The sequence below is a fragment of the Electrona antarctica genome, assembly GCF_951216825.1.
Source record: "Electrona antarctica genome assembly, contig: scaffold_268, whole genome shotgun sequence".
Classification (NCBI taxonomy): domain Eukaryota; kingdom Metazoa; phylum Chordata; class Actinopteri; order Myctophiformes; family Myctophidae; genus Electrona; species Electrona antarctica.
The window spans coordinates 251-72,339 of record NW_027637398.1 but is presented as its reverse complement, the minus strand read 5'-3'; the positions used below and the strand labels follow the sequence as shown (position 1 = coordinate 72,339).

The window sequence follows — 72,089 nt, the reverse complement described above, 5'->3', positions numbered from 1 at the left end:
AACCAGGCCGTGCTACAGTACAACATCACAGTTATAGACTATAGATGCTGTTAAACCAGGCTGTGCTACAGTACAACATCACAGTTATAGACTATAGATGCTGTTAAACCAGGCCGTGCTACAGTACAACATCACAGTTATAGACTATAGATGCTGTTAAACCAGGCCGTGCTACAGTACAACATCACAGTTATAGACTAGATGCTGTTAAACCAGGCCGTGCTACAGTACAACATCACAGTTATAGACTAGATGCTGTTAAACCAGGCCGTGCTACAGTACAACATCACAGTTATAGACTATAGATGCTGTTAAACCAGGCCGTGCTACAGTACAACATCACAGTTATAGACTATAGATGCTGTTAAACCAGGCCGTGCTACAGTACAACATCACAGTTATAGACTATAGATGCTGTTAAACCAGGCCGTGCTACAGTACAACATCACAGTTATAGACTAGATGCTGTTAAACCAGGCCGTGCTACAGTACAACATCACAGTTATAGACTAGATGCTGTTAAACCAGGCCGTGCTACAGTACAACATCACAGTTATAGACTATAGATGCTGTTAAACCAGGCCGTGCTACAGTACAACATCACAGTTATAGACTAGATGCTGTTAAACCAGGCCGTGCTACAGTACAACATCACAGTTATAGACTAGATGCTGTTAAACCAGGCCGTGCTACAGTACAACATCACAGTTATAGACTAGATGCTGTTAAACCAGGCCGTGCTACAGTACAACATCACAGTTATAGACTAGATGCTGTTAAACCAGGCCGTGCTACAGTACAACATCACAGTTATAGACTAGATGCTGTTAAACCAGGCCATGCTACAGTACAACATCACAGTTATAGACTATAGATGCTGTTAAACCAGGCCGTGCTACAGTACAACATCACAGTTATAGACTAGATGCTGTTAAACCAGGCCGTGCTACAGTACAACATCACAGTTATAGACTATAGATGCTGTTAAACCAGGCCGTGCTACAGTACAACATCACAGTTATAGACTATAGATGCTGTTAAACCAGGCCATGCTACAGTACAACATCACAGTTATAGACTATAGATGCTGTTAAACCAGGCTGTGCTACAGTACAACATCACAGTTATATACTAGATGCTGTTAAACCAGGCTGTGCTACAGTACATCATCACAGTTATAGACTATAGATGCTGTTAAACCAGGCCATGCTACAGTACAACATCACAGTTATATACTAGATGCTGTTAAACCAGGCCGTGCTACAGTACATCATCACAGTTATAGACTAGATGCTGTTAAACCAGGCCGTGCTACAGTACAACATCACAGTTATAGACTATAGATGATGTTAAACCAGGCCATGCTACAGTACAACATCACAGTTATAGACTATAGATGCTGTTAAACCAGGCCGTGCTACAGTACAACATCACAGTTATAGACTATAGATGCTGTTAAACCAGGCCGTGCTACAGTACAACATCACAGTTATATACTAGATGCTATTAAACCAGGCCGTGCTACAGTACAACATCACAGTTATATACTAGATGCTGTTAAACCAGGCCGTGCTACAGTACAACATCACAGTTATAGACTATAGATGCTGTTAAACCAGGCCATGCTACAGTACAACATCACAGTTATAGACTAGATGCTGTTAAACCAGGCCGTGCTACAGTACAACATCACAGTTATAGACTATAGATGCTGTTAAACCAGGCCGTGCTACAGTACAACATCACAGTTATAGACTAGATGCTGTTAAACCAGGCCGTGCTACAGTACAACATCACAGTTATAGACTAGATGCTGTTAAACCAGGCCGTGCTACAGTACAACATCACAGTTATAGACTATAGATGCTGTTAAACCAGGCCGTGCTACAGTACAACATCACAGTTATAGACTATAGATGCTGTTAAACCAGGCCGTGCTACAGTACAACATCACAGTTATAGACTATAGATGCTGTTAAACCAGGCCGTGCTACAGTACAACATCACAGTTATAGACTATAGATGCTGTTAAACCAGGCCGTGCTACAGTACAACATCACAGTTATAGACTAGATGCTGTTAAACCAGGCCGTGCTACAGTACAACATCACAGTTATAGACTATAGATGCTGTTAAACCAGGCCATGCTACAGTACAACATCACAGTTATAGACTAGATGCTGTTAAACCAGGCCGTGCTACAGTACAACATCACAGTTATAGACTATAGATGCTGTTAAACCAGGCCATGCTACAGTACAACATCACAGTTATAGACTATAGATGCTGTTAAACCAGGCCATGCTACAGTACAACATCACAGTTATAGACTATAGATGCTGTTAAACCAGGCCATGCTACAGTACAACATCACAGTTATAGACTATAGATGCTGTTAAACCAGGCCATGCTACAGTACAACATCACAGTTATAGACTATAGATGCTGTTAAACCAGGCCGTGCTACAGTACAACATCACAGTTATAGACTATAGATGCTGTTAAACCAGGCCGTGCTACAGTACAACATCACAGTTATAGACTATAGATGCTGTTAAACCAGGCCGTGCTACAGTACAACATCACAGTTATAGACTATAGATGCTGTTAAACCAGGCCGTGCTACAGTACAACATCACAGTTATAGACTAGATGCTGTTAAACCAGGCCGTGCTACAGTACAACATCACAGTTATAGACTAGATGCTGTTAAACCAGGCCGTGCTACAGTACAACATCACAGTTATAGACTATAGATGCTGTTAAACCAGGCCGTGCTACAGTACAACATCACAGTTATAGACTAGATGCTGTTAAACCAGGCCGTGCTACATTACAACATCACAGTTATAGACTATAGATGCTGTTAAACCAGGCCGTGCTACAGTACAACATCACAGTTATAGACTAGATGCTGTTAAACCAGGCCGTTCTACAGTACAACATCACAGTTATAGACTATAGATGCTGTTAAACCAGGCCGTGCTACAGTACAACATCACAGTTATAGACTATAGATGCTGTTAAACCAGGCCGTGCTACAGTACAACATCACAGTTATAGACTATAGATGCTGTTAAACCAGGCCTTGCTACAGTACAACATCACAGTTATAGACTATAGATGCTGTTAAACCAGGCCATGCTACAGTACAACATCACAGTTATATACTAGATGCTGTTAAACCAGGCCATGCTACAGTACAACATCACAGTTATAGACTATAGATGCTGTTAAACCAGGCCATGCTACAGTACAACATCACAGTTATAGACTATAGATGCTGTTAAACCAGGCCTTGCTACAGTACAACATCACAGTTATAGACTATAGATGCTGTTAAACCAGGCCATGCTACAGTACAACATCACAGTTATAGACTATAGATGCTGTTAACCAGGCCGTGCTACAGTACAACATCACAGTTATAGACTATAGATGCTGTTAAACCAGGCCATGCTACAGTACAACATCACAGTTATAGACTATAGATGCTGTTAAACCAGGCCGTGCTACAGTACAACATCACAGTTATAGACTATAGATGCTGTTAAACCAGGCCATGCTACAGTACAACATCACAGTTATAGACTAGATGCTGTTAAACCAGGCCATGCTACAGTACAACATCACAGTTATAGACTATAGATGCTGTTAAACCAGGCCGTGCTACAGTACAACATCACAGTTATAGACTATAGATGCTGTTAAACCAGGCCATGCTACAGTACAACATCACAGTTATATACTAGATGCTGTTAAACCAGGCCATGCTACAGTACAACATCACAGTTATAGACTATAGATGCTGTTAAACCAGGCCATGCTACAGTACAACATCACAGTTATAGACTATAGATGCTGTTAAACCAGGCCTTGCTACAGTACAACATCACAGTTATAGACTATAGATGCTGTTAAACCAGGCCATGCTACAGTACAACATCACAGTTATAGACTATAGATGCTGTTAACCAGGCCGTGCTACAGTACAACATCACAGTTATAGACTATAGATGCTGTTAAACCAGGCCATGCTACAGTACAACATCACAGTTATAGACTATAGATGCTGTTAAACCAGGCCGTGCTACAGTACAACATCACAGTTATAGACTATAGATGCTGTTAAACCAGGCCATGCTACAGTACAACATCACAGTTATAGACTAGATGCTGTTAAACCAGGCCATGCTACAGTACAACATCACAGTTATAGACTATAGATGCTGTTAAACCAGGCCGTGCTACAGTACAACATCACAGTTATAGACTAGATGCTGTTAAACCAGGCCATGCTACAGTACAACATCACAGTTATAGACTATAGATGCTGTTAAACCAGGCCGTGCTACAGTACAACATCACAGTTATAGACTATAGATGCTGTTAAACCAGGCCGTGCTACAGTACAACATCACAGTTATAGACTATAGATGCTGTTAAACCAGGCCGTGCTACAGTACAACATCACAGTTATAGACTATAGATGCTGTTAAACCAGGCCGTGCTACAGTACAACATCACAGTTATAGACTATAGATGCTGTTAAACCAGGCCGTGCTACAGTACAACATCACAGTTATAGACTAGATGCTGTTAAACCAGGCCGTGCTACAGTACAACATCACAGTTATAGACTATAGATGCTGTTAAACCAGGCCGTGCTACAGTACAACATCACAGTTATAGACTAGATGCTGTTAAACCAGGCCATGCTACAGTACAACATCACAGTTATAGACTATAGATGCTGTTAAACCAGGCCGTGCTACAGTACAACATCACAGTTATAGACTATAGATGCTGTTAAACCAGGCCGTGCTACAGTACAACATCACAGTTATAGACTATAGATGCTGTTAAACCAGGCCGTGCTACAGTACAACATCACAGTTATAGACTATAGATGCTGTTAAACCAGGCCGTGCTACAGTACAACATCACATTTATAGACTATAGATGCTATTAAACCAGGCCGTGCTACAGTACAACATCACAGTTATAGACTAGATGCTGTTAAACCAGGCCGTGCTACAGTACAACATCACAGTTATAGACTAGATGCTGTTAAACCAGGCCATGCTACAGTACAACATCACAGTTATAGACTATAGATGCTGTTAAACCAGGCCGTGCTACAGTACAACATCACAGTTATAGACTATAGATGCTGTTAAACCAGGCCGTGCTACAGTACAACATCACAGTTATAGACTAGATGCTGTTAAACCAGGCCATGCTACAGTACAACATCACAGTTATAGACTATAGATGCTGTTAAACCAGGCCGTGCTACAGTACAACATCACAGTTATAGACTAGATGCTGTTAAACCAGGCCATGCTACAGTACAACATCACAGTTATAGACTATAGATGCTGTTAAACCAGGCCGTGCTACAGTACAACATCACAGTTATAGACTATAGATGCTGTTAAACCAGGCCGTGCTACAGTACAACATCACAGTTATAGACTATAGATGCTGTTAAACCAGGCCGTGCTACAGTACAACATCACAGTTATAGACTATAGATGCTGTTAAACCAGGCCGTGCTACAGTACAACATCACAGTTATAGACTATAGATGCTGTTAAACCAGGCCGTGCTACAGTACAACATCACAGTTATAGACTAGATGCTGTTAAACCAGGCCGTGCTACAGTACAACATCACAGTTATAGACTAGATGCTGTTAAACCAGGCCATGCTACAGTACAACATCACAGTTATAGACTATAGATGCTGTTAAACCAGGCCGTGCTACAGTACAACATCACAGTTATAGACTATAGATGCTGTTAAACCAGGCCGTGCTACAGTACAACATCACAGTTATAGACTAGATGCTGTTAAACCAGGCCATGCTACAGTACAACATCACAGTTATAGACTATAGATGCTGTTAAACCAGGCCGTGCTACAGTACAACATCACAGTTATAGACTAGATGCTGTTAAACCAGGCCATGCTACAGTACAACATCACAGTTATAGACTATAGATGCTGTTAAACCAGGCCGTGCTACAGTACAACATCACAGTTATAGACTATAGATGCTGTTAAACCAGGCTGTGCTACAGTACAACATCACAGTTATAGACTATAGATGCTGTTAAACCAGGCCGTGCTACAGTACAACATCACAGTTATAGACTATAGATGCTGTTAAACCAGGCCGTGCTACAGTACAACATCACAGTTATAGACTAGATGCTGTTAAACCAGGCCGTGCTACAGTACAACATCACAGTTATAGACTAGATGCTGTTAAACCAGGCCGTGCTACAGTACAACATCACAGTTATAGACTATAGATGCTGTTAAACCAGGCCGTGCTACAGTACAACATCACAGTTATAGACTATAGATGCTGTTAAACCAGGCCGTGCTACAGTACAACATCACAGTTATAGACTATAGATGCTGTTAAACCAGGCCGTGCTACAGTACAACATCACAGTTATAGACTAGATGCTGTTAAACCAGGCCGTGCTACAGTACAACATCACAGTTATAGACTAGATGCTGTTAAACCAGGCCGTGCTACAGTACAACATCACAGTTATAGACTATAGATGCTGTTAAACCAGGCCGTGCTACAGTACAACATCACAGTTATAGACTAGATGCTGTTAAACCAGGCCGTGCTACAGTACAACATCACAGTTATAGACTAGATGCTGTTAAACCAGGCCGTGCTACAGTACAACATCACAGTTATAGACTAGATGCTGTTAAACCAGGCCGTGCTACAGTACAACATCACAGTTATAGACTAGATGCTGTTAAACCAGGCCGTGCTACAGTACAACATCACAGTTATAGACTAGATGCTGTTAAACCAGGCCATGCTACAGTACAACATCACAGTTATAGACTATAGATGCTGTTAAACCAGGCCGTGCTACAGTACAACATCACAGTTATAGACTAGATGCTGTTAAACCAGGCCGTGCTACAGTACAACATCACAGTTATAGACTATAGATGCTGTTAAACCAGGCCGTGCTACAGTACAACATCACAGTTATAGACTATAGATGCTGTTAAACCAGGCCATGCTACAGTACAACATCACAGTTATAGACTATAGATGCTGTTAAACCAGGCTGTGCTACAGTACAACATCACAGTTATATACTAGATGCTGTTAAACCAGGCTGTGCTACAGTACATCATCACAGTTATAGACTATAGATGCTGTTAAACCAGGCCATGCTACAGTACAACATCACAGTTATATACTAGATGCTGTTAAACCAGGCCGTGCTACAGTACATCATCACAGTTATAGACTAGATGCTGTTAAACCAGGCCGTGCTACAGTACAACATCACAGTTATAGACTATAGATGCTGTTAAACCAGGCCGTGCTACAGTACAACATCACAGTTATAGACTATAGATGCTGTTAAACCAGGCCGTGCTACAGTACAACATCACAGTTATAGACTAGATGCTGTTAAACCAGGCCATGCTACAGTACAACATCACAGTTATAGACTATAGATGCTGTTAAACCAGGCCGTGCTACAGTACAACATCACAGTTATAGACTAGATGCTGTTAAACCAGGCCATGCTACAGTACAACATCACAGTTATAGACTATAGATGCTGTTAAACCAGGCCGTGCTACAGTACAACATCACAGTTATAGACTATAGATGCTGTTAAACCAGGCTGTGCTACAGTACAACATCACAGTTATAGACTATAGATGCTGTTAAACCAGGCCGTGCTACAGTACAACATCACAGTTATAGACTATAGATGCTGTTAAACCAGGCCGTGCTACAGTACAACATCACAGTTATAGACTAGATGCTGTTAAACCAGGCCGTGCTACAGTACAACATCACAGTTATAGACTAGATGCTGTTAAACCAGGCCGTGCTACAGTACAACATCACAGTTATAGACTATAGATGCTGTTAAACCAGGCCGTGCTACAGTACAACATCACAGTTATAGACTAGATGCTGTTAAACCAGGCCATGCTACAGTACAACATCACAGTTATAGACTATAGATGCTGTTAAACCAGGCCGTGCTACAGTACAACATCACAGTTATAGACTAGATGCTGTTAAACCAGGCCATGCTACAGTACAACATCACAGTTATAGACTATAGATGCTGTTAAACCAGGCCGTGCTACAGTACAACATCACAGTTATAGACTATAGATGCTGTTAAACCAGGCTGTGCTACAGTACAACATCACAGTTATAGACTATAGATGCTGTTAAACCAGGCCGTGCTACAGTACAACATCACAGTTATAGACTATAGATGCTGTTAAACCAGGCCGTGCTACAGTACAACATCACAGTTATAGACTAGATGCTGTTAAACCAGGCCGTGCTACAGTACAACATCACAGTTATAGACTAGATGCTGTTAAACCAGGCCGTGCTACAGTACAACATCACAGTTATAGACTATAGATGCTGTTAAACCAGGCCGTGCTACAGTACAACATCACAGTTATAGACTATAGATGCTGTTAAACCAGGCCGTGCTACAGTACAACATCACAGTTATAGACTATAGATGCTGTTAAACCAGGCCGTGCTACAGTACAACATCACAGTTATAGACTAGATGCTGTTAAACCAGGCCGTGCTACAGTACAACATCACAGTTATAGACTAGATGCTGTTAAACCAGGCCGTGCTACAGTACAACATCACAGTTATAGACTAGATGCTGTTAAACCAGGCCGTGCTACAGTACAACATCACAGTTATAGACTAGATGCTGTTAAACCAGGCCGTGCTACAGTACAACATCACAGTTATAGACTAGATGCTGTTAAACCAGGCCGTGCTACAGTACAACATCACAGTTATAGACTAGATGCTGTTAAACCAGGCCGTGCTACAGTACAACATCACAGTTATAGACTAGATGCTGTTAAACCAGGCCATGCTACAGTACATCACAGTTATAGACTAGATGCTGTTAAACCAGGCCATGCTACAGTACAACATCACAGTTATAGACTATAGATGCTGTTAAACCAGGCCGTGCTACAGTACAACATCACAGTTATAGACTAGATGCTGTTAAACCAGGCCGTGCTACAGTACAACATCACAGTTATAGACTATAGATGCTGTTAAACCAGGCCGTGCTACAGTACAACATCACAGTTATAGACTATAGATGCTGTTAAACCAGGCCATGCTACAGTACAACATCACAGTTATAGACTATAGATGCTGTTAAACCAGGCTGTGCTACAGTACAACATCACAGTTATATACTAGATGCTGTTAAACCAGGCTGTGCTACAGTACATCATCACAGTTATAGACTATAGATGCTGTTAAACCAGGCCATGCTACAGTACAACATCACAGTTATAGACTATAGATGCTGTTAAACCAGGCCGTGCTACAGTACAACATCACAGTTATAGACTATAGATGCTGTTAAACCAGGCCGTGCTACAGTACAACATCACAGTTATAGACTATAGATGCTGTTAAACCAGGCCGTGCTACAGTACAACATCACAGTTATAGACTATAGATGCTGTTAAACCAGGCCGTGCTACAGTACAACATCACAGTTATAGACTAGATGCTGTTAAACCAGGCCGTGCTACAGTACATCATCACAGTTATAGACTAGATGCTGTTAAACCAGGCCGTGCTACAGTACAACATCACAGTTATAGACTATAGATGCTGTTAAACCAGGCCGTGCTACAGTACAACATCACAGTTATAGACTATAGATGCTGTTAAACCAGGCCGTGCTACAGTACAACATCACAGTTATAGACTATAGATGCTGTTAAACCAGGCCGTGCTACAGTACAACATCACAGTTATAGACTATAGATGCTGTTAAACCAGGCTGTGCTACAGTACAACATCACAGTTATATACTAGATGCTGTTAAACCAGGCTGTGCTACAGTACATCATCACAGTTATAGACTATAGATGCTGTTAAACCAGGCCATGCTACAGTACAACATCACAGTTATATACTAGATGCTGTTAAACCAGGCCGTGCTACAGTACATCATCACAGTTATAGACTAGATGCTGTTAAACCAGGCCGTGCTACAGTACAACATCACAGTTATAGACTATAGATGCTGTTAAACCAGGCCGTGCTACAGTACAACATCACAGTTATAGACTATAGATGCTGTTAAACCAGGCCGTGCTACAGTACAACATCACAGTTATAGACTATAGATGCTGTTAAACCAGGCCGTGCTACAGTACAACATCACAGTTATAGACTATAGATGCTGTTAAACCAGGCCGTGCTACAGTACAACATCACAGTTATAGTCTAGATGCTGTTAAACCAGGCCATGCTACAGTACAACATCACAGTTATAGTCTAGATGCTGTTAAACCAGGCCGTGCTACAGTACAACATCACAGTTATAGACTAGATGCTGTTAAACCAGGCCATGCTACAGTACAACATCACAGTTATAGACTATAGATGCTGTTAAACCAGGCCGTGCTACAGTACAACATCACAGTTATAGACTATAGATGCTGTTAAACCAGGCCGTGCTACAGTACAACATCACAGTTATATACTAGATGCTGTTAAACCAGGCTGTGCTACAGTACATCATCACAGTTATAGACTATAGATGCTGTTAAACCAGGCCATGCTACAGTACAACATCACAGTTATATACTAGATGCTGTTAAACCAGGCCGTGCTACAGTACATCATCACAGTTATAGACTAGATGCTGTTAAACCAGGCCGTGCTACAGTACAACATCACAGTTATAGACTATAGATGCTGTTAAACCAGGCCGTGCTACAGTACAACATCACAGTTATAGACTATAGATGCTGTTAAACCAGGCCGTGCTACAGTACAACATCACAGTTATAGACTATAGATGCTGTTAAACCAGGCCGTGCTACAGTACAACATCACAGTTATAGACTATAGATGCTGTTAAACCAGGCTGTGCTACAGTACAACATCACAGTTATATACTAGATGCTGTTAAACCAGGCTGTGCTACAGTACATCATCACAGTTATAGACTATAGATGCTGTTAAACCAGGCCATGCTACAGTACAACATCACAGTTATATACTAGATGCTGTTAAACCAGGCCGTGCTACAGTACATCATCACAGTTATAGACTAGATGCTGTTAAACCAGGCCGTGCTACAGTACAACATCACAGTTATAGACTATAGATGCTGTTAAACCAGGCCGTGCTACAGTACAACATCACAGTTATAGACTATAGATGCTGTTAAACCAGGCCGTGCTACAGTACAACATCACAGTTATAGACTATAGATGCTGTTAAACCAGGCCGTGCTACAGTACAACATCACAGTTATAGACTATAGATGCTGTTAAACCAGGCCGTGCTACAGTACAACATCACAGTTATAGTCTAGATGCTGTTAAACCAGGCCATGCTACAGTACAACATCACAGTTATAGTCTAGATGCTGTTAAACCAGGCCGTGCTACAGTACAACATCACAGTTATAGACTAGATGCTGTTAAACCAGGCCATGCTACAGTACAACATCACAGTTATAGACTATAGATGCTGTTAAACCAGGCCGTGCTACAGTACAACATCACAGTTATAGACTATAGATGCTGTTAAACCAGGCCGTGCTACAGTACAACATCACAGTTATAGTCTAGATGCTGTTAAACCAGGCCATGCTACAGTACAACATCACAGTTATAGTCTAGATGCTGTTAAACCAGGCCGTGCTACAGTACAACATCACAGTTATAGTCTAGATGCTGTTAAACCAGGCCATGCTACAGTACAACATCACAGTTATAGTCTAGATGCTGTTAAACCAGGCCATGCTACAGTACAACATCACAGTTATAGTCTAGATGCTGTTAAACCAGGCCATGCTACAGTACAACATCACAGTTATAGACTAGATGCTGTTAAACCAGGCCGTGCTACAGTACAACATCACAGTTATAGACTATAGATGCTGTTAAACCAGGCCATGCTACAGTACAACATCACAGTTATAGACTAGATGCTGTTAAACCAGGCCGTGCTACAGTACAACATCACAGTTATAGACTATAGATGCTGTTAAACCAGGCCGTGCTACAGTACAACATCACAGTTATAGACTATAGATGCTGTTAAACCAGGCCGTGCTACAGTACAACATCACAGTTATAGACTATAGATGCTGTTAAACCAGGCCGTGCTACAGTACAACATCACAGTTATAGACTATAGATGCTGTTAAACCAGGCCGTGCTACAGTACAACATCACAGTTATAGACTATAGATGCTGTTAAACCAGGCCGTGCTACAGTACAACATCACAGTTATAGACTATAGATGCTGTTAAACCAGGCCGTGCTTCAGTACAACATCACAGTTATAGACTATAGATGCTGTTAAACCAGGCCGTGCTACAGTACAACATCACAGTTATAGACTATAGATGCTGTTAAACCAGGCCGTGCTTCAGTACATGTATTGTATTGTATTGTATGCTGCAGGGGGGCAGCATACAGACCTTGTATTGTATTGTATTGTATGCTGCAGGGGGGCAGCATACAGACCTTGTATTGTATTGTATTTCACACACATTCACACACATTCATACACCTTTACACAGATGGTGCATTGCATTCACCCATCCACACACATTCTTTTGCCTTTCTTATTTCTATACCTGCACTAGATGCGACCAGACCTCTGTTTATGCCATGGTGTCTCATGTCTGTTGTTGTCCTGTATTGTTTTGTCTGAAACCACTACTGTTGCTGTAAACACAATTGCCCTTCTGGGACATTAATAAAGACCTTGAACCTTGAACCTTCATACACCGATGGCAGCGGAAGCCATGCAAGGTACCAACCAGCACATCGGGAGCAATTTGGGGTTCAGTGTCTTGCCCAAGGACACTTCGACATGTAGACAGGAGGAGCCGGGAATCGAACCGCCGACCCATGGATCATTGGATGACCTGCTCTACCTCCTGAGCCACAGTCGCCTTATATGGCCTGATCATGGCTCTCCCTACTCACCTGCCCTGTACTATATCAGTCAGTCTGTTCCTGGAAGGCAGGGGGGGGGGGGGAGACAGGCTGGAATCCTCTCTGGAATCCTCTCTCTCCCAGCCGCCACACTGACTGTGGAATTTTGTGCCAAACGTTATTCCTTAGTTTATTCCCTTCGGAAAGGAATACGTTTTCTCTTCAGTTGTAGTGTTAGTTTGTGTCCGTTTGCTAGGTATCCTTTTCTCTTCAGTTGTTGTGTTAGTTTGTGTCTGTTTGCTAGGTATCCTTTTCTCTTCAGTTGTAGTGTTAGTTTGTGTCTGTTTGCTAGGTATCCTTTTCTCTTCAGTTGTAGTGTTAGTTTGTGTCTGTTTGCTAGGTATCCTTTTCTCTTCAGTTGTTGTGTTAGTTTGTGTCTGTTTGCTAGGTATCCTTTTCTCTTCAGTTGTAGTGTTAGTTTGTGTCTGTTTGCTAGGTATCCTTTTCTCTTCAGTTGTAGTGTTAGTTTGTGTCTGTTTGCTAGGTATCCTTTTCTCTTCAGTTGTAGTGTTAGTTTGTGTCTGTTTGCTAGGTATCCTTTTCTCTTCAGTTGTTGTGTTAGTTTGTGTCTGTTTGCTAGGTATCCTTTTCTCTTCAGTTGTAGTGTTAGTTTGTGTCTGTTTGCTAGGTATCCTTTTCTCTTCAGTTGTAGTGTTAGTTTGTGTCTGTTTGCTAGGTATCCTTTTCTCTTCAGTTGTTGTGTTAGTTTGTGTCTGTTTGCTAGGTATCCTTTTCTTTTGAGTTCAATCTATATATTCTGTAAAACGTTCGTCATTTCATTGTTAAGGGACCAAGAAGTCACAAAGTGACTTTGGTCACTTATTGTTTGTGTTTTTTTTCCTTCTTCTTCTTCCACCAAAAATAGCAGTTCTGGCTGAACCGTGCAGTAGTTTTTTGCGAAACGTGGTAATCTGGTAGAGGGCCATGCCAAACGGTGACTATGCGAAGCCCATGACGATTGGCCAAATGGTGGCGCACCTTTCATGACATGAAATGCAGCTCAAAGTGCTTTACACAAAAAATGAAAAGAAAGGCAGGGCATAAACAATACAGTGAGGACATGAATAACATTTTTAAAAAGACAAATAAATCAATTAAAAATAGAAGTGGTATAGTGCTATAGCACTCAATTGAAAATGCAAACTTTGAACGTGCATATCTCATGAACCAGTTGATCGTTGGCAATGCCACTTTGATACACGTGTCTCCTCATGCCGAAAAACTTTCGTGTTCTGACTTTTGACCTCTGACCCTTAGATCACCCGCTCTTTTGAATGATATGAAAAACAGTTAAAATGTATCTCCTCCCAGGATCTTTGATCAAAATGCACAAAAACGTCTACACGTGAACTTTGGACCTATACGGACAATATATCGTAGTAATTTCTTTTTAAGTGAAAAAATTTAGTTTTTATGAGCCAATGAAAATATCTGGTTTGTGAAAATTCTTCTGCCTATAATACATACATGCAGCGTCATATAATTATGTCATTTTACAGTATAGCAGAGGGTCATGCCAATTACCACTGAAAGCAGTCTTACTCCAATTGGCCAAAGGGGGGCGCTATAGCAGTTTTTTTTAAATGAAACCTTTGAACAGTCATAACTCATGCTTCTTTTGGCCAAAATTCACGACACTGTTTAAAATGTAGTAACCGATTGTCTCTGTGTAGCTCAGTCAGTAGAGCTCTCGCCTTCGGACCACAAGGTTGTGTGTTCAAATCCGGATACTGACAACTCAGCTCGTCGGTCTTATTTGTGCATATTGTTCTTATTGCGTATTGTCTTCTTTCTTGGTCCCGCCTTATCGCTGCTCACAGCTATATTTTGTAAATGAATACTCACATTTTGAAGCTGTTTTCCTGTCGATCCATTACATTCTACACTTAATTACCCCTAGACACTTAATTACCCCTAGACACTTAATTACCCCTAGACACTTATTTGCCCCTAGACACATTGGGTTGTAACACAGTATAGTACAGCGGCTTATATCCCAATACAAGAGGTATTGTGCACTTTTTCAAAAAAGCATGAAACTTCTACCATAGTTAGATGATATCATGAGGTGTATTTTCAGATGTGGAGTCAAGTCAGATTTGACCCCTGAGGCCCGGTAGAGCATAATATGTGACCAATACCCATAACATCCTATATAAGGCAAAAAAGTCCAAATTTCATCATTCTTTAAGTAGCATGTGACATATGAAACTAGGGTGTTTGCATGATTCTGAATCCATTCCAAGCATTAGTTTTGCAAAAAAACACTCATTGGGCTTAAAACGGCCATGCCCACTTGCCCAAATGTGCTGGCATCATCAATTTGTGATGACGGCATTGGCCGTTTTTAGCCCAATGAGTGTTTTTTTGCAAAACTAATGCTTGGAATGGATTCAGAATCATGCAAACACCCTAGTTTCATATGTCACATGCTACTTAAAGAATGATGAAATTTGGACTTTTTTGCCTTATATAGGATGTTATGGGTATTGGTCACATATTATGCTCTACCGGGCCTCAGGGGTCAAATCTGACTTGACTCCACATCTGAAAATACACCTCATGGTATCATCTAACTATGGTAAAAGTTTCATGCTTTTTTGAAAAAGTGCACAATTTTTGGGTAATCCGCTGTACTACAGGGACCCCCATAAGAGAAGATTGTTACAGCTTTAGCAGTGATTTTAAACCTGTCTAATTTCAAAGACCCCCCAGTTTGACATGTATCTTAGTCTACGGACCCCCATTTAATGGCATTTCTATCTCTGGGACCCTAATTTAGATGTAAAATCAATGTTAATTTGAGGGTACAAATGTAACCAAATGGACCCATGAGTCCATTTGGTTCCAAACTATAATTTAGCTGGAGACCCCCTACAACTCCCCAAGGACCCACTGGAGACCCCCTACAACTCCCCAAGGACCCACTGGAGACCCCCTACAACTCCCCCTCCCCTCCCCCTACAACTCCCCCTCTTCTCCCCTCCCCTCCCCCTACAACTCCCCAAGGACCCACTGGAGACCCCCTACAACTCCCCCTCCCCTCCCCTCCCCCTACAACTCCCCAAGGACCCACTGGAGACCCCCTACAACTCCCCCTCCCCCTACAACTCCCCAAGGACCCACTGGAGACCCCCTACAACTCCCCCTCCCCTCCCCTCCCCCTACAACTCCCCAAGGACCCACTGGAGACCCCCTACAACTCCCCCTCCCCTCCCCTCCCCCTACAACTCCCCAAGGACCCACTTTGGGAACCACTGATTTAGTAGGACGTTAATTGATGGAAAAAACTCTTAATTAATACAGTATAACAGACTATGTTGAGGATACGTCCCAGGTGATGATCTCAGGATACATCACTGAGGATACGTCCCAGGTGATGACCTCAGGATACATCACTGAGGATACGTCCCAGGTGATGACCTCAGGATACATCACTGAGGATACGTCCCAGGTGATGACCTCAGGATACATCACTGAGGATACGTCCCAGGTGATGACCTCAGGATACATCACTGAGGATACGTCCCAGGTGATGACCTCAGGATACATCACTGAGGATACGTCCCAGGTGATGATCTCAGGATACATCACTGAGGATACGTCCCAGGTGATGACCTCAGGATACATCACTGAGGATACGTCCCAGGTGATGACCTCAGGATACATCACTGAGGATACGTCCCAGGTGATGACCTCAGGATACATCACTGAGGATACGTCCCAGGTGATGACCTCAGGATACATCACTGAGGATACGTCCCAGGTGATGACCTCAGGATACATCACTGAGGATACGTCCCAGGTGATGACCTCAGGATACATCACTGAGGATACGTCCCAGGTGATGACCTCAGGATACATCACTGAGGATACGTCCCAGGTGATGACCTCAGGATACATCACTGAGGATACGTCCCAGGTGATGACCTCAGGATACATCACTGAGGATACGTCCCAGGTGATGACCTCAGGATACATCACTGAGGATACGTCCCAGGTGATGACCTCAGGATACATCACTGAGGATACGTCCCAGGTGATGACCTCAGGATACATCACTGAGGATACGTCCCAGGTGATGACCTCAGGATACATCACTGAGGATACGTCCCAGGTGATGACCTCAGGATACATCACTGAGGATACGTCCCAGGTGATGACCTCAGGATACATCACTGAGGATACGTCCCAGGTGATGACCTCAGGACACATCACTGAGGATACGTCCCAGGTGATGACCTCAGGATACATCACTGAGGATACGTCCCAGGTGATGACCTCAGGACACATCACTGAGGATACGTCCCAGGTGATGACCTCAGGACACATCACTGAGGATACGTCCCAGGTGATGACCTCAGGATACATCACTGAGGATACGTCCCAGGTGATGACCTCAGGACACATCACTGAGGATACGTCCCAGGTGATGACCTCAGGATACATCACTGAGGATACGTCCCAGGTGATGACCTCAGGATACATCACTGAGGATACGTCCCATGTGATGACCTCAGGATACATCACTGAGGATACATCACTGAGGATACGTCCCAGGTGTTGACCTCAGGATACATCACTGAGGATACGTCCCAGGTGATGACCTCAGGATACATCACTGAGGATACATCACTGAGGATACGTCCCAGGTGATGACCTCAGGATACATCACTGAGGATACATCACTGAGGATACGTCCCAGGTGTTGACCTCAGGATACATCACTGAGGATACGTCCCAGGTGATGACCTCAGGATACATCACTGAGGATACATCACTGAGGATACGTCCCAGGTGATGACCTCAGGACACATCACTGAGGATACGTCCCAGGTGATGACCTCAGGATACATCACTGAGGATACATCACTGAGGATACGTCCCAGGTGTTGACCTCAGGATACATCACTGAGGATACATCACTGAGGATACGTCCCAGGTGATGACCTCAGGATACATCACTGAGGATACATCACTGAGGATACGTCCCAGGTGATGACCTCAGGATACATCACTGAGGATACGTCCCAGGTGTTGACCTCAGGATACATCACTGAGGATACGTCCCAGGTGATGACCTCAGGATACATCACTGAGGATACGTCCCAGGTGATGACCTCAGGATACATCACTGAGGATACATCACTGAGGATACGTCCCAGGTGTTGACGTCAGGATACATCACTGAGGATACGTCCCAGGTGATGACCTCAGGATACATCACTGAGGATACATCACTGAGGATACGTCCCAGGTGATGACCTCAGGATACATCACTGAGGATACATCACTGAGGATACGTCCCAGGTGATGACCTCAGGATACATCACTGAGGATACGTCCCAGGTGATGACCTCAGGATACATCACTGAGGATACGTCCCAGGTGATGACCTCAGGATACATCACTGAGGATACGTCCCAGGTGTTGACCTCAGGATACATCACTGAGGATACGTCCCAGGTGATGACCTCAGGATACATCACTGAGGATACATCACTGAGGATACGTCCCAGGTGATGACCTCAGGACACATCACTGAGGATACGTCCCAGGTGATGACCTCAGGATACATCACTGAGGATACATCACTGAGGATACGTCCCAGGTGTTGACCTCAGGATACATCACTGAGGATACGTCCCAGGTGATGACCTCAGGATACATCACTGAGGATACATCACTGAGGATACGTCCCAGGTGATGACCTCAGGATACATCACTGAGGATACATCACTGAGGATACGTCCCAGGTGTTGACCTCAGGATACATCACTGAGGATACGTCCCAGGTGATGACCTCAGGATACATCACTGAGGATACGTCCCAGGTGATGACCTCAGGATACATCACTGAGGATACGTCCCAGGTGATGACCTCAGGATACATCACTGAGGATACGTCCCAGGTGATGACCTCAGGATACATCACTGATGATACGTCCCAGGTGATGACCTCAGGATACATCACTGAGGATACGTCCCAGGTGATGACCTCAGGACACATCACTGAGGATACGTCCCAGGTGATGACCTCAGGACACATCACTGAGGATACGTCCCAGGTGATGACCTCAGGATACATCACTGAGGATACGTCCCAGGTGATGACCTCAGGATACATCACTGAGGATACGTCCCAGGTGATGACCTCAGGATACATCACTGAGGATACGTCCCAGGTGCATCCATCACTGAGGATACGTCCCAGGTGCATCCATCACTGAGGATACGTCCCAGGTGCATCCATCACTGAGGATACGTCCCAGGTGCATCCATCACTGAGGATACGTCCCATGTGCATCCATCACTGAGGATACGTCCCAGGTGCATCCATCACTGAGGATACGTCCCATGTGCATCCATCACTGAGGATACGTCCCAGGTGCATCCATCACTGAGGATACGTCCCAGGTGCATCCATCACTGAGGATACGTCCCAGGTGCATCCATCACTGAGGATACGTCCCAGGTGCATCCATCACTGAGGATACGTCCCGGGTGCATCCATCACTGAGGATACGTCCCGGGTGCATCCATCACTGAGGATACGTCCCAGGTGCATCCATCACTGAGGATACGTCCCAGGTGCATCCATCACTGAGGATACGTCCCAGGTGCATCCATCACTGAGGATACGTCCCAGGTGCATCCATCACTGAGGATACGTCCCAGGTGCATCCATCACTGAGGATACGTCCCAGGTGATGACCTCAGGATACATCACTGAGGATACGTCCCAGGTGCATCCATCACAGATTATGACAGAGAACTGAGCACAAAGACACACATGGACCACGATAAGAAATGAATCTGATGAATTGATTTGAAGATGGTTTAATTAGTGTACAAAATATACAGTAAAATAACTGCTGAACTGGGAGTGTTACGTTGCAGGCCTAAAGTAATTAATAGAAAGACAAATAACACATTTAATGTTATTGACAAATAACACATTTTAGTGTTATTGACAAATAACACATTTTAATGTTATTGACAAATAACACATTGTATCGTCAGTTCAACAAAGACCTGTAATAATAATAATGTAGCAATACAATAAGTACTAAGTACTATTAAACACTACTACTAGTACTATTAAATAAGTACTAAGTACTAAGTATTAAACTATTAAACATGGATTAATTCCTCTGCACAAAAACACAATAAAGTGCGTTAACGTCATGTCAATCAGTGGACTTTATTGATCCTTTTGATCGATCGATTGCTTATTGTAGATAATAAGATAGAGATAATAATAATAATAATAAGACATATGGTGTCAAAGAGTTTGTTCTAAAGTAGTGTGAATTAAAACAGCATCTGATTGTATATCAGTATTGTACAGTAGTGCTAATCTAACATTAATAAAATCATCTTCTGATTGTATATCAGTATTGTACAGTAGTGCTAATCTAACATTAATAAAAGGCAATGGAGAAGTTTTCATACATTCATGTTTAAAGTGTTTGTGTTTACATCCTAGCAGCAAACGCATTCTTCACTAACATCTAAGAGACAGCTGTGTGTCTCCTCTGTGTCTCCTGTCTCTTCTGTGTCTCCTCTGTGTCTCCTGTCTCTTCTGTGTGTCTCCTCCTCCTCCTGTCTCTTCTGTGTGTCTCCTCCTCCTCCTGTCTCTTCTGTGTGTCTCACGGCTCGCAATGCATTTTCAATGGGAGTCACATGGTTTGACGAAACAAGACACTTAGGAGATAGGAGACACAGAGGAGACACACAGGAGACACTGAGGAGACAGGAGACACTGATGAGACACAGAGGAGACACACAGGAGACACTGAAGAGACAGGAGACACAGAGGAGACACACAGGAGACACTGAAGAGACAGGAGACACAGATGAGACACACAGGAGACACTGAGGAGACAAACAGGAGACACTGAGGAGACAAACGGGAGACACTGAGGAGACACACAGGAGACACTGAGGAGACACAGAGGAGACACACAGGAGACACAGAGGAGACACACAGGAGACACTGAGGAGACACAGAGGAGACACACAGGAGACACAGAGGAGACACACAGGAGACACTGAGGAGACACTGAGGAGACACACAGGAGACACTGAGGAGACACACAGGAGACACTGAGGAGACACACAGAAGACACTGAAAAGACAGACAGTTGTCTCTCAGGTGTGAACGACCCCCTAGTAAACGCCACCACCAACCGACAGCCTAGCACAGCAGAGGTTCTCACAGTGAGGTCTGGGGACCCCCAGGGGTCGTTGCGGGAACCCCCAGGGGTCGTTGTGGGGACCCCTTGGGGTGGTTGAGTGGGCGGGGACCCCCTGGGGTGGTTGAGTGGGCGGGGGACCCCCTGGGGTGGTTGAGTGGGCGGGGCCTATCTGTCCGTGCGGGTTCGAAGGCGTCTCTTCAGGTCGTCTCTCTCCTGAACCTCGCTGGTGATGATCTGGAGGACATTCATCCGTTAGTGTGTGTGTGTGTGTTAGAGCCCTGCACGGGCCTAAAATATAGGCCCTGGCCCGGCCCGGGCCCGTGGAGTTAAGGCCCGGCCCGGCCCTAAGCCCGTTGGTAAAGTCCAGAAACGGCCCGGGCCCGGCCCGAAGCCCGACATATTTGTATTTATTATTTCTAGCATGCGTGCCGCCGCGGTCGCTTTATTGGTGCACGGAACGGATGCAGCAGCAGCAGCCACTCTTACAGCTGCACTATCTGGCGCTCTGATAAAACCACATTAAGAACAAGAAGTCAATAACACCACACATCACACTAAAAAGTAGCCTACTTAATTATAGTTTTATACAGTTACTGCTGCACGTGCACTGTCAATCAGCGCAACGCGTTGTGAGCTTGTAGATCGGCTATCGCGGACTCGCGCTGCATTATAAAACCCAGACCCACACAATAATAAGAACACTTACGTTATGTATCTGCAGTTTCTGCACTGTACAAATCCAACTTTGTTTAGTGTGGTAATAATGCTCCCGCCGTATTTAAATTGTTTTTATTGCGGACTGCAGAGGAGACTCTATAGCGGTAGCCTACTCGGAGTCGGTGTGTGTGTTTGTGTGTGTGCTGTGCGAGTGCGTGTGTGCGCGCACACAGCTGCGCTGCATAATAATTAGGAGAGAGAGAGAGAGAGAGAGAGTTTAGACGCGGAGCGAGAGAGAGAATGTAAAACGTTGTTTCAAAGTCTTTATAGTTTTTAACCAGATTTTAGTGTGCTTGTGTTGTGTAGTAGCAGCGCAGCAGCCGAAGGAAGGAGAGGCGACAGCATTTAGGCGCGCGCGGTTTAGACCAGGTGATATTCATTGCGCAAAATGTTATAATGAATCTCGGGCTCGGCCCGCCCGGCCCTGGGCCCGTTGGGCAGTGACAAAGTCGGCCCGGGCCCGGCCCGTGCCCGGCCCGTGTGTGTGTGTTTGTGTTTGTGTGTGCGCGTGCATACCGTGTGAGAGTTCAGGTCCATCGGAGAGGAGATCTGTGGTCTGTAAACCTTCTTGGATTTCTTCGCCAGCGGTGATGATGAAGGCTCCGTGTTGCCTTCACAGCGACCGCTGACCAGACTCATCATCTTCTTGGCTGCAGAGACAGAGACAGCACTTAAACAGTTAACACGTCCAGGGTGTTTTAGAGAAGGGAGAAGAGTCTGGGACGTGTGGAGCGTTGTCCAGGGTGTTTTAGAGAAGGGAGAAGAGTCTGGGACGTGTGGAGCGTTGTCCAGGGTGTTTTAGGGAAGGGAGAAGAGTCTGGGACGTGTGGAGCGTTGTCCAGGGTGTTTTAGAGAAGGGAGAAGAGTCTGGGACATGTGGAGCGTTGTCCAGGATGTTTTAGGGAAGGGAGAAGAGTCTGGGACGTGTGGAGCGTTGTCCAGGGTGTTTTAGGGAAGGGAGAAGAGTCTGGGACGTGTGGAGCGTTGTCCAGGGAGTTTTAGAGAAGGGAGAAGAGTCTGGGACGTGTGGAGCGTTGTCCAGGGTGTTTTAGGGAAGGGAGAAGAGTCTGGGACGTGTGGAGCGTTGTCCAGGGTGTTTTAGAGAAGGGAGAAGAGTCTGGGACATGTGGAGCGTTGTCCAGGATGTTTTAGGGAAGGGAGAAGAGTCTGGGACGTGTGGAGCGTTGTCCAGGATGTTTTAGGGAAGGGAGAAGAGTCTGGGACGTGTGGAGCGTTGTCCAGGGTGTTTTAGGAAAGGGAGAAGAGTCTGGGACGTGTGGAGCGTTGTCCAGGGTGTTTTAGAGAAGGGAGAAGAGTCTGGGACGTGTGGAGCGTTTTCCAGGGTGTTTTAGAGAAGGGAGAAGAGTCTGGGACGTGTGGAGCGTTTTCCAGGGTGTTTTAGAGAAGGGAGAAGAGTCTGGGACGTGTGGAGCGTTGTCCAGGGTGTTTTAGAGAAGGGAGAAGAGTCTGGGACGTGTGGAGCGTTGTCTAGGGTGTTTTAGAGAAGGGAGAAGAGTCTGGGACGTGTGGAGCGTTGTCCAGGGTGTTTTAGAGAAGGGAGAAAAGTCTGGGACGTGTGGAGCGTTGTCCAGGGTGTTTTAGAGAAGGGAGAAGAGTCTGGGACGTGTGGAGCGTTGTCCAGGGTGTTTTAGGGAAGGGAGAAGAGTCTGGGACGTGTGGAGCGTTGTCCAGGGTGTTTTAGAGAAGGGAGAAGAGTCTGGGACGTGTGGAGCGTTGTCCAGGGTGTTTTAGAGAAGGGAGAAGAGTCTGGGACGCGTGGAGCGTTGTCCAGGGTGTTTTAGAGAAGGGAGAAGAGTCTGGGACGTGTGGAGCGTTGTCCATGGTGTTTTAGAGAAGGGAGAAGAGTCTGGGACGTGTGGAGCGTTGTCCATGGTGTTTTAGAGAAGGGAGAAGAGTCTGGGACGTGTGGAGCGTTGTCCAGGGTGTTTTAGAGAAGGGAGAAGAGTCTGGGACGTGTGGAGCGTTGTCCAGGGTGTTTTAGAGAAGGGAGAAGAGTCTGGGACATGTGGAGCGTTGTCCAGGGTGTTTTAGAGAAGGGAGAAGAGTCTGGGACGTGTGGAGCGTTGTCCAGGGTGTTTTAGAGAAGGGAGAAGAGTCTGGGAAGTGTGGAGCGTTGTCCAGGGTGTTTTAGAGAAGGGAGAAGAGTCTGGGAAGTGTGGAGCGTTGTCCAGGGTGTTTTAGAGAAGGGAGAAGAGTCTGGGACGTGTGGAGCGTTGTCCAGGGTGTTTTAGAGAAGGGAGAAGAGTCTGGGAAGTGTGGAGCGTTGTCCAGGGTGTTTTAGAGAAGGGAGAAGAGTCTGGGATGTGTGGAGCGTTGTCCAGGGTGTTTTAGAGAAGGGAGAAGAGTCTGGGACGTGTGGAGCGTTGTCCAGGGTGTTTTAGAGAAGGGAGAAGAGTCTGGGACGTGTGGAGCGTTGTCCAGGGTGTTTTAGAGAAGGGAGAAGAGTCTGGGACGTGTGGAGCGTTGTCCAGGGTGTTTTAGAGAAGGGAGAAGAGTCTGGGACGTGTGGAGCGTTGTCCAGGGTGTTTTAGAGAAGGGAGAAGAGTCAGGGACGTGTGGAGCGTTGTCCAGGGTGTTTTAGAGAAGGGAGAAGAGTCTGGGACGTGTGGAGCGTTGTCCAGGGTGTTTTAGAGAAGGGAGAAGAGTCTGGGACGTGTGGAGCGTTGTCCAGGGTGTTTTAGAGAAGGGAGAAGAGTCTGGGACGTGTGGAGCGTTGTCCAGGGTGTTTTAGAGAAGGGAGAAGAGTCTGGGACGCGTGGAGCGTTGTCCAGGGTGTTTTAGAGAAGGGAGAAGAGTCTGGGACGCGTGGAGCGTTGTCCAGGGTGTTTTAGAGAAGGGAGAAGAGTCTGGGACGCGTGGAGCGTTGTCCAGGGTGTTTTAGAGAAGGGAGAAGAGTCTGGGACGCGTGGAGCGTTGTCCAGGGTGTTTTAGAGAAGGGAGAAGAGTCTGGGACGCGTGGAGCGTTGTCCAGGGTGTTTTAGAGAAGGGAGAAGAGTCTGGGACGCGTGGAGCGTTGTCCAGGGTGTTTTAGAGAAGGGAGAAGAGTCTGGGACTTGTGGAGCGTTGTCCAGGGTGTTTTAGAGAAGGGAGAAGAGTCTGGGACGCGTGGAGCGTTGTCCAGGGTGTTTTAGAGAAGGGAGAAGAGTCTGGGACGCGTGGAGCGTTGTCCAGGGTGTTTTAGGGACGTGTGGAGCGTTGTCCAGGGTGTTTTAGGGACGTGTGGAGCGTTGTCCAGGGTGTAATACCTTTACTCCCCAGCAGGGTAGGTGAACTCTGTAAGAATCCTCCTATCTTCTGCAGAGTTCCTTCCTTCCTGCCGTGACAGTCTGTAGATTTCTACAACAGGAGAGTTAGAGAGGTGTGCGTGAGAGAAGGGAGTGTGTGTGTGTGTGTGTGTGTGTGCTCGTGTGTGTGTGTGTGTGTGTGTGTGCTCGTGTGTGTGTTACCTGTTCCTGGTGTGTTGGCTTCGGTGTGTATTTGGTTCTCGTATTCCTTTTGTTCTCAACATCTACCTCCTCCTGATGACACACACACACACACACACACACACACACACACACACACACACACACACACACACACACACACACACACACACACACACACACACACACACACACACACACACACACACACACACACACACACACACACACACACACACAGAGAAAGGAATTATTGATGAAAGATGTGGCTTAATTACATTTGATCTATTAATCATGATTATTTAAAGTTACGGATGGATTGCTATGAATGTAATGAGTTATGATTTATTATGATTATGGAACCCCAGAGCACAGAGTCACTAGACCGGTGCTGTAGAGCACAGAGTCACTAGACCGGTGCTGTAGAGCACAGAGTCACTAGACCGGTGCTGTAGAGCACAGAGTCACTAGACCGGTGCTGTAGAGCACAGAGTCACTAGACCACTGCTGTAGAGCACAGAGTCACTAGACCACTGCTGTAGAGCACAGAGTCACTAGACCTGTGCTGTAGAGCACAGAGTCACTAGACCGGTGCTGTAGAGCACAGAGTCACTAGACCACTGCTGTAGAGCACAGAGTCACTAGACCACTGCTGTAGAGCACAGAGTCACTAGACCGGTGCTGTAGAGCACAGAGTCACTAGACCGGTGCTGTAGAGCACAGAGTCACTAGACCGGTGCTGTAGAGCACAGAGTCACTAGACCTGTGCTGTAGAGCACAGAGTCACTAGAGCACAGAGTCACTAGAGCGGTGCTGTAGAGCACAGAGTCACTAGACCTGTGCTGTAGAGCACAGAGTCACTAGACCGGTGCTGTAGAGCACAGAGTCACTAGACCTGTGCTGTAGAGCACAGAGTCACTAGAGCACAGAGTCACTAGACCGGTGCTGTAGAGCACAGAGTCACTAGACCGGTGCTGTAGAGCACAGAGTCACTAGACCACTGCTGTAGAGCACAGAGTCACTAGACCACTGCTGTAGAGCACAGAGTCACTAGACCGGTGCTGTAGAGCACAGAGTCACTAGACCGGTGCTGTAGAGCACAGAGTCACTAGAGCGGTGCTGTAGAGCACAGAGTCACTAGACCTGTGCTGTAGAGCACAGAGTCACTAGACCTGTGCTGTAGAGCACCGAGTCACTAGACCGGTGCTGTAGAGCACAGAGTCACTAGACCGGTGCTGTAGAGCACAGAGTCACTAGAGCGGTGCTGTAGAGCACAGAGTCACTAGACCTGTGCTGTAGAGCACAGAGTCACTAGACCACTGCTGTAGAGCACAGAGTCACAGAGTCACTAGACCGGTGCTGTAGAGCACAGAGTCGGTAACGAGTGTTTCCCTTTTATGCCCATATATGTGACCAAATTTGACTGAGGGACTGCCATTGGATTTTTTTGAAGCAGGGAATCATAGCTTCAAATATACATATTGGTTGTTCAGTTTGACCCACCAGTTTTGGAGATATGGCTTATAGAGTAATGTCTTGCAGAAAACAGCGAGTTGAGAAAACAGGCTTGAAAGGTTCACTTCTGTGGACTCCAACATTACACCTAGCTACATGTTTAAGCATTTATTTCATATTTACATGTCTTCTATGGACTCCAACATTACACCTAGCGAAAAACGTTTTTCTCCTCTGGTGAAAAGCTGGAATTTGTGCGATGGCAGGCTCTCAGTCAAATCTGGTCATATATGGACATTTCTGTATCTGTCTCTCCCTTTATTCCTATATGTGGAGTTCTGTGTCAGCCATGCCCTAATATGGAGTGTTGTGATGTCAGAACAGGCCAGCTCCATATATGGACACTGGGCAGTGGCCTTGTCCAGAGCCCGGGCAGAGAGAGGCCTTTTGTGGCGGTTCTGGACAACCGTGGGTCCGACCGACTCGACACCGGGCACTGCCCTCCCTGTGGGGGTGTGGAACGACACCGGGCACTGCCCTCCCTGTGGGGGTGTGGAACGACACCGGGCACTGCCCTATGTGGGGGTGTGGAACGACATTGGGCACTGCCCTCCCTGTGGGGGTGTGGAACGACACCGGGCACTGCCCTCCCTGTGGGGGTGTGGAACGACACCGGGCACTGCCCTCCCTGTGGGGGTGTGGAACGACACCGGGCACTGCCCTCCCTGTGGGGGTGTGGAACGACACCGGGCACTGCCCTCCCTGTGGGGGTGTGGAACGACAACGGGCACTGCCCTCCCTGTGGGGGTGTGGAACGACACCGGGCACTGCCCTCCCTGTGGGGGTGTGGAACGACACCGGGCACTGCCCTCCCTGTGGGGGTGTGGAACGACACCGGACACTGCCCTCCCTGTGGGAGTGTGGAACGACACCGGGCACTGCCCTCCCTGTGGGGGTGTGGAACGACACCGGGCACTGCCCTATGTGGGGGTGTGGAACGACACCGGGCACTGCCCTATGTGGGGGTGTGGAACGACACCGGGCACTGCCCTCCCTGTGGGGGTGTGGAACGACACCGGGCACTGCCCTCCCTGTGGGGGTGTGGAACGACACCGGGCACTGGCCCTGTGGGGGTGTAGAACGACACCGGGCACTGCCCTCCCTGTGGGGGTGTGGAACGACACCGGGCACTGCCCTCCCTGTGGGGGTGTGGAACGACACCGGGCACTGCCCTCCCTGTGGGGGTGTGGAACGACACCGGACACTGCCCTCCCTGTGGGAGTGTGGAACGACACCGGGCACTGCCCTCCCTGTGGGGGTGTGGAACGACACCGGGCACTGCCCTATGTGGGGGTGTGGAACGACACCGGGCACTGCCCTATGTGGGGGTGTGGAACGACACCGGGCACTGCCCTCCCTGTGGGGGTGTGGAACGACACCGGGCACTGCCCTCCCTGTGGGGGTGTGGAACGACACCGGGCACTGGCCCTGTGGGGGTGTAGAACGACACCGGGCACTGCCCTCCCTGTGGGGGTGTGGAACGACACCGGGCACTGCCCTATGTGGGGGTGTGGAACGACACCGGGCACTGCCCTCCCTGTGGGGGTGTGGAACGACACCGGGCACTGCCCTCCCTGTGGGGGTGTGGAACGACACCGGGCACTGCCCTCCCTGTGGGGGTGTGGAACGACACCGGGCACTGCCCTCCCTGTGGGGGTGTGGAACGACACCGGGCACTGCCCTCCCTGTGGGGGTGTGGAACGACACCGGGCACTGCCCTCCCTGTGGGGGTGTGGAACGACACCGGGCACTGCCCTCCCTGTGGGGGTGTGGAACGACACCGGGCACTGCCCTCCCTGTGGGAGTGTGGAACGACACCGGGCACTGCCGTCCCTGTGGGGGTGTGGAACGACACCGGGCACTGCCCTCCCTGTGGGGGTGTGGAACGACACACCGGGCACTTCCCTCCCTGTGGGGGTGTGGAACGACACCGGGCACTGCCCTCCCTGTGGGGGTGTGGAACGACACCGGGCACTGCCCTCCCTGTGGGGGTGTGGAACGACACCGGGCACTGCCCTCCCTGTGGGAGTGTGGAACGACACCGGGCACTGCCCTCCCTGTGGTGGTGTGGAACGACAACGGGCACTGCCCTCCCTGTGGTGGTGTGGAACGACAACGGGCACTGCCCTCCCTGTGGGGGTGTGGAACGACACCGGGCACTGCCCTCCCTGTGGGGGTGTAGAACGACACCGGGCACTGCCCTCCCTGTGGGGGTGTGGAACGACAACGGGCACTGCCCTCCCTGTGGGGGTGTGGAACGACACCGGGCACTGCCCTCCCTGTGGGGGTGTAGAACGACACCGGGCACTGCCCTCCCTGTGGGGGTGTGGAACGACACCGGGCACTGCCCTCCCTGTGGGGGTGTGGAACGACACCGGGCACTGCCCTCCCTGTGGGGGTGTGGAACGACACCGGGCACTGCCGTCCCTGTGGGGGTGTGGAACGACACCGGGCACTGCCCTCCCTGTGGGGGTGTGGAACGACACCGGGCACTGCCCTCCCTGTGGGAGTGTGGAACGACACCGGGCACTGCCCTCCCTGTGGGGGTGTGGAACGACACCGGGCACTGCCCTATGTGGGGGTGTGGAACGACACCGGGCACTGCCCTCCCTGTGGGGGTGTGGAACGACACCGGGCACTGCCCTCCCTGTGGGGGTGTGGAACGACACCGGGCACTGCCCTCCCTGTGGGGGTGTGGAACGACACCGGGCACTGCCCTCCCTGTGGGGGTGTGGAACGACACCGGGCACTGCCCTCCCTGTGGGGGTGTGGAACGACACCGGGCACTGCCCTGCCTGTGGGGGTGTGGAACGACACCGGGCACTGCCCTCCCTGTGGGGGTGTGGAACGACACCGGGCACTGCCCTCCCTGTGGGAGTGTGGAACGACACCGGGCACTGCCGTCCCTGTGGGGGTGTGGAACGACACCGGGCACTGCCCTCCCTGTGGGGGTGTGGAACGACACACCGGGCACTTCCCTCCCTGTGGGGGTGTGGAACGACACCGGGCACTGCCCTCCCTGTGGGGGTGTGGAACGACACCGGGCACTGCCCTCCCTGTGGGGGTGTGGAACGACACCGGGCACTGCCCTCCCTGTGGGAGTGTGGAACGACACCGGGCACTGCCCTCCCTGTGGTGGTGTGGAACGACAACGGGCACTGCCCTCCCTGTGGTGGTGTGGAACGACAACGGGCACTGCCCTCCCTGTGGGGGTGTGGAACGACACCGGGCACTGCCCTCCCTGTGGGGGTGTAGAACGACACCGGGCACTGCCCTCCCTGTGGGGGTGTGGAACGACAACGGGCACTGCCCTCCCTGTGGGGGTGTGGAACGACACCGGGCACTGCCCTCCCTGTGGGGGTGTAGAACGACACCGGGCACTGCCCTCCCTGTGGGGGTGTGGAACGACACCGGGCACTGCCCTCCCTGTGGGGGTGTAGAACGACACCGGGCACTGCCCTCCCTGTGGGGGTGTGGAACGACACCGGGCACTGCCCTCCCTGTGGGGGTGTGGAACGACACCGGGCACTGCCCTCCCTGTGGGGGTGTAGAACGACACCGGGCACTGCCCTCCCTGTGGGGGTGTGGAACGACACCGGGCACTGCCCTCCCTGTGGGGGTGTGGAACGACACCGGGCACTGCCCTCCCTGTGGGGGTGTGGAACGACACCGGGCACTGCCCTCCCTGTGGGGGTGTGGAACGACACCGGGCACTGCCCTCCCTGTGGGGGTGTGGAACGACACCGGGCACTGCCCTCCCTGTGGGGGTGTGGAACGACACCGGGCACTGCCCTCCCTGTGGGGGTGTGGAACGACACCGGGCACTGCCCTCCCTGTGGGGGTGTGGAACGACACCGGGCACTGCCCTCCCTGTGGGGGTGTGGAACGACACCGGGCACTGCCCTCCCTGTGGGGGTGGGTGAACGGTTCTCGAGTCACGTGCATTACAGACGTACGGACAGACAGACAACAGTTGTAAACTTGTAGATCTGCCATGTTTGCCTTTTTGATATTTTAAAATGAGCGAGAATTTCTTCAACATGGAAACGATTCTGACGATTATGGAACAAGAATTGCGATTTGGCGATTATGTAAAGATTATGACAGGGCTAATTATGATGTGATTATGGAGGCAATATGAGATTATGGTTATGATTATTCGAGGTAATATGATATGGTTATGACTATTGGAGGTAATATGATATAATTATGATTATTGGAGGTATTATGATATGGTTATAATTATTCGAGGCAATATGATATGGTTATGATTATTGGAGGCAATATGAGATTATGGTTATGATTATTGGAGGTAATATGATATGGTTATGATTATTGGAGGTAATATGATATGGATATGATTATTGGAGGTAATATGATATGGTTATGATTATTGGAGGTAATGTTGTGATTAAATACGATCATAAATAAAACAACACAGTACCTCTGGAGTCACTTTCCGTTTAGTCAGCCTCAAACTTTTGCTCTTGGAAAAAAACAACCCAACAGTCGTGTTAGAAACCAGGTGAAAACAACCCAACAGTCATGTTAGAAACCAGGTGAAAACAACCCAACAGTCATGTTAGAAACCAGGTGAAAACAACCCAACAGTCATGTTAGAAACCAGGTGAAAACAACCCAACAGTCATGCTAGAAACCAGGTGAAAACAACCCAACAGTCATGTTAGAAACCAGGTGAAAACAACCCAACAGTCATGTTAGAAACCAGGTGAAAACAACCCAACAGTCATGTTAGAAACCAGGTGAAAACAACCCAACAGTCATGTTAGAAACCAGGTGAAAACAACCCAACAGTCATGCTAGAAACCAGGTGAAAACAACCCAACAGTCATGTTAGAAACCAGGTGAAAACAAACCAACAGTCATGTTAGAAACCAGGTGAAAACAACCCAACAGGCATGTTAGAAACCAGGTGAAAACAACCCAACAGTCATGTTAGAAACCAGGTGAAAACAACCCAACAGTCATGTTAGAAACCAGGTGAAAACAACCCAACAGTCATGCTAGAAACCAGGTGAAAACAACCCAACAGTCATGTTAGAAACCAGGTGAAAACAACCCAACAGTCATGTTAGAAACCAGGTGAAAACAACCCAACAGTCATGTTAGAAACCAGGTGAAAACAACCCAACAGTCATGCTAGAAACCAGGTGAAAACAACCCAACAGTCATGTTAGAAACCAGGTGAAAACAACCCAACAGTCATGTTAGAAACCAGGTGAAAACAACCCAACAGGCATGTTAGAAACCAGGTGAAAACAACCCAACAGTCATGTTAGAAACCAAGGAAAAAAACCCCACGTTTTATAAGTTCACATTTCTGTTTATGTCCTGCAGTTGTTGTTTGTGTGTATGTGTGCATGTGCGTGCGTGCGTGTGTATGTGCGTGCGTGCGTGCGTGTGTGTGCGTTGGCGGATGGCGGATTTAAACGCGGATGCCGCGGTTAACCGCAGTTTAGGGTCGGTTTAGGGTCAATGGAATATATTATTAATTAATATCGGATAAACCGCGGGTGAAATAATGCTGGAAATAAATCATCCATCTATAGTTTTTATAACTTTTAAAACGGAAATAAATTAATGACATATATCTATATTCTATAGGCTTATAATATAGTTTTTAAAAGGCACAAAATCTCAGCGTGCGTGCGTTAGTAGTATTTTAATATATTCCATCAGGCACAAATTAGACGCCTATATTGGCTAAGGAGGACCACAACAACGAGTGGTCTGCTAGCTGCTAGGCTAACAGGCAGCTGAGAGTATGAAAGAAACTTACAACTAACTGAAACAGAAGGGAAGAATATAAGTTTGGCGTGGGACTCGGTGCCATGATGGGACTGCATGGGAGCGAGGGTCTTTTCATACATCCATATGCCACATGAAAAGACGTTCGTTGCGATGTGCGAACGTGACCAACTGAACGGACGGCAGCCTTGTTGCCATGGAACTGTCGGCAGTGGTGAGTGACAACTTATAAATAGCCGATCTACAAGCTCACAACGTGTCACAGCGAGCCAGCGACACGTTGTTTTAGCTATCCCTGCAGCGGATTGCGGGTGGTTGCGGATATATAAATTGGATTAATGGATTAATGAATTAATGCGGTCGGATAACGGGCGGATTATAAATATGGGCACTCGGATTCGGGTGACAAAAAAGCTCATCCGCTGATCTCTAGTGTGCATGCTCCCTCCCAGCTGATCTCTAGTGTGCATGCTCCCTCCCAGCTGATCTCTAGTGTGCATGCTCTCTCCCAGCTGATCTCTAGTGTGCATGCTCCCTCCCAGCTGATCTCTAGTGTGCATGCTCCCTCCCAGCTGATCTCTAGTGTGCATGCTCCCTCCCAGCTGATCTCTAGTGTGCATGCTCCCTCCCAGCTGATCTCTAGTGTGCATGCTCCCTCCCAGCTGATCTCTAGTGTGCATGCTCCCTCCCAGCTGATCTCTAGTGTGCATGCTCCCTCCCAGCTGATCTCTAGTGTGCATGCTCCCTCCCAGCTGATCTCTAGTGTGCATGCTCCCTCCCACCTGATCTCTAGTGTGCATTAGGGTTGGGTGACGATACGAATCTATCGTCAATCGCGAATGTACGAGTCCAATCGCCGAATATTTTTATTAGGCAATTTTTCGGGACGATTTTTTTCTTTTGGGCCGGGTGGAAAACCCCTCCTCCCTTATAATGGTATGGGACTGGGAGACATTGCTGGAATCCCAATGCGCCACCCGTGAAGTCGGGGGGAAAATACAAAACAGGCTGCTAGTGTTAGTGTAGGCTCGGGGATCGTTAGCTTAGCGCTTAGCTTAGCGTGTAGCTACTGATTCAACCCACTGATTGAACTTCATCTCATTTTTTATTTTGTTACCCTGGCTGCGCAGCTGCGCTGCAAAAATAGACGGATCTACAAGCTCTCAACGCGTAGCGAACGGCGCTGCAAAAACAGGCAGGACGCGGCGCCTTGAGAGCTTGTAGATCTGGCTTTTTTGCGACCTGTAGTGAGCTGTTCTCACTTTACTTTTATGTCACGAATATATCGTCCATCGGCGATTTTTGGACAGACGATGGGCGATTGAAAACAATTGGCATATCGCCCAACCTTAGTGTGCATGCTCCCTCCCAGCTGATCTCTAGTGTGCATGCTCCCTCCCAGCTGATCTCTAGTGTGCATGCTCCCTCCCAGCTGATCTCTACTGTGCATGCTCCCTCCCAGCTGATCTCTAGTGTGCATGCTCCCTCCCAGCTGATCTCTAGTGTGCATGCTCCCTCCCAGCTGATCTCTAGTGTGCATGCTCCCTCCCAGCTGATCTCTACTGTGCATGCTCCCTCCCAGCTGATCTCTAGTGTGCATGCTCCCTCCCAGCTGATCTCTACTGTGCATGCTCCCTCCCAGCTGATCTCTAGTGTGCATGCTCCCTCCCAGCTGATCTCTAGTGTGCATGCTCCCTCCCAGCTGATCTCTAGTGTGCATGCTCCCTCCCAGCTGATCTCTACTGTGCATGCTCCCTCCCAGCTGATCTCTAGTGTGCATGCTCCCTCCCAGCTGATCTCTAGTGTGCATGCTCCCTCCCAGCTGATCTCTAGTGTGCATGCTCCCTCCCAGCTGATCTCTAGTGTGCATGCTCCCTCCCAGCTGATCTCTACTGTGCATGCTCCCTCCCAGCTCACCGCTCCCTCCCAGCTCACCTGCCACATGTCTCCGCTCCGTCTCTTGCGTGTGGAGCGTGTGATCTTGACCTTGGTGACCTCCTCCTCTCCGTGCCTCCTCAGCGCCAGCCGGTTGGGCGTCAGCGGGCTGAAGGAGATCTCCACCTCCGGTTTGGGGAAGCGGCGGTGGCGCCCGTTCTCCGTGGAGATCTGGGACGCGTCGAGGACCAACAAACCCTGCAGCAACAACCACACACACACGCGCACACACGCACACGCGCACACACACACACACGATTTACAATGTAGGCATTTAGCAGACGCTCTTAACCCATTTAGACGATTCTACTAAATGTTTCTAAATCCTGACAGTTTTCTAACCCCCCCCCCCGCCCCCGACCCCCATCTGGAAATATGTAGTTCGAGGGACCCCCCCCCCCCCCCCCGACCCCCATCTGGAAATATGTAGTTCGAGGGACCCCCCCCCCCCCCCCCCGACCCCCATCTGGAAATATGTAGTTCCAGGGACCCCCCCCCCCATCTGGAAATATGTAGTTCCAGGGACCCCCCCCCCCCCCCCCGACCCCCATCTGGAAATATGTGGTTCCAGGGACCCCCCCCCCCGACCTGGAAATATGTAGTTCCAGGGACCCCCCCCCCCCCCCTGACCCCCATCTGGAAATATGTAGTTCCAGGGACCCACTATACCAGTCTAACCAGTGATCCCACACAGGGGTAAGGGGTCGACACTATGCCAGTCTAACCAGCGATCCCACACAGGGGTAAGGGGTCGACACTATGCCAGTCTAACCAGTGATCCCACACAGGGGTAAGGGGTCGACACTATGCTAGTCTAACCAGTGATCCCACACAGGGGTAAGGGGTCGACACTATGCCAGTCTAACCAGCGATCCCACACAGGGGTAAGGGGTCGACACTATGCCAGTCTAACCAGCGATCCGACACAGGGGTAAGGGGTCGACACTATGCCAGTCTAACCAGCGATCCCACACAGGGGTAAGGGGTCGACACTATGCCAGTCTAACCAGCGATCCCACACAGGGGTAAGGGGTCGACACTATGCCAGTCTAACCAGCGATCCCACACAGGGGTAAGGGGTCGACACTATGCCAGTCCAACCAGTGATCCCACACAGGGGTAAGGGGTCGACACTATGCCAGTCTAACCAGTGATCCCACACAGGGGTAAGGGGTCGACACTATGCCAGTCTAACCAGCGATCCCACACAGGGGTAAGGGGTCGACACTATGCCAGTCTAACCAGTGATCCCACACAGGGGTAAGGGGTCGACACTATGCCAGTCTAACCAGCGATCCCACACAGGGGTAAGGGGTCGACACTATGCCAGTCTAACCAGTGATCCCACACAGGGGTAAGGGGTCGACACTATGCCAGTCTAACCAGCGATACCACACAGGGGTAAGGGGTCGACACTATGGCAGGTAAATAAAATGTTGGGGCATGTGGAGTCTGCTATTAATTCTCTGGTATCGACTAACACAGGAATTGTGGTATCAGGATCGAATCGGGAACGAAAAAAGTGTATGGAGACATCCCTGGTCGTATCATCATAATCTAACCTGATTGGCTGGTCGTATCATCATAATCTTACCTGACTGGCTGCAGAGACTCTCTGCTCTTTAACACGGCCGTCCTCCATGTTGGATCTGTGCTCTGTCACACCGTCCTCCATGTTGGATCTGTGCTCCTTCACACCGCCCTCCATGTTGGATCTGTGCTCTGTCACACCGCCCTCCATGTTGGATCTGTGCTCTGTCACACCGCCCTCCATGTTGGATCTGTGCTCTGTCACACCGCCCTCCATGTTGGATCTGTGCTCTGTCACACCGCCCTCCATGTTGGATCTGTGCTCTGTCACACCGCCCTCCATGTTGGATCTGTGATCTGTCACACCGTCCTCCATGTTGGATCTATGACCATCAGACGCACTCTGCCACAGAGGGACACAATTATCATGCATTAATTATGCTAATTAGTCGTAACATGACATCATAGGGCCGGGGCCGGGGGGGGGGGGGGGGGGGGCAGGCCTCCAGCCTGGTTGCAACGTGGGGGTGCGTTGCAACCAGGCACTGCAACCCCCACGGACCCCCCCGATAGCAAAGATTTGAGTTAAAAACGTTCGCTCTGAAAGAATATAATATTCAAAGATTTGCTCCCACATTTTCACGATTTTTCAAAAACAGCAGACCTACAAGCTCGTAGCCGAGTGCCGCGCTACGAGCTTGTAGATCTGCTGTTTTTCAATAGCTAAAGTATAACACAATGCTTTAAAACACCAGAATGGATTAACCCTAAGGTTACTACGGTTACTACGGTGCTGCGTGTTAACCCTAAGGTTACTACGGTTACTACGGTGCTGCGTGTTAACCCTAAGGTTACTACGGTTACTACGGTGCTGCGTGTTAACCCTAAGGTTACTACGGTTACTACGGTGCTGCGTGTTAACCCTAAGGTTACTACGGTTACTACGGTGCTGCGTGTTAACCCTAAGGTTACTACGGTTACTGCGGTGCTGCGTGTTAACCCTAAGGTTACTACGGTTACTACGGTGCTGCGTGTTAACCCTAAGGTTACTACGGTTACTACGGTGCTGCGTGTTAACCCTAAGGTTACTACGGTTACTACGGTGCTGCGTGTTAACCCTAAGGTTACTACGGTTACTACGGTGCTGCGTGTTAACCCTAAGGTTACTACGGTGCTGCGTGTTAACCCTAAGGTTACTACGGTTACTACGGTGCTGCGTGTTAACCCTAATGTTACTACGGTTACTACGGTGCTGCGTGTTAACCCTAAGGTTACTACGGTTACTACGGTGCTGCGTGTTAACCCTAAGGTTACTACGGTGCTGCGTGTTAACCCTAAGGTTACTACGGTTACTGCGGTGCTGCGTGTTAACCCTAAGGTTACTACGGTTACTACGGTGCTGCGTGTTAACCCTAATGTTACTACGGTTACTACGGTGCTGCGTGTTAACCCTAATGTTACTATGGTTACTGCGGTGCTGCGTGTTAACCCTAAGGTTACTACGGTTACTGCGGTGCTGCGTGTTAACCCTAAGGTTACTACGGTTACTGCGGTGCTGCGTGTTAACCCTAAGGTTACTACGGTTACTACGGTGCTGCGTGTTAACCCTAAGGTTACTACGGTTACTACGGTGCTGCGTGTTAACCCTAAGGTTACTACGGTTACTGCGGTGCCGCGTGTTAACCCTAAGGTTACTACGGTTACTACGGTGCTGCGTGTTAACCCTAAGGTTACTACGGTTACTGCGGTGCTGCGTGTTAACCCTAAGGTTACTACGGTTACTGCGGTGCTGCGTGTTAACCCTAAGGTTACTGCGGTGCTGCGTGCTTTGAGACTAAACCAGAAACTGCTGGAAAAAGGAAATGAACACTGAGTCAGACAGACCTGTAGTGTGGCAGCGCAGACAGACAGCTGTCTGTCCTTCTCTGCGCAGACAGACAGCTGTCTGTCCTTCTCTGCGCAGACAGACAGCTGTCTGTCCTTCTCTGCGCAGACAGACAGCAGCTTCCTCATCTGGACCTCCAGGGCAGAGACCAGGGTGTCTCTGTCTGTCCTCCATGTGGACATGTCCGAGTCCCTCTGGGACAGCTGGGAGGACAGGGAGTCCTACGCACACACACACACACACACACACACACACACACACACACACACACACACACACACACACACACACACACACACACACACACACACACACACACACACACACACACACACACACACACACACACACACACACACACACACAGGGTTAGGTCACGCCTCCACATGGTATAAAGTGGATGTATCTCTCTCGCAAGCTCTTTCTCTCTCACTCTCTAGGTAAAGTAATGTAAAGTGAATGCCTCTCTCTCTAGTCAATGTAAGGTGAATGTCTCTCTCTCTCTAGTCAATGTAAGGTGAATGTATCTCTCTCTCTCTAGTCAATGTAAAGTGAATGTCTCTCTCTCTCTAGTCAATGTCTCTCTCTCTCTCTAGTCAATGTAAGGTGAATGTCTCTCTGTCTCTCTCTCTCTAGTCAATGTAAGGTGAATGTCTCTCTCTCTCTCTCTAGTCAATGTCTCTCTCTCTCTCTAGTCAATGTAAGGTGAATGTCTCTTTCTCTCTCTCTAGTCAATGTCTCTCTCTCTCTCTAGTCAATGTATCTCTCTCTCTCTCTCTAGTCAATGTAAAGTGAATGTCTCTCTCTCTCTCTCTAGTCAATGTAAAGTGAATGTATCTCTCTCTCTCTCTCTAGTCAATGTAAAGTGAATGTCTCTCTCTCTCTAGTCAATGTAAAGTGAATGTCTCTCTCTCGCTCTAGTCAATGTAAAGTGAATGTCTCTCTCTCTCTCTCTCTAGTCAATGTAAGGTGAATGTCTCGCTCTCTCTCTAGTCAATGTAAAGTGAATGTCTCTCTCTCTAGTCAATGTAAAGTGAATGTCTCTCTCTCTCTCTAGTCAATGTAAAGTGAATGTATCTCTCTCTCTCTAGTCAATGTAAAGTGAATGTCTCTCTCTCTCGCTAGTCAATGCAAAGTGAATGTCTCTCTCTCTCTAGTCAATGTAACGTGAATGTCTCTCTCTCTCTCTAGTCAATGTAAAGTGAATGTCTCTCTCTCTAGTCAATGTAAAGTGAATGTCTCTCTCTCTCTCTAGTCAATGTAAAGTGAATGTATCTCTCTCTCTCTAGTCAATGTAAAGTGAATGTATATCTCTCTCTCTAGTCAATGTAAAGTGAATGTCTCTCTCTCTAGTCAATGTAAAGTGAATGTCTCTCTCTCTAGTCAATGTAAAGTGAATGTCTCTCTCTCTAGTCAATGTAAAGTGAATGTCTCTTTCTCTAGTCAATGTAAAGTGAATGTCTCTCTCTCTAGTCAATGTAAAGTGAATGTCTCTCTCTCACCAGCTCTCTCTGCTGTTTCTCTCTCAGCTCGATGAACTTCCTCATTTCCTGGTTCCTCTTGGACTCCGCCTCTTTGGCTTGACCAATCAGAATCATCTTCTCATCCAGCCACTTCCTGCGCTCCGCCTGGTGCCTCTCCGTGCACGCCTGACACACGCACACGCACACACACACACACACACACACACACACACACACACACACACACACACACAATGACATTCATTCCTTTTTGGGTTTTCTTTTTTTACCATAAGCCAAAAGTATCAGATCTACAAGCTCATAGATCAGCTATTTATTTATTGGTGCATGACAACTAAACTAAAACTAGAAAGGTCGCAATTTTAAAAAATTGCAAAGCGTGGTTGCCGCAGTGGCTTACATATGCCCCTCCCACTGATATTGCCAGCCAATTACAATGGCTCACCCCTGCGATCATGCGTAAGTAATTCGAAGGGGATTTATCCCCCCAAAAATATTTTTTCTGCAAGAAACGGTTTAATTTTTTCGCATTGGCGGCGCCCCTCTATGGATGAAAATGGAATCGCTTTTGGCTTTTGGTTGATTAAACCACCCGCGACATCTGATTCAAATTTGGGATGGATTGGACATTCCGTTCGTGATTTTAGGCATTTTTTGTAAAATGGGCCCCTCCCACTAACTTCGGACGACGATTAAGGCCGAACAATACGGACAAAAAAAAATCTAAAAATCTGAAAAAAAATGAAACGCGGTCCGATAGGTCCAGATATCATGTGTACCGATTTCTGTGAGATTCGGACAAAATCTGTAGATTCCGGGGAAAAAAAGTGTGTTTTGAAGAAAATTCAAAATGGCGGAAAATATATCCTGACGCAAATGGGCGTGGCCTATATGGGGAGATGCGTCACGGCCCAAGGAATACAGGGAGAAAATAATTTTCTATCAATGTAAGGTGAATGTCTCGCTCTCTCTCTCTAGTCAATGTAAAGTTTTCAATGGGGAAATTTAATGCACGAATAAGATAATATCAATTAAACTATACAATATTTCTCTTAGCAATGAGTAAGCACACGATTCCCGATTTTTCCGGTCAATTTGACATATGGCTCAAGTGCGTACAGTCAAAACTGTGGGAGGAGTAGTGCGCCAAAGTTTTGTCTTACTCCAGTAAAATAATAAAGTGTTACAAGTACTATAGTCTGGTTGCCCTTTGGGCAACCACACTAACTACTAGAAATCAAGGAATAACTCTTATCTAATCCTTTATCCAACTCTAATATCCATAATCCTAATCTTTATCCAACTCTAATATCCATAATCCTAATCTTTATCCAACTCTAATATCCATAATCCTATAACTAAAAAATACATCACATGGATGCAACTGGGACATATCCTCAGTGATGTATCCTGAGGTCATCACCTGGGACGTATCCTCAGTGATGTATCCTGAGGTCATCACCTGGGACGTATCCTGAGGTCAACAGGGTTTTTGGTCTCCCAACATCATACCACTCATTCAGGCGACCCAGCCGGGGTTGATCAAATCCCAATTTACGTCCCAGTAGCTACCCTCGATCAGTCCATCAGGGAATGAGCAAGGCCACACAATCCGTTGCTCCGGAACTACTCTGCCGGGACTGGGGGAACCAGATTCTGGCGCATGGAAGGACTAGGCTCTGTGGGCTGACTCCTGTCCGGGCCCGTCCTACGTCTCACCAGGTCCAGTTCCTGTGCGTTGCACCAGACTCCCAGCACCAGGCACTCCATTCAGGAGTGGTGGATTATAATGGCCCTCCTAAAGGCCTCACCGAGGGTTTGTTGGGCTTCCTCCTCACGGAGGACACAGGCTGGGGCGCTAACCCATACTGCTCACCCTGGAGGACACAGGCTGGGGCGCTAACCCATACTGCTCCCCCTGGAGGACACAGGCTGGGGCGCTAACCGATACTGCTCACCCTGGAGGACACAGGCTGGGGCGCTAACCCATGCTGCTCACCCTGGAGGACACAGGCTGGGGTGCTAACCCATGCTGCTCACCCTGGAGGACACAGGCTGGGGCGCTAACCCATACTGCTCCCGGGGTGCCGTCTACATTCCGGCTGTCACCCGTCTCTCCTATGAGTCACTACAAAAAGAATAACCACATCTTTATACAACTCTAATATCCATAATCCTAATCTTTATCCAACTCTAATATCCATAATCCTAATGTTTATACAACTCTAATATCCATAATCCTAACCTTTATACAACTCTAATATCCATAATCCTAATCTTTATACAACTCTAATATCCATAATCCTAACCTTTATACAACTCTAATATTCAAAACCCTAACGTAACCTATGTCATATTCTAACTTGTATCTGTATGGGTTAGCGCCCCAGCCTGCATCCTCCGTGAGGAGGATGCCCAAAAACCTTCGATGAGGCCTTTAGGAGGGCCATTCGAGCCGCAAGTGGAGCCTGCAGTACTACCGTTGCCCAGCGGTGGAGCCTGCAGAACCATTGCGGCTCAAGAAACCACCACTCCAGAATGAAGTGTCTGGTGCTGGGAGTCTGGTGCAACGCACAGGTCCTGGCGGTACTCCTGGTGAGAGCAGGAGTGGACCTGGTGAGACGTAGGAGGGGCCCGGACAGGAGGCAACCCACAGAGCCTAGTCTTTCCACATGCCATAATAGTACCTCCCAGTCCCGGCATAGTAGTTCCGGAGTGGTTCCAACAGATTGTGTGGCCCTGTCTTTCCCTAGTGGGTCTGATCGAGGGTAGCTACTGGGACGTAAGTCGGGACTTTATCACCCCGGCTGGGTCACCCGAGTGAGGGGTATGATGTTCGCGAGACCCGAAACCCCGATGACCTTGGGATACATCACTGAGGATACGTCCCAGGTGATGACCTTGGGATACATCACTGAGGATACGTCCCAGGTGATGACCTTGGGATACATCACTGAGGATACATCGCATGTGATGCCCTTGGGATACATCACTGAGGATACGTCCCAGGTGATGACCTTGGGATACCGAGGATACGTCCCAGGTGATGACCTCAGGATATATCACTGAGGATACGTCCCAGGTGATGACCTCAGGATACATCACTGAGGATACGTCCCAGGTGATGACCTCAGGATACATCACTGAGGATACGTCCCAGGTGATGACCTCAGGATACATCACTGAGGATACGTCCCAGGTGATGACCTCAGGATACATCACTGAGGATACGTCCCAGGTGATGACCTTGGGATACATCACTGAGGATACGTCCCAGGTGATGACCTTGGGGATACATCACTGATGATACGTCCCATGTGATGACCTCATGATACATCACTGAGGATACGTCCCAGGTGATGACCTTGAGGATACGTCCCAGGTGATGACCTCAGGATACATCACTGAGGATACGTCCCATGTGATGACCTCAGGATACATCACTGAGGATACGTCCCAGGTGATGATGATGACCTCAGGATACATCACTGAGGATACGTCCCAGGTGATGACCTCATGATACATCATTGAGGATACGTCCCAGGGGATGACCTCAGGATACATCACTGAGGATACGTCCCAGGTGATGACCTCAGGATACATCACTGAGGATACGTCCCAGGTGATGACCTCAGGATACATCACTGAGGATACCTCCCAGGTGATGACCTCAGGATACATCACTGATGATACGTCCCAGTTGCATCCATGCAATGTATTTTCGTTCTTACAAAGAAGAAAAAAAAGTGTAACCTGCCGTTTTCTTCTTCTTTCTAATTATTTGTTCGGCCCGAAAAATTGTGTTTGTTGTCATGATTTGTCACAACTCTGTTGACTTTGTACGAGGCATAATGGTTTTACTGCTTGTGACGGAACGCTCCGCCATAACCGGGTTGCGCAACCACGCTGCCGTCCACCTCCCATTATACAGGCTGACTAAAAAGCTGAAAAGCTCCTAATCTGCGCAGCTCTCCGTGGTTTGGATAAAACGTGTGATGTTCGGAGGTCTTTGCTGATTATCCGGTGGTCTAGATGTAAACATTGGCGCTTTCTAGAGCAAGGATGGCTATAGTTTAGCTCGCTAGCATTGATGCTCCTGGCGTTTTTAGTGAGGGTACTTCCAGCTTCCCTGCGTTGGCTGATCTGAGTGCGCGGGAGGGTTTGTAGGGTTCAATCATGCTTGCAAGATATGGGGGAGCCATACCTTTGGTTGCTTTAAATGCCAGCATCAGAGTTTTGTATTCTGTGCGGGCAGCGATCGGGAGCCAGTGCAGGGAGCGGAGCAGGGGGGAGACATGTGAGAATTTTGGCTGGTTGAAGACCCACAACAGCCATTCTGTCCTGTGTGCGCACCCTCTAAATCGCCCCCGCAGCCCTCGGCAGCCTGAGGTTGGATTTGCGTCCAGCAGGTGGCAGCAGATGGGTTTTAAAAGGTCTTTAAATAAATACTTTTTGAAATGTCTATGAGGAAAATGAACGGGGAATTATTTCCTGGGCCCTGGTAAGGGGCGGGAGCGTCGCTGTCCCGCCCCCTTAATTAAAACAACAAAAAAAACTTGTTTTTTTCTTCTTTCTAATTATTTGTTCGGCCCAAAACATTGTGTTTATTGTCATGATTTGTCACGACAAGAGTTGGCTTTGTCCGCAGCGTACCTTCACATTAAAAGCTCCATTACCTTCACATTAAAAGCTCCATTACCTTCACATTAAAAGCTCCATTACCTTCACATTAAAAGCTCCATTACCTTCACATTAAAAGCTCCATTACCTTTGTGGTAAATTATGAATCATATAAGCATATATTCTACTTGGGCAATGCTAAACAATGTTAAAATTGGACAGTTACAAAGTGAAGATTTTAGTAGACTGACGACTCCTAATTCCATGAATAAGGTATGTTTACACTAACGAGGGGGACCAAAAGGGGCTATTGTTAATGTCTGAAGCTAGCAACACCTTACTAGGACAGAATGCAAATCCTTTTGTTCTAAGTTCGTTTGAAGCCGACAGGAGGTGTAAAGCAGAGAAGACTTTTATTGTCCTACTGACTGCCAAATGTTCATCGGGTCTTATTTCGGCTTGAGTCTATGCATGTTGACTCTAAAAACATTCTATGCTGGGTTGACTTTCGAGCCCACGCAATACTGCCCAAAATCACTTTCACCTAGAAAATCCATTCACATTTTTTATAATTCAGCTGACTGTGGAGACACATGCTGGAACTTTTTACTTTGAAATGTTTTATAGTTTCTGAGTTATTTAATTTAAACGCCAAATGCATTCTCAATGGCGAAAACACAAACTTTGGCACCACGTGTTAAAAAAAAAAAAAAAAAAGTGTTTTGATTTTTCTGGTTTTTTTTAATAAAAAAAAAAAAAAAAAAAAAAAATTAAAATATATATATATATATTTTTTTTTGGAAGACGTCCACAGACGTCTTGGGCTATGCACGTGCGGTAATACCCATGACGTCCACAGACGTTTTGGGCACAAAATGTGTTAAAATGTCTTAAAACACTCTTCTGTCATTATGGAATAAAGATAAACGCTAGGAAACGAATATATAGACTGGTTACTAAACTATTCGAGTGCATTCAGTACTAATCTAAAAATGTACTCTTAAACACAGGGTTTATGTACCGGGTTAAACAGCTCATTCATTTCTTAAATATAGTCAGTTCAGTTTTATATACTTCTGTTTAGTTTCATATAGTTCTGTTCATATATTTCCGTTATGTTTATATCTTCATTGTATCTTTAATTCATTATTGTGGTATTATTTCTTGCTCCGTTAAAAGTATTCTCATTTCACCAATGGAACAAATGTTTACCATGAGACTTGCCCTTTGTCTAGAAATGCCCGCCTCTAACAGGAAGCCAGGCTCAGACCTCATTGGTTAGAAGTCAGGAAGTGTTTATGCCCAGAGAGGGGAGGGACTTCTTAGGGGACGGCGAATCTTGAGTATATAATACCATGTAATGTCAACATTCAGTGCTGTATCGACTTAGTCTCACTTTGGACCGGAGGCTAATAAGAGACAGACCAAGGCGTGTACTTTTGTATATGCATGTTCTGTTACGACCCTGACTCTCGTGTTTAACAAATAAATACGGAATGTCATGAGACCAACATCGCGGGTTTTCCTTTGTTCTTTCTCCTGCATTGCTCCTCCGAGGCGACACACACACGTCGAGATTCCACACCTTCACATTAAAAGCTCCGTTACCTTCACATTAAAAGCTCCATTACCTTCACATTAAAAGCTCCATTACCTTCACATTAAAAGCTCCGTTACCTTCACATTAAAAGCTATGTTACCTTCAGGCTCTCCTGAGCGTGGGCCGCATCCCGTTTCAGCTCCTCGTGTGATTGGCTGTCTGTGTGAGTGGGCGGGTCTTGTGATGCATCATTTAACCTCCCCTTTAGTCTCTCCACCTCTGGGAAACAGGAAGGAAGAAATACAAAATAAAATCAGCGATAAGATAAGATAATGGCCAAGCCATACAAGCTCCACCCCCAGTGCAGGAGGAACTCTGATTGGATGTTATGGAGCTCCATTGCAGTGCTGGAGGAACTCTGATCTCTGATTGGATGTTATGGAGCTCCATCCTAGTGCTGGAGGAACTCACCATCGCTGAGGTGTTGTAATTGGTCCAGTCGTTCCTGTAGCTCCGCCTCCATCTGTTCCTGAGTGTCCTCCTGTTCCAACAACACCAAACGCATGTTCTCCAACACACACTCCTTCGCACGCAGCTCTGTGACACACACACACACACACACACACACACACACACACACACACACACACACACACACACACACACACACACACACACACACACACACACACACACACACACACACACACACACACACACACACACACACACACACACGTTGATTTTGGCAAGTACAACTATGATGAAACAACAGTCAGAACTACAGACTCACTCCCAATCTAAACTATGGAATGTTCCCATTGCAGTCAGAACTACAGACTCACTCCCAATCTAAACTATGGAATGAACTTCCCATTACAGTCAGAACTACAGACTCTAAACTATGGAATGAACTTCCCATTACAGTCAGAACTACAGTCTCACTCCCAATCTAAACTATGGAATGAACTTCCCATTGCAGTCAGAACTACAGACTCACTCCCAATCTAAACTATGGAATGAATTTCCCATTGCAGTCAGAACTACAGACTCAATCCCAATCTAAACTATGGAATGAACTTCCCATTACAGTCAGAACTACAGACTCTAAACTATGGAATGAACTTCCCATTACAGTCAGAACTACAGTCTCACTCCCAATCTAAACTATGGAATGAACTTCCCATTGCAGTCAGAACTACAGACTCACTCCCAATCTAAACTATGGAATGAATTTCCCATTGCAGTCAGAACTACAGACTCAATCCCAATCTAAACTATGGAATGAACTTCCCATTACAGTCAGAACTACAGACTCACTCCCTATCTAAACTATGGAATGAACTTCCCATTGCAGTCAGAACTACATACTCACTCCCAATCTAAACTATGGAATGAACTTCCCATTGCAGTCAGAACTACAGACTCACTCCCAATCTAAACTATGGAATGAACTTCCCATTGCAGTCAGAACTACAGACTCACTCCCTATCTAAACTATGGAATGAACTTCCCATTGCAGTCAGAACTACAGACTCACTCTCCCAATCTAAACTATGGAATGAACTTCCCATTACAGTCAGAACTACAGACTGACTCCCAATCTAAACTATGGAATGAACTTCCCATTGCAGTCAGAACTACAGACTCACTCCCAATCTAAACTATGGAATGAACTTCCCATTACAGTCAGAACTACAGACTCTAAACTATGGAATGAACTTCCCATTACAGTAAGAACTACAGTCTCACTCCCAATCTAAACTATGGAATGAACTTCCCATTGCAGTCAGAACTACAGACTCACTCCCAATCTAAACTATGGAATGAACTTCCCATTGCAGTCAGAACTACAGACTCAATCCCAATCTAAACTATGGAATGAACTTCCCATTACAGTCAGAACTACAGACTCACTCCCTATCTAAACTATGGAATGAACTTCCCATTGCAGTCAGAAATACTCACTCCCAATCTAAACTATGGAATGAACTTCCCATTGCAGTCAGAACTACAGACTCACTCCCAATCTAAACTATGGAATGAACTTCCCATTGCAGTCAGAACTACAGACTCACTCCCTATCTAAACTATGGAATGAACTTCCCATTGCAGTCAGAACTACAGACTCACTCTCCCAATCTAAACTATGGAATGAACTTCCCATTACAGTCAGAACTACAGACTCACTCCCAATCTAAACTATGGAATGAACTTCCCATTGCAGTCAGAACTACAGACTCACTCCCAATCTAAACTATGGAATGAACTTCCCATTACAGTCAGAACTACAGACTCACTCCCAATCTAAACTATGGAATGAACTTCCCATTGCAGTCAGAACTACAGACTCACTCCCAATCTAAACTATGGAATGAACTTCCCATTGCAGTCAGAACTACAGACTCAATCCCAATCTAAACTATGGAATGAACTTCCCATTGCAGTCAGAACTACAGACTCACTCCCAATCTTCCACCGTAGTCTGAAAACCCACCTCTTCAGACTCCATCTTAGCCCATAGCACTTGCCCTAGCCTCGACGACCTTGCAGGCGTATGCATACAGTAGGCTCAACTTATGGAATTTAGATATCATTTCATGTAGACAGATGCCAGGTCATTGTTGATCCTGTGTATAGTCTCAAGATTATTATTATTATAATTTGTCTTAGTTGATATTATACTGTCAGACGGAGTATATTGACAATTTAATCAACAAATACAAACGGGATTAAGATGTCATTGAGGGAACAAGCCATTTTAGACACACACACACACACACACACACACACACACACACACACACACACACACACACACACACACACACACACACACACACACACACACACACACACACACACACACACACACACACACACACACACACAGTGTTACCTTGGTTGAGCTCTTGGTGCTTGAGGTCAGATTTTGGATCTGAGGCTTGGTTCTGGATCTGTAGAACACAGGAGGTGAACGGTTAATGTAGGAAGGGGGCGTGTCTGGGTATGCAAAAAGTGAAGTTAACACAACGTTTCACAAGTAGACGTTAGAGTCTACTTGTGTAGATCTTATGGAACACTGTAGTTCTGTATCCAGAGGATCCACTGGAGTGGATTAAATAATATAATCTCTAACATTAATATAATATTATTACAGTAGATGGATGGTCCTATCTCTAACATTAATATAATATTATTACAGTAGATGGATGGTCCTATCTCTAACATTAATATAATATTATTACAGTAGATGGATGGTCCTATCTCTAACATTAATATAATATTATTGTAGATGGATGGTCCTATCTCTAACATTAATATAATATTATTACAGTAGATGGATGGTCCTATCTCTAACATTAATATAATATTATTACAGTAGATGGATGGTCCTATCTCTAACATTAATATAATATTATTACAGTAGATGGATGGTCCTATCTCTAACATTAATATAGTATTATTACAGTAGATGGATGGTCCTATCTCTAACATTAATATAATATTATACAGTAGATGGATGGTCCTATCTCTAACATTAATATAGTATTATTACAGTAGATGGATGGTCCTATCTCTAACATTAATATAATATGATTACAGTAGATGGATGGTCCTATCTCTAACATTAATATAGTATTATTACAGTAGATGGATGGTCCTATCTCTAACATTAATATAATATTATTACAGTAGATGGATGGTCCTATCTCTAACATTAATATAATATTCTACTGTAGATGGATGGTCCTATCTCTAACATTAATATAATATTATTACAGTAGATGGATGGTCCTATCTCTAACATTAATATAATATTCTACAGTAGATGGATGGTCCTATCTCTAACATTAATATAATATTATTACAGTAGATGGATGGTCCTATCTCTAACATTAATATAATATTCTACTGTAGATGGATGGTCCTATCTCTAACATTAATATAATATTATTACAGTAGATGGATGGTCCTATCTCTAACATTAATATAGTATTATTACAGTAGATGGATGGTCCTATCTCTAACATTAATATAATATTATTACAGTAGATGGATGGTCCTATCTCTAACATTAATATAGTATTATTACAGTAGATGGATGGTCCTATCTCTAACATTAATATAATATTATTACAGTAGATGGATGGTCTTATCTCTAACATTAATATAATATTATTACAGTAGATGGATGGTCCTATCTCTAACATTAATATATTATTACAGTAGATGGATGGTCCTATCTCTAACATTAATATAATATTATTACAGTATATGGATGGTCCTATCTCTAACATTAATATAATAGTATTACAGTAGATGGATGGTCCTATCTCTAACATTAATATAATATTATTACAGTAGATGGATGGTCCTATCTAACATTAATATAATATTATTACAGTAGATGGATGGTCCTATCTCTAACATTAATATAATATTATTACAGTAGATGGATGGTCCTATCTCTAACATTAATATAGTATTATTACAGTAGATGGATGGTCCTATCTCTAACATTAATATAATATTATTACAGTAGATGGATGGTCCTATCTCTAACATTAATATAATATTCTACAGTAGATGGATGGTCCTATCTCTAACATTAATATAATATTATTACAGTAGATGGATGGTCCTATCTCTAACATTAATATAATATTATTACAGTAGATGGATGGTCCTATCTCTAACATTAATATAATATTATTACTGTAGATGGATGGTCCTATCTCTAACATTAATATAATATTATTACAGTAGATGGATGGTCCTATCTCTAACATTAATATAATATTATTACAGTAGATGGATGGTCCTATCTCTAACATTAATATAATATTCTACTGTAGATGGATCGTCCTATCTCTAACATTAATATAATATTATTACAGTAGATGGATGGTCCTATCTCTAACATTAATATAATATTATTACAGTAGATGGATGGTCCTATCTCTAACATTAATATAATATTATTACAGTAGATGGATGGTCCTATCTCTAACATTAATATAATATTCTTACAGACTGCAGGTGTAGGATGGTCCTATCTCTAACATTAATATAATATTCTTACAGACTGCAGGTGTAGGATGGTCCTATCTCTAACATTAATATAATATTCTTACAGACTGCAGGTGTAGGATGGTCCTATCTCTCGCAGACATGTCGTTCTGCAGTTGTTTCTTGGTTTTCTCAGCGTTGCAGAGCTGCTGTTTCACCTGCTTCTCCTCTTCTCTCATCACCGAGATCTGAGAACCCAACATAGAGAGATCTGAGAACCCAACATAGAGAGATCTGAGAACCCAACATAGAGATCTGTGAACCCAACATAGAGATCTGAGAACCCAACATAGAGATCTGTGAACCCAACATAGAGATCTGAGAACCCAACATAGAGAGATCTGAGAACCCAACATAGAGATCTGTGAACCCAACATAGAGATCTGTGAACCCAACATAGAGATCTGAGAACCCAACATAGAGATCTGAGAACCCAACATAGAGAGATCTGAGAACCCAACATAGAGATCTGAGAACCCAACATAGAGAGATCTGAGAACCCAACATAGAGATCTGAGAACCCAACATAGAGAGATCTGAGAACCCAACATAGAGAGATCTGAGAACCCAACATAGAGATCTGAGAACCCAACATAGAGAGATCTGAGAACCCAACATAGAGATCTGAGAACCCAACATAGAGATCTGTGAACCCAACATAGAGATCTGTGAACCCAACATAGAGATCTGTGAACCCAACATAGAGATCTGAGAACCCAACATAGAGAGATCTGAGAACCCAACATAGAGATCTGAGAACCCAACATAGAGATCTGAGAACCCAACATAGAGATCTGAGAACCCAACATAGAGAGATCTGAGAACCCAACATAGAGAGATCTGTGAACCCAACATAGAGATCTGAGAACCCAACATAGAGAGATCTGAGAACCCAACATAGAGATCTGAGAACCCAACATAGAGATCTGAGAACCCAACATAGAGAGATCTGAGAACCCAACATAGAGAGATCTGTGAACCCAACATAGAGATCTGAGAACCCAACATAGAGAGATCTGAGAACCCAACATAGAGATCTGAGAACACAACATAGAGATCTGAGAACACAACATAGAGATCTGTGAACCCAACATAGAGATCTGTGAACCCAACAGGGAGATCTGAGAACCCAACATAGAGATCTGTGAACACAACAGAGAGATCTGTGAACCCAACAGAGAGAGATCTGTGAACCCAACAGAGAGATCTGTGAACCCAACATAGAGATCTGAGAACCCAACATAGAGAGATCTGTGAACCCAACAGAGAGATCTGTGAACCCAACATAGAGATCTGAGAACCCAACATAGAGATCTGTGAACCCAACATAGAGAGATCTGAGAACCCAACATAGAGATCTGTGAACCCAACATAGAGATCTGAGAACCCAACATAGAGAGATCTGAGAACCCAACATAGAGAGATCTGTGAACCCAACATAGAGAGATCTGAGAACCCAACATAGAGAGATCTGTGAACCCAACATAGAGAGATCTGTGAACCCAACATAGAGATCTGAGAACCCAACATAGAGAGATCTGAGAACCCAACATAGAGATCTGAGAACCCAACATAGAGATCTGAGAACCCAACATAGAGATCTGAGAACCCAACATAGAGATCTGAGAACCCAACATAGAGAGATCTGAGAACCCAACATAGAGATCTGAGAACCCAACATAGAGAGATCTGAGAACCCAACATAGAGATCTGTGAACCCAACATAGAGAGATCTGAGAACCCAACATAGAGATCTGAGAACCCAACATAGAGATCTGAGAACCCAACATAGAGAGATCTGTGAACCCAACATAGAGATCTGTGAACCCAACATAGAGATCTGAGAACCCAACATAGAGAGATCTGAGAACCCAACATAGAGATCTGTGAACCCAACATAGAGATCTGAGAACCCAACATAGAGATCTGAGAACCCAACATAGAGAGATCTGAGAACCCAACATAGAGATCTGAGAACCCAACATAGAGAGATCTGAGAACCCAACATAGAGATCTGTGAACCCAACATAAAGATCTGAGAACCCAACATAGAGATCTGAGAACCCAACATAGAGAGATCTGAGAACCCAACATAGAGAGATCTGAGAACCCAACATAGAGATCTGTGAACCCAACATAGAGAGATCTGAGAACCCAACATAGAGATCTGTGAACCCAACATAGAGAGATCTGAGAACCCAACATAGAGATCTGTGAACCCAACATAGAGATCTGTGAACCCAACATAGAGATCTGAGAACCCAACATAGAGATCTGTGAACCCAACATAGAGATCTGTGAACCCAACATAGAGATCTGAGAACCCAACATAGAGATCTGTGAACCCAACATAGAGATCTGAGAACCCAACATAGAGATCTGTGAACCCAACATAGAGATCTGTGAACCCAACATAGAGAGATCTGTGAACCCAACATAGAGATCTGTGAACCCAACATAGAGAGATCTGTGAACCCAACATAGAGATCTGTGAACCCAACATAGAGAGATCTGTGAACCCAACATAGAGAGATCTGAGAACCCAACATAGAGATCTGTGAACCCAACATAGAGAGATCTGTGAACCCAACATAGAGATCTGTGAACCCAACATAGAGATCTGTGAACCCAACATAGAGATCTGTGAACCCAACATAGAGATCTGAGAACCCAACATAGAGAGATCTGAGAACCCAACATAGAGAGATCTGAGAACAGGGCTCGACGCTTAGCATTTTTCCAAGTAGCACGTGTGCGACTAAGTTGAAAAATCTAGTAGCACACAAATTATTTTAGGAGCACGATGAAAAGTTATCAAATAATGTGTTTTTGAGGGGCGCTAGCCCCTCCTATATACAGCTGTAGTCCCCACACGTCTCAATATCTGCCATTGACAATGAAAGGAGAAATTAGGTCAAAACTCCGCTAAATATGACGTGAATTAAACATCAAAACATTAAACGCCATTGACATTGAAAGGACAATGTATGTCATATGTAAACGAGCAAATCAGCTAACCAATCACAGGCATTCTGATTGGCCAATATGAGATGATTCATGATGATGTATGATGATAAGAGCGCCCTCACTTCACACAGGTGTGATTTTTCTTTAATAGTGATATGAGGTAGGGGGCGGGCAATATGAAAAAATATTATTATCACAATATCTTTCAGAAATGATCACAATATTGATATTCATCTGGATTTGTTTGTTTTTATATAATCTATATAATCAATTTGTTTTTATGCTGATAGTCTATTAGTTTTTTATGCAAATAGATAGAGGGATAGATGGATAGATAGATGGATAATCAATTCATTTTATGTTGCTCATGTATGGATGGATGGACAGACAGACAGACTTTCTATCCGTTTTTATCCTGCTGTTCTATCGTGTGAGATTCGGTGCAGGGCACCGCAGGCTACTCGATGGTACTATTAATATTGTAACATTCTCCTTGGCTTTGACTGCTTCAGTTCAGAGTTCAGACCATCGTACATATACACCTCGGCGTGGTGGAAGGAGGTAGTGGGGGGATCTTTGCCTTTTTTCCGTCGCTCGTTATGCAGGCTACTGACTAATATGTACCCAGCCAAGTCGGTCATTCGTATTATCATTTGCGCTGCGCACATGATTTTGTAAGCGAGGTGCTGAGCGATGGTTGTTTTGGTAGAATCCGTGCACACGTGCACTCTTTGCGTGCACGGCCGCACGCTGTTTCACCCACGTTTGGTTAAATGTTATCGAGTGATGTTTGAACATTAAACTTTCCAAATAACTTTAGTATTCAACGTGTCGGGGTCTTAGCAACTCCTTCTGTGCTATCATGCTATCCTGCAGCTCCGCTGCTGACAGGGAAGAGAAGTACTGAGCAGCAACACAGGGAGGGGCGGGGCGGTGGGAGCAAAAGGGACAGATCTTCAAATGAACGCCGCATTGAGTCTCGACACGTTGTTAGCTTGTAGATCTGCTCTTTTTGGCGAACGACACCGCCGTACTATATAAATATAAATGTAGGTATAGAACCGCGACTATAGACTGTGCACTTGCTGTAGAGCCTTGTCTTTATCACGATTGAACGGTCAAATTCTGTAGTCGCACGGGTGCTACAAAGTGAATTTGACAACTCGCACGGTGATATTTTAACTCGCAAATGCGAGTACCTAGTCGCGGGTACTCGATAAGACCAAAGCTTATTGATACCGGGTACTAAATAAGCCCAAAGCTTATTGATACCGGGTACTCGATAAGACCAAAGCTTATTGATACCGGGTACTGGATAAGCCCAAAGCTTATCGATACCGGGTACTGGATAAGCCCAAAGCTTATCGATACCGGGTACTAAATAAGCCCAAAGCTTATCGATACCGGGTACTCGATAAGCTTGTTATCAGGTGGTCTCGGGTATCGATACCGGGTACTGGATAAGCTTGTTATCAGGTTGCCCCGGTCGGGCTCCATCCCTGCTTCTCGTGTGTAATTACCTCTTTCTGCACCTGGAGGATCTGTTTCTTGGAGTCGGTCAGCTTCTCTCGGAGGTCGGAGACGAGGTCATCTTTCCTCTGGAGGTCAAGGGTCAAGGTCTTCACTCTGTCCGCATCCTGGACCGAAGTCTGCTTCAGCCTGGGTCCAAAACACAGCTAAACCATTTAGAGTGAAGTCTGCTTCAGCCTGGGTCCAAAACACAGCTATGCCATTTAGAGTGAAGTCTGCTTCAGCCTGGGTCCAGAACACACAGCTAAACCATTTAGAGTGAAGTCTGCTTCAGCCTGGGTCCATACAGCTAAACCATTTAGAGTGAAGTCTGCCTCAGCCTGGGTCCATACAGCTAAACCATTTAGAGTGAAGTCTGCTTCAGCCTGGGTCCAGAACACACAGCTAAACCATTTAGAGTGAAGTCTGCTTCAGCCTGGGTCCAGAACACACAGCTAAACCATTTAGAGTGAAGTCTGCTTCAGCCTGGGTCCAGAACACACAGCTAAACCATTTAGAGTGAAGTCTGCTTCAGCCTGGGTCCAGAACACACAGCTAAACCATTTAGAGTGAAGTCTGCTTCAGCCTGGGTCCATACAGCTAAACCATTTAGAGTGAAGTCTGCTTCAGCCTGGGTCCAGAACACACAGCTACACCATTTAGAGTGAAGTCTGCTTCAGCCTGGGTCCATACAGCTAAACCATTTAGAGTGAAGTCTGCTTCAGCCTGGGTCCAGAACACACAGCTACACCATTTCGAGTGAAGTCTGCTTCAGCCTGGGTCCAGAACACACAGCTACACCATTTAGAGTGAAGTCTGCTTCAGCCTGGGTCCAAACAGTGGTTATATTATCTGTGTCCCATCTCGTTTTCTCTGCAAGGCATTTTTCTATAAGCCATGTCTCAAAACCTAGGCAATTTCAGCCTAAGAAGAGAGAATACTAAGATAATACTAATACTCTAAGAAGAGAGAATACTAAGATAATACTAATACTCTAAGAAGAGAGAATACTAAGATAATACTAATACTCTAAGAAGAGAGAATACTAAGATAATACTAATACTCTAAGAAGAGAGAATACTAAGATAATACTAATACTCTAAGAAGAGAGAATACTAAGATAATACTAATACTCTAAGAAGAGAGAATACTAAGATAATACTAATACTCTAAGAAGAGAGAATACTAAGATAATACTAATACTCTAAGAAGAGAGAATACTAAGATAATACTAATACTCATTAACAGATTCAAATAGCTTAGTTCTAATTGTGTCTGGTCAGTTATTTGTCATCACTTCCAATTTCATTTAATTGAACCTGCATCTTGTGTGTGTTTTCTCCTGATTGGATAACATTGGTATCCCAACCTGCAAATGCATTGTCTGCTTTTTGACAGGCTCCTCCCCTCCACAGAGTCATAGAGTAAGACAGGCTCCTCCCCTCCACAGAGTCATACAGTAAGACAGGCTCCTCCCCTCCACAGAGTCATAGAGTAAGACAGGCTCCTCCCCTCCACAGAGTCAGAGTAAGACAGGCTCCTCCCCTCCACAGAGTCATAGAGTAAGACAGGCTCCTCCCCTCCACAGAGTCATAGAGTAAGACAGGCTCCTCCCCTCCACAGAGTCAGAGTCAGAGTAAGACAGGCTCCTCAGGGTGCTCAAAACTGAGCACTCGAGCGCTGTTCATGCAGCCTGAACTGGGACAAGCTGTTCATGCAGCTGTTCATGCAGCCTGAACTGGGACAAGCTGGACATTGTTTTAAACGAGGGCGACACAAATATCAGCAATATTAGGCATGTGTGCAACATGACAACTGTTTTAAAGTATTGCACAGTGACAACTAAGGTCTCTGTAATGTTTATGTTGTACTATCACTTAAAAAACGATCTAAAATAAAGGGATTTAAGATCATCAAAGTTGGGCTGTTGTCTAAGTCCAGTGCATTCTGCCAACTTCTGGTCGAGGACATTGTCACTCTTCGCCAAAATAAGTCTATTTAGAAGAGCCTCCATTGGACTGAAGCCAATAGAAGTCTATGTAGGAGAGCCTCCATTGGACTGAAGCCAATAGAAGTCTATGTAGGAGAGCCTCCATTGGACTGAAGCCAATATAAGTCTATGTAGGAGAGCCTACATTGGACTGAAGCCAATAGAAGTCTATGTAGGAGAGCCTCCATTGGACTGAAGCCAATAGAAGTCTATGTAGGAGAGCCTCCATTGGACTGAAGCCAATATAGGTCTATTTAGAAGAGCCTCCATTGGACTGAAGCCAATAGAAGTCTATGTAGGAGAGCCTCCATTGGACTGAAGCCAATAGAAGTCTATGTAGGAGAGCCTCCATTGGACTGAAGCCAATAGAAGTCTATGTAGGAGAGCCTACATTGGACTGAAGCCAATAGAAGTCTATGTAGGAGAGCCTCCATTGGACTGAAGCCAATAGAAGTCTATGTAGGAGAGCCTCCATTGGACTGAAGCCAATAGCAGTCTATGTAGGAGAGCCTCCATTGGACTGAAGCCAATAGCAGTCTATGTAGGAGAGCCTCCATTGGACTGAAGCCAATAGCAGTCTATGTAGGAGAGGCTCCATTGGACTGAAGCCAATATAAGTCTATGTAGGAGAGGCTCCATTGGACTGAAGCCAATAGAAGTCTATGTAGGAGAGCCTCCATTGGACTGAAGCCAATATAAGTCTATGTAGGAGAGCCTCCATTGGACTGAAGCCAATAGAAGTCTATGTAGGAGAGCCTCCATTGGACTGAAGCCAATAGAAGTCTATGTAGGAGAGCCTCCATTGGACTGAAGCAAATAGCAGTCTATGTAGGAGAGCCTCCATTGGACTGAAGCCAATAGCAGTCTATGTAGGAGAGGCTCCATTGGACTGAAGCCAATATAAGTCTATGTAGGAGAGGCTCCATTGGACTGAAGCCAATAGAAGTCTATGTAGGAGAGCCTCCATTGGACTGAAGCCAATAGAAGTATATGTAGGAGAGCCTCCATTGGACTGAAGCCAATAGAAGTCTATGTAGGAGAGCCTCCATTGGACTGAAGCCAATAGAAGTCTATGTAGGAGAGCCTCCATTGGACTGAAGCCAATAGGCCATATGCAGCCGACACTTCCGCGTTCAGCTTGGGCCGCTGGAACGCTTCCGGTCGGGAGAAACTCATTCACTGTGAACGTACGGTCGTGATTTTGTAGGAATAAAGTTCAGTACTTTATACAACACTATTACATTTGATAATGTGATGCCATAGTTTTTCATAGTTTGTATTATTTGTGTTGCGACGTTGACATGATGACATGAGTTAGAAACGTCTTAAATCTCCTGTTAAAAACGAGAGCTCTTCATTTATTTCTCCGTTGTTGCCATGTCCGCTTGTTATAAGCGAATTGGGGCTTGGCTTCTTTTCATAGACTGATTGCTTATTTCTCTCACACAATTTGGCGACACCTACCTCTCGTCTCCAGCTGTTATACACAGCAGTGTAAACAACCGGTGTTGCCAGATTGTGTGAGAGAAATAAGCAACCAGGTCTATGAAAAGAAGCCAAGCCCCAAGTCGCTTATAACAAGCGGACATGGCAACAACGGAGAAATAAATGAAGAGCTCTCGTTTTTAACAGGAGATTTAAGACGTTTCTAACTCATGTCATCATGTCAACGTCGCAACACAAATAATACAAACTATGAAAAACTATGGCATCACATTATTAAATGAAATAGTGTTGTATAAAGTACTGAACTTTATTCCTACAAAATCACGACCGTACGTTCACAGTGAATGAGTTTCTCCCGACCGGAAGCGTTCCGGCGGCCCAAGCTGAACGCGGAAACGTCGGCTGCATAAGGCCTATAGAAGTCTATGTAGGAGAGCCTCCATTGGACTGAAGCCAATAGAAGTCTATGTAGGAGAGCCTCCATTGGACTGAAGCCAATAGAAGTCTATGTAGGAGAGCCTCCATTGGACTGAAGCCAATAGAAGTCTATGTAGGAGAGCCTCCATTTGACTGAAGCCAATAGAAGTCTATGTAGGAGAGCCTCCATTTGACTGAAGCCAATATAAGTCTATGTAGGAGAGCCTCCATTGGACTGAAGCCAATAGAAGTCTATGTAGGAGAGCCTCCATTGGACTGAAGCCAATATAAGTCTGTAGGAGAGCCTCCATTGGACTGAAGCCAATAGAAGTCTATGTAGGAGAGCCTCCATTGGACTGAAGCCAATATAAGTCTATGTAGGAGAGCCTCCATTGGACTGAAGCCAATAGAAGTCTATGTAGGAGAGCCTCCATTGGACTGAAGCCAATAGAAGTCTATGTAGGAGAGCCTCCATTGGACTGAAGCCAATAGCAGTCTATGTAGGAGAGCCTCCATTGGACTGAAGCCAATAGCAGTCTATGTAGGAGAGCCTCCATTGGACTGAAGCCAATATAAGTCTATGTAGGAGAGCCTCCATTGGACTGAAGCCAATAGAAGTCTATGTAGGAGAGCCTCCATTGGACTGAAGCCAATATAAGTCTATGTAGGAGAGCCTCCATTGGACTGAAGCCAATAGAAGTCTATGTAGGAGAGCCTCCATTGGACTGAAGCCAATAGAAGTCTATGTAGGAGAGCCTCCATTGGACTGAAGCCAATAGAAGTCTATGTAGGAGAGCCTCCATTTGACTGAAGCCAATAGAAGTCTATGTAGGAGAGCCTCCATTTGACTGAAGCCAATATAAGTCTATGTAGGAGAGCCTCCATTGGACTGAAGCCAATAGAAGTCTATGTAGGAGAGCCTCCATTGGACTGAAGCCAATAGAAGTCTATGTAGGAGAGCCTCCATTTGACTGAAGCCAATAGAAGTCTATGTAGGAGAGCCTCCATTTGACTGAAGCCAATATAAGTCTATGTAGGAGAGCCTCCATTGGACTGAAGCCAATAGAAGTCTATGTAGGAGAGCCTCCATTGGACTGAAGCCAATATAAGTCTGTAGGAGAGCCTCCATTGGACTGAAGCCAATCGAAGTCTATGTAGGAGAGCCTCCATTGGATTGAAGCCAATAGAAGTCTATGTAGGAGAGCCTCCATTGGACTGAAGCCAATAGAAGTCTATGTAGGAGAGCCTCCATTGGACTGAAGCCAATAGAAGTCTATGTAGGAGAGCCTCCATTGGACTGAAGCCAATAGAAGTCTATGTAGGAGAGCCTCCATGAAGCCTCCATGAAGTGAATGGAGTTGTCACAACTCTGTGTGTGCCCCCTCCCACTACTACTTAGCAGTGATAGTAGTATTAGCAGTAGTAATAGTAGTGGTATTAGCAGTAGTAATAGTAGCAGTAGTATAGTATTAGCAGTAGTAGTAGTAGTATTAGTAGTGGTATTAGCAGCAGTAGCAGTAGTATAGTATTAGCAGTAGTAGTAGCAGTAGTATAGTATTAGCAGTAGTAATAGTAGTAGTAGCAGTAACAGTCGCAGTAGTATTAGTAGTGGTATTATCAGTAGTAATAGTAGTATTATTACATGTCTATGTCCTGCTGTCTCTTCTTCAGCTGCTGGTCTTTCAGAGCGATGGCCTCCTCCGCCACAGCCAGGAGCTCCCTGCGTCGCTCCACCTCCCTGTCCCGCGCCTCCTTCACAGCCTGCCTCTCCTCCTGCTGCCCTCGCTCCCGCGCCTCCTCCTTCTCCTCCTGCAGAGTCCTGATCTGCGCCTCCTTCTCCTCCTGCAGAGTCCTGATCTGCGCCTCCTTCTCCTCCTGCAGAGTCCTGATCTGCGCCTCCTTCTCCTCCTGCAGAGTCCTGATCTGCACCTCCTTCTCCTCCTGCAGAGTCCTGATCTGCACCTCCTTCTCCTCCTGCAGAGTCCTGATCTGCACCTCCTGCTCAGCGAGGTGTTTCTCCATCTCCGCCAGACTTCTCTCCATCTCTGCAGAAGACATGTTTTTTTTTGTCAATACAAAGACTGAAGACATGTTTTTTTTTGTCAATACAAAGACTGACACATGGTCCACATGTCAATACAAAGACTGACACATGGTCCACATGTCAATACAAAGACTGACACATGGTCCACATGTCAATACAAAGACTGACCGATGGTCCACATGTCAATACAAAGACTGACACATGGTCCACATGTCAATACAAAGACTGACACATGGTCCACATGTCAATACAAAGACTGACACATGGTCCACATGTCAATACAAACACTGACACATGGTCCACATGTCAATACAAAGACTGACCGATGGTCCACATGTCAATACAAAGACTGACACATGGTCCACATGTCAATACAAAGACTGACACATGGTCCACATGTCAATACAAAGACTGACCGATGGTCCACATGTCAATACAAAGACCGACAGATGGTCCACATGTCAATACAAAGACTGACCGATGGTCCACATGTCAATACAAAGACTGACCGATGGTCCACATGTCAATACAAAGACTAAATCTAACACTAAAGGTGCTTCACATTGGTACGAATGTTCGCTACGTTAGGCATAAAAACGTTACACGGATGAAATATTTGGCGGCGGTGTGCAAACGTGATGGACGAAAAGTGAGTGAGTGGGTTTTCTTTTTTCCACGTGCTCCGAAATTCGCTCCGATAATCCGCCCGAAAAACGAACCAGTGTGCAAAAACCTTAAAGATGGAGTGCCACGATTTATTTCCACCCTAAAACATGATCATCAGGTATTATTATAATATAAGGAGGAAGAACTTTTTCCAAAAAGTGTACAGTATTTGTTAAAATCATGCTTTTAGTGGACACGCCTGGTGGGTGGTGATGGGTGGTGATCCACCTGAACTGAAGCCGCACCCACAGCTGTAGTTGTATGATAAAGGGGGAAGGGTTAGGGGAGGGGCTGATAGTGTGATGTCACTATATTACTGTTTATTTCATTGGCCCGTTTGACTGTCAAGGGTTCAGCCTCCAGGAATAAACGCTAAATACAAAGTTAATACACCATTGCACATAAAAACGACTCCAGGGTGTCTAATGAAGTACTGTCACCTCATAGACACATGAAAACAACTCCAGGGTGTCTAATGAAGTACTGTCACCTCATAGACACATGAAAACCACTCCAGGGTGTCTAATGAAGTACTGTCACCTCATAGACACATGAAAACCACTCCAGGGTGTCTAATGAAGTACTGTCACCTCATAGACACATGAAAACGACTCCAGGGTGTCTAATGAAGTACTGTCACCTCATAGACACATGAAAACGACTCCAGGGTGTCTAATGAAGTACTGTCACCTCATAGACACATGAAAACGACTCCAGGGTGTCTAATGAAGTACTGTCACCTCATAGACACATGAAAACGACTCCACGGTGTCTAATGAAGTACTGTCACCTCATAGACACATGAAAAACTGGAAAAATACAAACAGTGTGGCACTCCATCTTTAAGACTAATACCAACTATATAAAACCATAATAACCTTGTACAGAGGCAGCTAGCTGACGGTTAGCCGCCGCGGCTACGTCTTCAGTTTCCCCTTTTGTTTTGGAGGACAGTTCCCGCTCTTTTTCCAACTCGGTGACCTTTGCCCTCAGGGTCTCGGCCTCGGCACGGAGGTCAGAGTTCAGCGCCGCGAGGCTGTCCAGGGCAGCATTCTCTACTTCCTGTTTGAGATGATCCGCTTCCTGTTGAGCGCCAAGCTTCTGTGTTAGCTCCTCTAGGTGCCTCTGTGATGTCACTTCCTGTCGTGCCAGTTTGGATGTGAGATCTTCCACTTCATGTTCGCGGGTCAGGAGTTGCTCTTTGAGCGCCTGCAGACAGAGACACGCGCACGCACGCACACACACACACACACACACACACACACACGCGCGCGCACACACACACACATTGCCATTCAAATAATTGGCATTGACGATCCGATTAGTTTTCCTTTCAGGCTTTGTAAATAAACTTTGCACAGAAAAGAATGTAATAATAACGAAAATAGCCGATCTACAAGCCTGACGAGTGGATGTACAACATGCTTCCACTGGCTGGATTATACCCAGTGGTAATGAATCAGTCTATAGTGGTAATGAATCAGTCTATAGTGGTAATGAATCAGTGGTAATGAATCAGTGGTAATGAATCAGTGGTAATGAATCAGTCTATAGTGGTAATGAATCAGTCTATAGTGGTAATGAATCAGTGGTAATGAATCAGTGGTAATGAATCAGTGGTAATGAATCAGTCTATAGTGGTAATGAATCAGTGGTAATGAATCAGTGGTAATGAATCAGTCTATAGTGGTAATGAATCAGTGGTAATGAATCAGTCTATAGTGGTAATGAATCAGTGGTAATGAATCAGTCTATAGTGGTAATGAATCAGTGGTAATGAATCAGTGGTAATGAATCAGTCTATAGTGGTAATGAATCAGTGGTAATGAATCAGTCTATAGTGGTAATGAATCAGTCTATAGTGGTAATGAATCAGTGGTAATGAATCAGTCTATAGTGGTAATGAATCAGTCTATAGTGGTAATGAATCAGTCTATAGTGGTAATGAATCAGTCTATAGTGGTAATGAATCAGTGGTAATGAATCAGTCTATAGTGTTAATGAATCTATGGTAATGAATCAGTGGTAATGAATCAGTCTATAGTGGTAATGAATCAGTGGTAATGAATCAGTCTATAGTGTTAATGAATCTATGGTAATGAATCAGTGGTAATGAATCAGTCTATAGTGGTAATGAATCAGTCTATAGTGGTAATGCATCAGTGGTAATGAATCAGTCTATAGTGGTAATGAATCAGTCTATAGTGGTAATGAATCAGTGGTAATGAATCAGTCTATAGTGGTAATGAATCAGTCTATAGTGGTAATGAATCAGTGGTAATGAATCAGTCTATAGTGGTAATGAATCAGTGGTAATGAATCAGTCTATAGTGGTAATGAATCAGTGGTAATGAATCAGTCTATAGTGGTAATGAATCAGTGGTAATGAATCAGTCTATAGTGGTAATGAATCAGTGGTAATGAATCAGTGGTAATGAATCAGTCTATAGTGGTAATGAATCAGTGGTAATGAATCAGTCTATAGTGGTAATGAATCAGTCTATAGTGGTAATGAATCAGTGGTAATGAATCAGTCTATAGTGGTAATGAATCAGTGGTAATGAATCAGTCTATAGTGGTAATGAATCAGTCTATAGTGGTAATGAATCAGTGGTAATGAATCAGTGGTAATGAATCTTCTACAGAGTCTTAATGAGAGGAATCAGTCGCGGCGACGGAGAACGTTCATCCATGCAGACTTACCTCCAGAGATTGATCTTTCTCCTGAAGAGCGTTTCTCAGCTGCTCTGAGGTCTGCTGCTCTGAGATCTGCTGCTCTGAGGTCAGCTGCTCTGAGGTCTGCTGCTCTGAGGTCAGCTGCTCTGAGGTCTGCTGCTCTGAGGTCAGCTGCTCTGAGGTCAGCTGCTCTGAGATCTGCTGCTCTGAGGTCAGCTGCTCTGAGGTCAGCTGCTCTGAGGTCTGCTGGAGCTGGGCTAGCTGCTGGTTAGCGTGTTGGGCTAGCTGCTGGTTAGCGTGTTGGGCTAGCTGCTGGTTAGCGTGTTGGGCTAGCTGCTGGTTAGCGTGTTGGGCTAGCTGCTGGTTAGCGTGTGCCAACCGCTGCTCCAGGGTCTGTTGTCATGAGGAGAAAGAAATAAAGAGGTATGGTTTACTTTATTGAGGGCCCGGACCTATTTAATCCATTAATAAATGTGCCCATCATTTATAGCGCCCGGACCCTTACCGGGGGACCGGAAGTTGTTGTGAATGTCTGTGTAGCAGCTAACAATAGCCATACTACTCTAGAGTCGATCGACAACAACGGGAGGTAAGAATAAATCTATCGCGACTAGCGACTGGACCGCGGAACGCCGTCTAATATTTTTTCATAATTAGACGGGATGATTTAGATCGCGAGTTATGAACGTTTTAAGATTTGTGTTTTCGTCCGCTAAACAGACAGGGAACATTTTCAATGACGTGTCAATGTTGTGCAACACCGAGGATTGAGCAACAAGCGCTCCTAGGCTGTGGAGCGATGCGACCGGTTCTGATATCATTAATCTCCGTCCTATTTATCAATCTCCGTCTCGGGCAACTGACCATGAACTTGAACTTGACGGTGATCTCCGTCTGGGGCCTCCAACCTGTAATGGACCTCCAGACCTCTGCTATGCGGAGATAATAGACCTCCTGCTATGAGGAGATAATAGACCTCCTGCTATGAGGAGATAATAGACCTCCTGCTATGAGGAGATAATAGACCTCCAGATCTCCTGCTATGAGGAGATAATAGACCTCCAGATCTCCTGCTATGAGGAGATAATAGACCTCCAGACCTCTGCTATGAGGAGATAATAGACCTCCTGCTATGAGGAGATAATAGACCTCCAGATCTCCTGCTATGAGGAGATAATAGACCTCCAGACCTCCTGCTATGAGGAGATAATAGACCTCCAGACCTCCTGCTATGAGGAGATAATAGACCTCCAGACCTCCTGCTATGAGGAGATAATAGACCTCCAGACCTCCTGCTATGAGGAGATAATAGACCTCCAGATCTCCTGCTATGAGGAGATAATAGACCTCCAGATCTCCTGCTATGAGGAGATAATAGACCTCCTGCTATGAGGAGATAATAGACCTCCAGACCTCCTGCTATGAGGAGATAATAGACCTCCAGACCTCCTGCTATGAGGAGATAATAGACCTCCAGACCTCCTGCTATGAGGAGATAATAGACCTCCAGACCTCCTGCTATGAGGAGATAATAGACCTCCAGACCTCCTGCTATGAGGAGATAATAGACCTCCAGACCTCCTGCTATGAGGAGATAATAGACCTCCAGACCTCCTGCTATGAGGAGATAATAGACCTCCTGCTATGAGGAGATAATAGACCTCCAGACCTCCTGCTATGAGGAGATAATAGACCTCCAGACCTCCTGCTATGAGGAGATAATAGACCTCCAGACCTCCTGCTATGAGGAGATAATAGACCTCCAGACCTCCTGCTATGAGGAGATAATAGACCTCCAGACCTCCTGCTATGAGGAGATAATAGACCTCCTGCTATGAGGAGATAATAGACCTCCAGACCTCCTGCTATGAGGAGATAATAGACCTCCAGACCTCCTGCTATGAGGAGATAATAGACCTCCTGCTATGAGGAGATAATAGACCTCCAGATCTCCTGCTATGAGGAGATAATAGACCTCCAGACCTCCTGCTATGAGGAGATAATAGACCTCCAGATCTCCTGCTATGAGGAGATAATAGACCTCCAGACCTCCTGCTATGAGGAGATAATAGACCTCCAGACTCCTGCTGATGAGGAGATAATAGACCTCCAGCTCCTGCTATGAGGGATAATAGACCTCCAGACCTCTGCTATGAGGAGATAATAGACCTCCAGATCTCCTGCTATGAGGAGATAATAGATCCTCCAGACCTCCTGCTATGAGGAGATAATAGACCTCCAGACCTCCTGCTATGAGGATAATAGACCTCAGACCTCCTGCTATGAGGAGATAATAGACCTCCTGCTATAGGAATAGAACCTCCAGACCTCCTGCTATGAGAATAGACCTCCAGACCTCCTGCTATGAGGAGATAATAGACCCTGTGGAGAGATGCTTCACTAAATACAATATAAACTGAAACTGTACCTCTCTGTGTGACAGAACCTCCTCCTCCCTGGCTCTCTCTCTCCTCCTCCTGGCTCTCCTCTCCTGTTCCAGGGCGGAAAGCGCCCTCCTCCTTCCCGCGGTCTGGTACTGAAGCGCCACCAGCAGCTCCTCCCTGGCTCTTCTCTCCTCCTGGAGGGCTGCAAGCACCTCCTGATCCTGTTAAGGGCAGAGGAGTGTGTGTGTGTCTACTTTTGAATTCAAATGCATAAGTAAATCTACAAGCTCAAAACGAGCTTGCAGATCTACTAGTTTTGATACTTGTGTGATGCTGTCGTGCGAGCAACTAGGACTCTATTATGACGAAGCACATTATAATGTTATCCTGCTTTATTTTACCTATACATGTTATTTATTTTGAAATGAAATGTGACATGTGGTTGCTGACTGTGAATATATTATTATCTCCTATTCACCAGTAAGGTAATGGGCCTTGTACCTGGGGTGATTGACAGGTGACAGAGACTGATGTCGCCACCCATCCAAGGTTATATGTAGAGGAAGTGACATGCAGGGAACAGATGGAAGAGGAGCTCCAGATCACGTTCGATTTAAGTCAAAGTTTAATCGAGCATCTGCAGCCATTGTGAAGAACTGTCGAACCGGTGAGATCAGGGGCCAGTGAGGCTATTCAACGTTGAAGGTCTGGGTCCTAGTGGTAGGAGGAGGACTACAGGCGGACCCGTGGATTCATGACCGGGAAACCCCGTGCAGCTGGGCTTTAACATTGAGCGCTCGTTGCATACGTCACTCCGGACCTCAAAGTTGAGGTCTGGAGGAGGGGACTTCCGGCAGTCATCCGGGGTGCTTCAAAACGCCACTGAGCAACTTCCACTGACATGAATAGCTGGGGGGGCGGAGCTTCGCGCCAGTTCAGTCTCTATCCTTTTATATACTCTATGGGTGAGATCCATCCTGAACTGTTCTGTTCAGAGGCTACGTACCAGTGAGATCCCATCCTGAACTGTTCTGCTCAGAGGCTACGTACCAGTGAGATCCATTCTGAACTGTTCTGCTCAGAGGCTACGTACCGGTGAGATCCATCCTGAACTGTTCTGCTCGGAGGCTACGTACCGGTGAGATCCATCCTGAACTGTTCTGCTCGGAGGCTACGTACCGGTGAGATCCATCCTGAACTGTTCTGCTCAGAGGCTACGTAGCGGTGAGATCCATCCTGAACTGTTCTGCTCGGAGGCTACGTACCGGTGAGAATCCATCCTGAACTGTTCTGCTCAGAGGCTACGTACCGGTGAGATCCATCCTGAACTGTTCTGCTCAGAGGCTACGTACCGGTGAGATCCATCCTGAACTGTTCTGCTCAGAGGCTACGTACCGGTGAGATCCATCCTGAACTGTTCTGCTCAGAGGCTACGTACCGGTGATCCATCCTGAACTGTTCTGCTCAGAGGCTACGTACCGGTGAGATCCATCCTGAACTGTTCTGCTCAGAGGCTACGTACCGGTGAGATCCATCCTGAACTGTTCTGCTCAGAGGCTACGTACCGGTGAGATCCATCCTGAACTGTTCTGCTCAGAGGCTACGTACCGGTGAGATCCATCCTGAACTGTTCTGCTCAGAGGCTACGTAGCGGTGAGATCCATCCTGAACTGTTCTGCTCGAGGCTACGTAGCGGTGAGATCCATCCTGAACTGTTCTGCTCAGAGGCTACGTACCGGTGAGATCCATCCTGAACTGTTCTGCTCGGAGGCTACGTACCGGTGAGATCCATCCTGAACTGTTCTGCTCAGAGGCTACGTACCGGTGAGATCCATCCTGAACTGTTCTGCTCAGAGGCTACGTACCGGTGAGATCCATCCTGAACTGTTCTGCTCAGAGGCTACGTACCGGTGAGATCCATCCTGAACTGTTCTGCTCAGAGGCTACGTACCGGTGAGATCCATCCTGAACTGTTCTGCTCAGAGGCTACGTACCGGTGAGATCCATCCTGAACTGTTCTGCTCAGAGGGCTACGTACCGGTGAGATCCATCCTGAACTGTTCTGCTCAGAGGCTACGTACCGGTGAGATCCATCCTGAACTGTCTGCTCAGAGGCTACGTACCGGTGATCCATCTGAACTGTTCTGCTCAGAGGCTACGTACCGGTGAGATCCATCCTGAACTGTCTGATCAGAGGCTACGTACCGGTGAGATCCATCCTGAACTGTTCTGCTCAGAGGCTACGTACCGGTGAGATCCATCCTGAATGTTCTGCTCAGAGGCTACGTACCGGTGAGATCCATCCTGAACTGTTCTGCTCAGAGGCTACGTACCGGTGAGATCCATCCTGAACTGTTCTGCTCAGAGGCTACGTACCGGTGAGATCCATCCTGAACTGTTCTGCTCAGAGGCTACGTAGCGGTGAGATCCATCCTGAACTGTTCTGCTCAGAGGCTACGTACCGGTGAGATCCATCCTGAACTGTTCTGCTCAGGAGCTACGTACCGGTGAGATCCATCCTGAACTGTCTGCTCGTCCACGAGGCTACGTACCGGTGAGATCCATCCTGAACTGTTCTGCTCAGAGGCTACGTACCGGTGAGATCCATCCTGAATGTTCTGCTCAGAGGCTACGTACCGGTGAGATCCATCCTGAACTGTTCTGCTCAGAGGCTAGCTACCGGTGAGATCCATCCTGAACTGTTCTGCTCAGAGGCTACGTACCGGTGAGATCCATCCTGAACTGTTCTGCTCAGAGGCTACGTAGCGGTGAGATCCATCCTGAACTGTTCTGCTCAGAGGCTACGTACGCGTGAGATCCATCCTGAACTGTTCTGCTCAGAGGCTACGTACCGGTGAGATCCATCCTGAACTGTTCTGCTCAGAGGCTACGTAGCCGGTGAGATCCATCCTGAACTGTTCTGCTCAGAGGCTACGTACCGGTGAGATCCATCCTGAACTGTTCTGCTCAGAGGCTACGTACCGGTGAGATCCATCCTGAACTGTTCTGCTCAGAGGCTACGTACGCGTGAGATCCATCCTGAACTGTTCTGCTCAGAGGCTACGTACCGGTGAGATCCTCTCCTCGAACTGTTCTGCTCAGAGGCTACGTACCGGTGAGATCCATCCTGAACTGTTCTGCTCAGAGGCTACGTACCGGTGAGATCCATCCTGAACTGTTCTGCTCAGAGGCTACGTACCGTGAGATCCATCCTGAACTGTTCTGCTCAGAGGCTACGTACCGGTGAGATCCATCCTGAACTGTTCTGCTCAGAGGCTACGTACCGGTGAGATCCATCCTGAACTGTTCTGCTCGAGAGGCTACGTACCGGTGAGATCCATCCTGAACTGTTCTGCTCGGAGGCTACGTACCGGTGAGATCCATCCTGAACTGTTCTGCTCAGAGGCTACGTAGCGGTGAGATCCATCCTGAACTGTTCTGCTCAGAGGCTACGTACCGGTGAGATCCATCCTGAACTGTTCTGCTCAGAGGCTACGTACCGGTGAGATCCATCCTGAACTGTTCTGCTCAGAGGCTACGTACCGGTGAGATCCATCCTGAACTGTTCTGCTCAGAGGCTACGTACCGGTGAGATCCATCCTGAACTGTTCTGCTCAGAGGCTACGTACCGGTGAGATCCATCCTGAACTGTTCTGCTCGAGGCTACGTACGGTGAGATCCATCCTGAACTGTTCTGCTCAGAGGCTACGTACCGGTGAGATCCATCCTGAACTGTTCTGATCAGAGGCTACGTACCGGTGAGATCCATCCTGAACTGTTCTGCTCAGAGGCTACGTACCAGGTGAGATCCATCCTGAACTGTTCTGCTCAGAGGCTACGTAGCGGTGAGATCCATCCTGAACTGTTCTGCTCAGAGGCTACGTAGCGGTGAGATCCATCCTGAACTGTTCTGCTCAGAGGCTACGTAGCGGTGAGATCCATCCTGAACTGTTCTGCTCAGAGGCTACGTAGCCGGTGAGATCCATCCTGAACTGTTCTGCTCAGAGGCTACGTAGCGGTGAGATCCATCCTGAACTGTTCTGCTCAGAGGCTACGTACCAGGTGAGATCCATCCTGAACTGTTCTGCTCAGAGGCTACGTAGCGGTGAGATCCATCCTGAACTGTTCTGCTCAGAGGCTACGTACCGGTGAGATCCATCCTGAACTGTTCTGCTCAGAGGCTACGTAGCGGTGAGATCCATCCTGAACTGTTCTGCTCAGAGGCTACGTACCGGTGAGATCCATCCTGAACTGTTCTGCTCAGAGGCTACGTACCGGTGAGATCCATCCTGAACTGTTCTGCTCAGAGGCTACGTACCGGTGAGATCCATCCTGAACTGTTCTGCTCAGAGCTACGTACCGGTGAGATCCATCCTGAACTGTTCTGCTCAGAGGCTACGTACCGGTGAGATCCATCCTGAACTGTTCTGCTCAGAGGCTACGTACCGGTGAGATCCATCCTGAACTGTTCTGCTCAGAGGCTACGTACCGGTGAGATCCATCCTGAACTGTTCTGCTCAGAGGCTACGTAGCGGTGAGATCCATCCTGAACTGTTCTGCTCAGAGGCTACGTACCGGTGAGATCCATCCTGAACTGTTCTGCTCAGAGGCTACGTACCGGTGAGATCCATCCTGAACTGTTCTGTTCAGAGGCTACGTAGCGGTGAGATCCATCCTGAACTGTTCTGCTCAGAGGCTACGTACCGGTGAGATCCATCCTGAACTGTCTGCTCGAGGCTACGTAGCGGTGAGATCCATCCTGAACTGTTCGTACCGGTGAGATCCATCTGAACTGTTCTTGAGGACTATAAACATTTAGGGGTACCCCGTTCAGGTTTTAGGTTGTTATCAGAGAAAGTAAAAGATCAGTGTAATCTTTTTTCATTTGCTGGTTTCTTAGTTTTAGGGATTTTAGTAGTTTTTGACAGCGGGGCAGGGGCATTTTAGCATGGGGCTAAATATGTATTTCTTTACAAAATGTTATAGCGATATATTTTTGTATTATTTACTCTAGTCCTACTAGACCCCAAGAAATTACATCTGGCCACAAAAGATCACGGGATCTACTGAATGTGTCAAACTGAGTATGACACAGTGTGGCTTCCCCCAACTTCACATTCAGTAGATCCTGTGATCTTTTGTGGCCAGATGTAATTTATTGGGGTCTAGTAGGACTATAATAAAAAAAAGAAATCGCTATGACATTTTGTAA

At 46.3% G+C, this 72,089-nt stretch overlaps 1 protein-coding gene across 1 annotated transcript; it reads right to left on the bottom strand.

Annotated features, from left to right (window-relative positions):
- Positions 1 to 19,907: 19,907 nt before the first annotated feature.
- Positions 19,908 to 67,098, bottom strand: LOC306918961 (kinesin-like protein KIF20B; the record flags this gene model as incomplete). Its single annotated transcript, XM_079531799.1, has 18 exons — positions 19,908 to 21,498; positions 22,498 to 22,631; positions 25,248 to 25,338; positions 25,449 to 25,520; positions 31,387 to 31,428; positions 34,647 to 34,844; positions 36,241 to 36,579; positions 38,061 to 38,282; positions 39,564 to 39,710; positions 45,866 to 45,984; positions 46,177 to 46,302; positions 48,605 to 48,662; positions 50,844 to 50,966; positions 55,266 to 55,404; positions 60,750 to 61,152; positions 62,696 to 63,026; positions 64,521 to 64,886; positions 66,922 to 67,098. Coding segments are annotated over 18 exons (3,156 nt in total), but the record flags the coding sequence as incomplete, so codon positions are not given.
- Between the last annotated feature and the right edge of the window lie 4,991 nt (positions 67,099 to 72,089).